Here is a 71,511-nt window from a genome sequence, read left to right on the forward strand (position 1 = left end):
TCTTTTTTACTCAGAATAATGATTTGGAGATTCATCCCTGTTGATGAGCATATCAAATACTCATTCCTTTTTATTACTGTGTAATATTCCATTGTACAACTATACAACAATTTGTTTACCCATTAATCTGTTGATGGGCACATGTGTTGCTGCCTGATTTTGATCCAACCCATTCGTTTCACTCATGGGGAAAGAGAGGACAAAAGGGAGGAAGCCTTCATAGAGGGGACTCGGTCGAAGTGCACCGCGCATTTGGGCAACGGTGAGAAAGCAGCCTGCTACCCTGGGAAGCTGTGCCAAGGGCCTGAGGGTTGGAAGTGTGGCCTGGCTGCTTTTACCTGGGGTGAGCGTTCTTTTGACGTCTCTGAATACATAATAATATTAAGAACTGAAAAAAAGGGATTGTATAGCATTTTGTCTGCATTTATTTATCTATACTTCTCTCTATATCATTGATAGACTCCTTTTAGTCATAGACAAAGAGATACCTTATGTTCTTGGTATGTGAATCTCAGAGGATAAGGAAAACAATGTTCTATTCTAGGCCAGCTTTTTTGGTCTGGATTCGTAATCTTGTTCCTCCTCTCTCCTCGGGTTAGAGCCTTCAAGCACCTCCTCACTCTCCCAGTTCTTTAGCTCTAGCCTACAGTCTTGTGCAAGTTTCCTCACCCCCACCCCAAGCCCCTCTGTTGATCCTGTGTAAGCCTCTAGTTTTCATCTGATTTGTTTCCTTTCTTTTCAAGCAAAGTTCTTTAAAAAGTCCGTTAAGTTTGCCGTCTTTACTTCCTTACTATCCATCCCCTTGTGTTCAGTCCTCAGTCCTTTTCTCTGGTGACCTCGATAGTGTTCACCTATCCTTTAATGCTTAAACGTCCCCACCCTTAGCCTCCATAGGTGACCCTGCCCCTCCTGGTTTTCCTCCCATTTGCCCAAATGTTCTCTTAGTAGTTTCCAGCAGGAGCTCATCCTCACATGTTCCTTAGAACTCTTATCCTGGACCCACTGCTGTTCTTTCTCTACCTTCTCTTTCTGGAAGCTCTCCTGTGCTCTCAATATTTTAATTATGTGGTTGTGGATGACTCTCCCAAGTGCTTATCAATAGCCACAAGTTACAGACAATACCATTTCTTTGGCTGTTGGAGGGAGACAAATCAATCATGTCTCAAACTGAACTCATAGTTTCCTTTTAAAAAATTTTTATTTATTTTTTTAAGAGAGAGGGTCAGGGAGGGAGAAAGAGAAGGAAAGAAATATGTATTGGTTGCCTCTCACACGCCCCCACCTGGGGACCTGGCCCACAACCCAGGCATGTGCCCTGACTAGGAACTGAGCTGGTGACCTTTTGGTTCGCAGGCTGGTGCTCAATCTACTGAGCTGTACCCGCCAGGGCAGAACTCATGGTGTCTAATTCATAGTTTCTCTGAAATGTACTCCTCTCAGTAAAGGGGTCATCATGCACTCAACCATCCAAGCCAGACACTCGGCCTCTGTCTTAATCTGCCCCATCATTTAGTTTTTTGGTTCTAAATTATTCTTTGATCCTGTATCCTCCTCGCTACACGTGGTCCTAGTTCAGGGCCTTATTACTTCTTACTTGGATTATTGTCTGAATCTGCTGTTAGTGATCTCCTTACTCCAACTTGTATCTCACCCTTAAATCAGTGCACCTTCTATCGTGCATTGTACCCCAGTGACCTTTATATACTTCTCTGCTTAAAAACCCAGTCATATGTCCCCTACAGAAACAAACTTGAAATCTCTCTTAGCTTATCATATAAGATCTTTATATGATCCAGCTTTTATGATATTCTACTGTTGTTTTTCATGAATTACTAGGCCAACTCTTACTCATCTTTTAAAACTCTTCTAAGTGCTGCTTCTCTGCATTTTCACAGCATATTGTGCATTCTTTTTGTATGGCACAGACTTGAATCTACTGAAAGAGTCTGGGTAGATGTCAGTACTTCTCATGAGAATGTGAGTTCCTGGAGGGCATGGGCTAAGTTTTATTAATCTCTGTGTCTCCCAGCCCTACCCCGGAGGGTCCAACATAATTCCTACCATGTAATTGCCAGTCATTAGGTGCTTGTTAAATATAATAATAAACATCACATGACCCTTTAGGATGTAAAAAGTGATTTCAGCTACATTAACTCATTTCATTCTCATAATAATGCATGAGAATAGTTTCACTATAATCTCATTTTACAAATGAGGATGTGCAAGTTAGAGGGTGAAGTTACTTTTTAAGGTCATGGACAGATCATCTGATTGTTAATCCAATATTTTCCCCCTTATATTTGTGAATTTGGAAAATGTCAATGTATTAGGACAGAAATTTTGTTCAATTAACATTTATTAAACTCCTACTAGTGATAAGCCACAATCCTCAGCGATGAAAGTACGGAAGAAGAGTGGGAGAGACAGGTGAGGTTCTGTAGCAGGGTTTCTCAGCCTTTCCACTTTAATACTTTAGGCTGGATAATTCTTTTGTTGTTATTATTGTTGAGGGGAAGGGCTATCCTGTGCATTGTAGGATGTTTAGCAGCATCTCTGGCCTCTATCCCTAGATGCTGGTAATAACACCCGCCCATTGCCTTCCTATGCGCACCCAGTTGTGACAACCAAATATGTCTCTAGATATTGCCAAATGTCCCCTGGGGTGTGTGTGTGTGTGTGTGTGTGTGTGTGAGTGAGAGAGAGAGAGAGAGAGAGAGAAGAAGTTGCCCCCAGCCGAGAATCTCTGTTGTACAGCAAGGCTTAAACAGGCGGGATGGAGAATAGGACAGCAAGCTTTGCAGGCATCCCCCAGTATGACAGATGCTGTATCAGCCCAGCTCTGTCTGGGCAGAGAGAGCTGGGAGGAGAGAATGGGGGCAGAAGTCACCAAGTGTCTGCAGGGAAGCAGAGCCCAGGAGGAGCTCTGGGGGAAGAGGGAAGGTGGGGGCTGGTATCTCGGGATGGGGTCCTGGGGAACCTGTGGGATGAAAACCACCAGCTACAGGGCTACTGGGATGAGAGAGGTAGAAACATTTGTTTGGGATGTAGATTTCAGCTTATTCTACTGAACTGAATACCAAAGAGGGAAATTACTTGTTCTTCAGAAGATCAGACTTGGGGAGAGGCCAGGCTGTAAATCCTGGAGGGGAGGACTTTAATGCCACTTAGAAATCGGGCCTGAAACACCCATAATGTTTGTCAGTCCACATTTTAGTGTTCTTAAGTAAGTGTGCAGGGTGTGGGGGATGAAATATGGCAGGTATTTGATTTAAAAAGCCTGCACAGATTTAATGTCCTGATAAAATGTATTAAATCTTTTAAGGTTTTAATGAATCTAGTATGTGTTTCATAAATCAAGAACTCTGCTAAGCCGTCTCCTGGTTTAATAAGAGTAAACTAGGAAATTGCTCTGAGCAGAAGCAAAATACATTTATATCACATTGAAAAGTAATAGATTTTTAAGCTGAGGGGGTCTTTCTGGGCCTTTTAAGCTGTTTGCTTATTACATTGCTCCAACTCCTTCAAATATTAAACCCCAGGCAAACACGTGCTTAACCGTATCAAGATGTGAGCTAGCACAAAGGTAAAAAAGATTATTTGTAAGAGCAGAAAACAAAGCCAGTATTTCCTTACCCTGAGACCTGGGTCCAAGTTGATTTCTGCACTGAAACCTGGTTTATGTGTACCTGGGCTCAAGGTGGTTGGTTAAAAATCATTATTTACTTTTTTAGACCTCCTTTTCTAAATTCATTCACTCCTCCACCCAAACCTCCTCAACACATTTTCTGGCTTCAAGTGGTAAGTGCGTAAAATACTTCTTGACTTTTACAGCTGGCTGTGGAATGCTTGTTAAGGTTGCTGGTCAGACTGTCCAGAGCAAGCATGCAGAACCTTCTTCCCCTTGTCTCAAACCCAGGGCTGCAACGTTCACGCTCCAGCCGGAGCGGGAACTGGCTGTGGGTGTAACAGATGGGTCTTTCTGAGCAGACTGGGGATCAGAAAGCTCTGTCCCTCAGCTCCCTTTGTGGATGGTGCAGGTTCTGGGTGAGACGGTGGTTCAGGGCAATGGGGGAGAGGTGTGTTGGGGGAAGGGAGGAGGGGTGGGGGTGGGGCTGGAACATTCCTGCGCATAAAAGCTGGCAGGGCTTGTGAGCTCTGCAGGGGAGGGAGCCGGCCCCATAAAGCTCAGTGTGGAGAAGCCTGTCCAACCTCATTAGCTGTCACGGGCAACAATACTGATCTGGCAATAAAGGCGATTCCAAACCTGTTGGTCATTAATCACCCGCCTGACAGTTGCGAATGGAAGTGGAAAAACCTCATCCCCCTCTACCCGTCCCCTCCTCCCCTGGCCCAGCTCTGGGGTTTCGAGTTACCTCTCCATATATACGAGGATCGCTGCTGGGGGCTGGTCTCTTCCCCCCTCGACTTTCCAAGGGGCCGGTTTCAGCTCGGAGAGGCCACAGGTCGGCCAGCACCTGGCAGACCTGATTTCCTGCGCAGAGACCAGGGAGTGAGGAGGTGAAAGGAGGTGGCCTGAGAGGTCAGCCCTCGCTGTGACCCCTGGGACCCAGGGCTGTGTCTTGGCAAGCGCGTGGACTTGGGGAAGCTTGTCGTCAGCGCTCCGGCCTGTCTTTCCACACCCTCCCCCTTCTTCCCTGGCACTCCCTTCTCTCCCTCCTTCAGCCACTAAGTGCCAACATATTTCCCTTTATGTTCCTTTTCCTACTCTGCTCACCCCCTACCCTCCAGCCCCAATAAGCAGATCTTGTACTCAGGAAAAGCTTTTATCTCAATCCTTCACGGCCTCCTCAGAATGGAAGCGCCCGTCCTTTCCCGGAGGCACTTGTCTTGCCAGCCTCATCCCTGACGGTGGCGATTGGTGGATTAGACATTTGGTGACAGGGATATTTTGTGTGTGGACGTGCGGTCAGTGGACGGGGTGGGAGGAGAGGCCCGCTCTGCCCAGGGGTCCGTGAAGGCAGCTCACGGGAAGTGCAGCGTGGTTGCTTGGTCTGCCTCTGTGAGTTTTGTGTCTGGAGAATGGAGGGGCAGAGGAGGAAAGCTGGTGTGCCACAGAACACCTACAGACCAGAGGACTCACCAGCTCTTCTAGTTCCTGGCCTGCTCTTCGGTGCCCTTGAGTCAGGTTACCCTTAGGAGCAAGGAGGTGCAACTTCTGCACAGTTCCAGAGAATGTGGAGGGAGGAGGGGTGTGAAGAATTAGCCAGGAATCTCTGAACCGGTAGCTTGAATAGAACTTACATACTTCTTGGCTCTTATGATGGGCAGGGATTAGTGAGAGTAAACAGAATGCTAACAACCTGGGCTGGGGAGACGTTGCAACAAATATTTTCAAGTGGTTGAAAACAGTCCCCTAGTTAGCCCAAACTTCTCTGAATCCCATGGGTACAGACTGCCCCTGGCCTCCCCTTGCCCACATTTGTTGGTGCTGCCTGTTCCTTCCATGGCAGAGGACAGAAACATCTGTGCACAGCTGATCCATCCGGCTGCTTTGACAAAGACAAATTCCCATGACAAACTAATAGGAACAAAATGGAAAAAAAGGACAGGCACAATTACAGTTTTGGGGGCCTGTTTTCCAATTTCCCTTATACCCTTTTTTCTTTTACTCCTGATTTTTTTCCTAATACACATTAAGTTGTTCTCTACACATTAGAGTAACTTGGGGAGCGTTTATAAAATATCGATGCCTCGGCCACACTCCTGATATTCGGATAAAATTGGCCTGGGGCAGGGCCCCCACATGGAGATATTTTTAAAGGCAACTCGCACCACGGCATCTTTGCTTTTGAGGTTTCCTGTGTCTAGCATGCCCTCTTCTCTCTGCCACTTGCCCAGCCAACTGGTGCCACCTGTGTCAGGTGCCACTACTGTACAGTACTTGGCATTGTTCCAAAGAGGGGAGCAAAGGATGTGGCTTTTAGTTGGGGAAATAATACACACACACACACACACACACACACACACTTCTATTTAAAGACAAATGGTCTGATGCAAAATATAGGTGCTATACAAGCTCTGAGGAAACAGAAGTCAGCGGGGAAAGCTGTATGGAGGAAGGGGTTTGGGGCTGAGCATTAATGGGTGGGTTGGGTTTGGGTTAGGGGGCAGAAATGGTAGAGGACTTCAGGCCGAAGGATGGCATGAGCAAATGAGTCGAGGCTGGAATGATCGGGGCATGTGCTGGGGACAAGGCAGAGATTTACTCGACTAAATAGAAGGCTCAGCCCTGGCCCTTTCTCCTCCTTCAGCCTGTGTGTGTATGTGTGTGTATATATATATATACACACACACACATATATGTATATATATATACACACACATATATATATATATTCCCCCCCCCCCCCCCCCCACAGTTCCTACAGCATTACTGTGGATCCCGCTTGGTCATTTGTGTGTCTCGTTCAGCCACTTTCATGTGTGTGTCACCAGTTTTCACCATCAGGTTTGTAAACAACTGGAAGGCAGGGACTGTACTTTCTATAAGTTGGGACCTGTCATTCAGTTCAATCCAGTCCAATCCAACATATATTTATTGAGTGCCAGCTATGTGCCAGTTCTAGGGTTTCAGGATTCAACTAAACATACAAAGATACTATCCCTCCTGTGCCTAGATTCTAATGGGGAATACAGACAAGCACACACACTATAAATAATATAGACATGAGTTTTATAGTATTTTGAAAGGCGATAAGTACTATGGAAAAGAGGAAAAGAACAACAGGGTAAGGGGGACCAGGAGTGAATGTGGGTTGGTGTGTGTGCATGTGTGTGTATGTGTGCAGAGTTATTAAATGGAAGATATTAAATAGAAGGCATTATTAATAGAGCTATTAAATTGAAGGTCAGACTAGGTATTATTGAGAAAGTGAGCATTGACCAAAGATGTGAAGAAAATGAGAGATTTGCCCAAGTGGATATCTGGGAGAAAAGTTTTTCAGACGGAAGGGACAGCTGGAGCCAACCCTGTAAGGTGGAGCATGTCTGGTGTGTTTGAGGAATGGCCAGGAGGCCATGGGGCTGGAGCTGAGAGACTGGAAGGGCTAGTGGTAGGAGAAGACACAGGAGTTGGGTCACGTAGGGTCTCAGAAGCCCCCTATGGGCTTGGGCCTCTACACAGTAGGGCGGGGGCCCTTGCAGGGTTTCAACAGATGAGTGACATGATCTGACTTATTATTAAAAAGAATCTTGGGCGGCTGCGTTGAGAATAGTCCACGGGGGTTGGGGGTCGGGTGTCGTGCCAGGGAAGGAGCAAGGTGATCTCTCACGAGATTGGTTTTACCGATGCAGCCCAACTCATGCAAGTCAGTGAAAGAAGACCTTTCAATGTGTCCATGGAAAGCGGCACATTGTTCCTGTGTGTTTCTGAAGAGCATCAGTGTAAGATGCATGTTATTTTTGACTTTTGACTTGATTAAATGAGCCTGACCAACCACCTTACTCACTAAGCTTGGCTTCAAGAGACATTTCTCTCACCTAATCAACATGCAAAGATTTGTCATTGTCAGTAAAGAATGTGACATGCTTTGTAGATAGTTTTTCAAGAGTTCCAAAGAGTTCAGAGCAAGGTAAGATATTAGAGTAGTGTACATCATCTTTAATGGGACAGTATTTATCTTGGTATCCAAGTCCTACCATGTTTATTTAAAAATTCCATTTATGGTATTTCTTCTGGATCCCCCCTTCTCCTGAGTAGGGGTTGGGCCTCAGCACACAGTACACTCAGTAAGGACTGGCGGGGTGGGGGGGGGCGCAGGGGGGATGGAATTAGCCTTGAGCATGCCGGTATGTGCTCATTTGCAAGGCAGTGTTAAAAATTCCATTTGAATTTCCAAACCCAACTAAGTTTAAGGGGGCAAGCTATTTTTTTTCCTCAGGAGAAGTAAGACATGCATATTTAAAAGAGGTTCTTGACCTTCTTCCCTTAAGAAGCCAAGGTGACCACTTCGTTGTTAAGTTTCTTCCAAGTTCATTTAGGTCAATGAGCAGGCAGGAGGGTAATCAGTCTGTCACCCAGTAAAGTGACACTGTTGAGTGGCTTCTGTGAGCATTAGTCACTGAGAGAGGATACAGAAGAAATAGAAACTGCTGTCTTTGCCCTCATGTTGCCCCCAATCTGTTGAGGAAAATGTGAACCATGAAAACAATGGGACACTTACAAAGACTCCAGCTGGAGGGCCATTCCAGGAAAGGAGACTCTTCATTACCATATGTTGGTGTATCATTTTAAACTTCTCCATGTACTATAACATCCATTATCTCACTGTGTTTGATCTTCACAATCATTCTGTGAAATAAAACCACAGACTGTTACAGCTGCAAAGGACCTCAGCGGATCATCCGTTTTACCCAGCGCCCCCCTCTGTAAGGAGGAAATCGAGGCGGGGAGGTGTGAAGTGCTTTGCCCTGGGTCACCTGGGCAGCAGAGGGGGGGCTCGGCGGGGGGGGGGGGCTGGAACCCAGGCTCCCAGTCCAAGTTCGCTCTTACACTTTCAGAGAAAGGCTTACAGGGTCTTAGGAACATTTAGTGAAGTGGGGCGGCGGTGGTGGGGGCTTAATTTGTCAGGGGGAGGAAGAAGAGGCAACTAGTGGGAAGAGCCCCCAACTGTCTTTTCAAAAAGGGACTGAGTCAGGGAAAACGTAGTGGTTCATAGAAAGGGTTTAGAAGTTTGGGTCACAGCGGGGGCACCCACAGGCCCAGAGTCACCAGAGGAAACAGGAGCTTTGAATCATTATTTTCCGAGGCTGCCCCTCCCACAGCCAGGGCAGCCTGGGCAGGGCGGGCAGGGCGGTCCGGAATGCCCAGCAGAGCGGAGACCAGCCGGCCGTGGTGGTTCCAGGACACCTCAGTAATGGACTGAATTCCTCCAGCCAGGGCGTGTAGGTTCCAACCACTGCGCTGGAACAAAGATCCCAACGTGGGACGCCCACAGGGGAAAATCCCTGCCTGTGACCAGAACCCTTCAGTCCTCCGGGGAACTTTCCTGTGGTCGCATGACCTAAAACTAAGGCTGCCAGCCACCATGCTATGCTCTGCTCCAAATGGAAAAAGCAATAGGACCCACAGGAAGGACAAGGAAAACAGAGGGAGCCCTGGTGCAGAGGGCAAATGTCAGACATCGTGTCTGTGACGTTAATGTCCAGACACCGGGTCTTTGGGCCAGGCCTGCTTCTACATGCGGCTTCTTGACCAGGGCGTTTAGTGCAGTACTTTGCAAACTTGAACGTGCGTGCAAGTACTTAGGGATCTGGTTGAAATGCAGATCTAGAGCCATAGGTCTGGGGTGGGGCCTGGTAATCTGCATTTCTAACAGACTCCCAGACCTTGGCAATGCTGCTGGTTTTAGGGCTACACTTTGAGGAGAAAGGTTTTAAAGGGGGGAATTAACGGGAATTCAATGTCCCGAAACCCTCACCCGAATGATGGCTTTCCCAGCCCTTTCTACCCGAGGCCTTCCATCGTTCAGACCACTTTGCATACTCCCTGCCCTTTCTAGACATTTCCAACCCCTTCCTCTGAACTCGCCTCTTCTCTGAGTGGTGACACGGACCACCTGTGCTGCCCATTTGGCTCTTAGCATCCACTGTCCAGGCTGCTCTTCTCTGTGCACTTGTTATTTCTCCAACTAGGCTGGGCTACCTGGGTGTCACCTCCCTTCCTCTGTCCTGGCGAGGCGAAGCCACAAACTCCCGAGGACTGCCAGGGTTCCGTGAATACAGACTCCTCGAATTGACTTGCCCTGTTGGTGCCAACACCTCTTTTCCTGTGTCCTCTGTCACCTTGAACAGTTGGCCAGCAGAATCCTTGCTGGGCCAGTCTGTCTGTCCCTATTGCCTGGGACTCTATTTCTAGAACAATAAGATGGATTCCATTCCTCTCCTAAGAGAATGTTGAGTTCCGGAATGGGGGGAAGAGTTCTCTCTTGGCAAAGGAGGAACCTGCCCAGTCAGGCGGGCCAAGGGACCATTGATCTGAATCCAGTGAAAAAGTGGCTTCTCAGGAGCCCTGGATCCAGGCCCACTGCTAGACAACTTCTTCTTTCAACTCTCTGCATGTGTTTTAACTCCACAGACACGCCATTTCCCAGCTGACCCCAAGAGACGGCAGTGACGGCCCTGGTGGTGGCGGTGGGGAGACCACAGCGGGGGTCAGGTGGAGTGTCAGAGTGGGGAGGGGGCAGTTTGAGGTTTCCTACCAGAGACTTTGCTTTTGGGGACCTAGGTGACACTGCGGGTCTGCAGGCATGGTTATGCGGACCTACTCCACCTCACTCGTGTGGTAAGACAGTCATACATATTAAAATATGGATGTCCACATGTGGCAAATTCACACAGACTTCTCACCCTTTTCTCTTGCCTTTTCTGCCTCTCTCTCTCTCTCTTCCTCTCAGACACGCACACACACACACAGATACTTAACCAATTAAGTCCGTCGAGCGCTATTTGCAGATGATGGTGTGGAATTGTGCTGGAGTTGTGTCCGGCCTCATTAAATGTCAGCATTAACAATACGGCACTTGGCAATCAAGGCTGCTCTGTGGCTGTTAGTCATTAATCACCATCTGACAGTCCTGAATTGGAAACGAGGAGCCTGTTCACATGTGCTCTGTGTACCTAGTTACCCTCTCGGTAATCAGTCTCGGAAAAGTTTTCTTTGACTCCCTGCCTGGAGGGCCTCTGTCCTGGGGAGGGGCAGAGGGTCATTAGGCTTTGGTCCCCTCTCCTCCTCCTCCTCCTCACTGGGAAAAGAAGTTGAGGTCCCAAAAAAACAGGGGAGAGAGGAGCATATTGTTTTTGGCCTACTCTTTCCCTCTTAGGCCTGCTTTATGTAGCCTTGTTTTTATATTCTGGCCCAATGGCCAGGAAAATTCTTTTTCTCCCTGAAGAAATCGTGAAAGACAGCAGGGAGCTCGGTGCTGTTCCAAAAGCTGGTGGAGTGAGTTTGTAAAATGTGTTCTTCCCCAAGCTGCTCAGGTGTGGACCTCGGCCTGCTAGCGAGGGGGACTTGACTAATTTCAGGGACAGCTTCCAGCCATGTGGGCTTGAACGCCACAGGTCTTCTGGGTCCCTTTGCAGAATGGAGAGGGAGAACGAACTTCTCTTTAGGGTCCGTTCTCACCTCGTCTTCACAGCCTCATTCATCCATTCAGTGGAGAAATGTCTCTTGAGTGACTGTTGAGCAGCAGGCATAGACTGGACACTGTGCATACGGAAATGACGCAGGCCAAGGTCCCTGCCTCGTGGGGGCGGCTTTCGGTAGGTGCCGTAAGGGTGCAGCGGAGAATCCGTGTCACGGCAGGGTTGCGCTTTGGAAGGAAGTCCTCTCGCTCTGCATCCTCAGTATGCGCTGCCCGGCTGCCGGCTTCCCCCGGGGGGGGGCACTAACCCTGGAGCTGCCTTTCCTGGGAAAATGTTCACGTTCCAGAACTTTGCTGACCTGGCTCCTTCCTACCCCTCGGAGGTGTCATGTCTCATCCCCTGCAGACCCTGCTTTCTGTCTACCTGGTGCTGGCTGCTCCCCAACAGGCTTGGTGAACACTGATCCATTAAGAGGGCTGTCTCCTCCCTCCACTCTTTTGACCAGCGCATTTCTATGATTTTTTAAAGGACTTTATTCTTTATCTCCAAAGTGGGGGAATTTCAGCCGCCATGGTGGGTTGGTAGAGGAAGAAGGTCGCTGACTGCCCAGTTACCAGTGGGTCCCCTCTGCCTGGCCCCAGGGCTTGCCACTCAAGCTGGCGTCCTCAGAGTGGCTGCCAGAGTCCTTTTCTGCACATGGAGACGTTGACAAGAGAAGGAAAGACAAGAGAAGGAAGAAGAATGGTCACTGGGCTATTGGTGGAAGTTTACATTCTCTCTTTCCTGACGGCTCTGGCTTTGTCCCTCCTTTGAGTTTTACCCCGGGGACTCTGCTCTCACCCAACGGATGACTTCAGTTCAAAGGTGTGGACAAATGTGTAAGCCCTGGAGCTGTTTTCCAGTCACATGGAATTCAGCAAACATTTATTGATTGTCTGCTACTTGCCTGGCCCTGTCCTAGGCACATGGGGGGCACACAGATTAATAAAACACGCTTCTTGCCTTTAAGGAACTTATGATCCAGTGATGGGGGGTTGCTCACATAGAGAAGGGCTATAAAGGAGGCAAAAATAAATGGATCAAGGGATTTGGAGCAGGGAAACCACGACTGGCTGGGCTGAGCAGGAGACCAGTGAGCTGTGAGGAGACCGGCTTTGTATGAAGAAAGAAAAACTAGAAGCAAGAGCGTGATGTCTAGGAAATGATTAGCTGTTGTGTGTGGGTCTTGGGAGGCTTCTGGTAGGTCAGGGTTGGAAGGTATGCAGGCCATTTGGTGGGTGCCTTGAATGCTAGGTTAAAGGTTTGGCCTTGATTAGACAATGGCCAGCCAACAGGTTTCCAAGAGCAAGAAACACATTCTTCCAGTTTTCATTAAAAAATTATCCTTCTGCAAGAGAGAAAGCTGAGTTTCTCTCAAGCTTCACACTTGTAATTATATATTGATTTGAGTGATCATGAGTTTAATTTCTGTCTCCATCCGCAGCTCCAGGAGCTGGAAAACCTCAAGGCTCTGCCCCAGGGCCTCCCTGCAGCCCCCGGGGGGATGCGGTTCTGACGTCCCTCTGGCTTGTGTTGGTCCAAGGTCCTGCCTTTCCAAGGCGGTTGCTGGTGCCCCAGGCTGAAGGACGGCCGGGCGGTCAGGGCTCTCACTGCGCGCCCCTCGGCTCCCCTTCCCCTCCCAGCCCTTCCTCCTTCCAGTTCTTCCCAGACCCAGGCTGACTTACTGAGCTTTTGTCCTTCCCTGGGGGCATACCTACCGGGGAAAGCCCCTTCCTGACAGCAGAATAAGGCCGATGTTCAGGTGTGGGTTTCCGCAGCCTGAGCCCTGCTTCCTTTTTCACCTTCCCTCTTAACCACTCAGCCTTCAGGTCTCAGCTTCAAGGTCATGTCTCCAGAGTGGCTCTCCCTGACCTTAGTTCTGAATGAGGGTCCCGTGTTACATGCTTTCTGTATGCGCTCTGCTTTTCCTTCACTGCTGCTATCACAATTTATAATTATACGTTGGTATGTTCGGTGTTTTCCTCCTTGTTGATAAGCTCTGTGAAGGCGGGAACCAAGTGCCTCTTCACTCACTCTTATGTGCCCAGAGTCTAGCCCTGTGCTTGGCAAGCAGTGGATGCTCAGTAGATGGAACTGAATGAACGCGCTGATGGTGCTGGGTCCATTTGGGGGCCGGATGATCTCAGAGCTCATTGGGTGTTTACCCAGTGGACTGGGGGTGGGTAAACGATGGGATTTTTTTTTCTTTCTCCTTTTCAGAAGGAAAGGGAGAGAAGAAATTGGCAGATGGCTTGGTATTCTTGGGATCTGTCCTCATGGTCTGGCCCGTGGAACGTGTTTAGCTTGCTCGGTAAGAGACCCTGGGTGATGGCCCTGGTCACAGGGACCCGCCCAGTTTCTCCTCTGACAGAGTCCCCAGGCCGCAGACACTGGCTTAAAAAAGAAATCTATGGATGTTCCCAAAAACAAAACAAAACACAACGCAACACAACACCAGCATGCTCCTAACCCCAACTGCCCTCCACTGGCTGGCTCCTGAAGGATTCTGAGTTCATAAACCCCAAAGAATATTTGGGTGCCATTCTTTCCCCTGCAGCATGGACAAGCCATAATCTGTTGGGGAAAACAGGAAAGCAGAGAGGAAGGGAAGAATGTAGAGTGTAGAGCAGGTTGGTTTGAGGCAAGCAGCAGAGGTGAAAAGTTAGTTTTGGGGATGGGCAGGGCAACACGTGAACCTCCTTTCTCCTCATTCAAGGTGCTTTCCCGGCTGAGGGGACTGGGGCAGTGTGAACGCTGAAGGAAGCAGAGAAGTGGGCAAGGCCCGCAAGATGGGAGGGAGGGAGGAGCCTCTTGACCACGCTGGCACCACCCCAGGGGCTTTTGGGATTCTAGGGGTTATATTTGCTTGTCTCCATATTGGGGGCAGGGGTGGCGCTCCAAACAAGTAGTGTCTTCAGCCCAAGGATGCTAAACCTTCTGCCCTGCACAGAAGGGTCCCGCTGAGCAAAGAATTGTCTTGCTCCAAACATCAATAGTGCGCCCCTCTGAGAAGCACTGGGAGATAAGAGAAAAACAAGGACTTGGATGCTTTATCTCTTTGGGGCTTTAGACACACCATGGTTTCTGTCCCCGAGCTCCTGAGATCCGTGGAGAAAAAGCGGAGAGCCCCATCTCCGTCCCCTGGGGCGTGGGACGTGGCACTCAAGGAGAGCTTGAGTCCCTGTCCTCTTCAGCCCCGTCTCGGCCCGCCCCCTGCGCCCCTCAAACCTGCAGGCTCTGCTCACTGAAGCCGGGCCTCACTCAGCTGTGACGGTTAACGGTTTCCATATGTTGGGCTGCTCCTGCTTCAGAAAACCAGAGGGGAGTGGGAGCGAGACACGGATAGAGGTGGCTGTGAGCAGAGGTGAGGGGTGGTGGGGGGAGTGTCCGAGGGTTGGTGGGAAAGGTTTTTTTGTGGGGTGTTGCTGTGAGGGGGAAGTGTTGGGGGGAAGTCAACGGCAACACGTTCTAGCCTGTTGGGAGGACGGCTGTTGGCACCAGGAGAAATCCATCCCGCAGAGCCAACCCTCATTAATCATCCGGGCAGCTGAACTGCCAGCTCCTTTCAAGATCTTTCAAGAAGGGTTTTCACCCAAAATAGAGTTGAAAATGTGCTGGGCCCTACTCAGAATCTCATCAGTCTGGGCATTATGGGAAGTGTCAGGCAGGCTGTGACAGACAAGGCCCACTCTGTTCAAGGGGTCCTGACTCCCACAGCCTGTCATATCAAGCGTCTGATCAAATTTGACAGCTTCATTTGTACCTACAGAATAGATAAAAGGGCTGTTCATTGAAACAAATGGAGGGGAAGGGGTGGGGGAGGGAAGGGAGGTGAGGGTGAGAGGGAGAGAATGTGTGTGTGAGTGTTGGGGGGAGGAACGGCGTGGGGGGAAGGCCGGAGGGGAGGGTGATGGTTAGGAGCAAGGGGTGCAAAAAGGATGCTCTCTAAGAACATTTTCCTCCTCCAACACTCCCAGAGAAGGGAGCGGGTCGGGGAGGCAGGGGGACATCAAGAAGGGATGGGCGTGAAGGCGCCACCCATCAGTGGCAGCATCGGGAGGCTTCAGAGCCCCTAGCTGTGCTCTGGGCCCTGAAGCTGTCGCTGGAGCTAGGAAGGTGGCCCCTAAGAGTGGGCGAGCCCAGCTGGGCGGCTCTGACCAGGGGAGCTGGGCCAGCAAGTGGGATGCTTGTTCCAAATCCAAACTCGGGGCTGAATTTTGCAAGGAGCCTTCCTTCCTGGCTGCTGCGGCCCCTTCCCAGTACTCACCTGCACCATGTCTGTGCTGAGGCTGGTGCCCTCCTTTGACTAGGCTGCTGGGTGGCTGCACCTATGCTGGGGGTTCTGAAGCACTGACTCCTTGAAGTTATACTTGTAGGTGCCTCTGAGTTCCCTGTAGATGGCAGCTGGTTGGCGTGAGCTGGAGGGATGTCCCCAACGCCGCTTGCACCATTTGGCTTTGGGTTTCTCTCAGGCTGCCCGGCTGGCCTCGAAGACGTATTCTTCCTCACTTGGGGCTAAGTGAACAAGTGAATCTTTTAGTTCCCAGAATGCTCTCAACACTTCTTATAGATCCCTTCCTTTGTTAATGTCGTCCTTTCTTTTGCATTGTTAGTATGTATTTGTACTGTTTTCCCTACGAGATTATAAGCAGTTTGATGTGAAGGTCATGTCTTACGCATGTTCTATCTTCTGATAGCATTCAGCACACATAGGTGGTTCTCGAGCGACATTTCCACAAGCACATGTACGCTCAAGGCTCAGCTGTGACCATCAGGAGGTGAGACTAGGGTCAGAAGACTTAAGGTTCCTTCCTGACCTGTGGTCAGTGGTTAACAAGGCTCTGCCTCTCCTGCCCCAACCCATCTGGAGCCTCCGGGAGATTTAGACAGAGGTCCCTTTCCAGGTGGATGCAGCCCAGGCCAGGTGTTGTGGGTGGCGGTGGAGCCCTCACTTCCTCCCTTGGCCAGATGCCCTCATGTGGGGCATCATCTGTGTGACACTGCATGGTGGCTCTGGTGGCAGGACTACGCGTTTTCAGAATTGGCTAGACTTGATAGGGATCTTGCCTCTACTGCTTATTGGCTTTGTGACCTTGGGAAAAACGTGTTCAATAACAGACTCACCACAGAAAATTGCTGCCAGGATTAAATGAATCTTACATGGAAAGTGCTTAGCACAGTGCCTGGCATACAGCAAGCGCTCAATAAATGTTAGAGAGAAGGGGAAAGGTCACGTCTAGTCCCTGTTGCCCAGACCTTTTTCATTTCAATTTATGGCACATACTGTTGATAGCACTTGTTTTGCAGTGACCTCTGATCATTATCACTTTGAATCAATTCTTAGCTTTTTGTGAGTTTCACAGATGGAATTCTTGCCAGAGCCCAATCCATCCAAAGTCCCTGCTCTTCTTGTAAGGAGGTGTTGTTGATATGCTGCCTTTATACTCAAACAGGTGATTCTTTGCAAGCCACCTGGTGAAGCGCTCAGGACCACAAGGTATGCAGAAGTCCCAAATCTCTTTGAACTTCAGGGATCCCTAACCCTCAGAAGTCTGTCCTAAGCCTAGAGAAGCTAGGCTTGTCTGGCTGCAGGGGTGTCCCCAGGCCTGCGGCCTGGGACGGCTATGAATGTGGCCCAACACAGAATCGTGAATTTACTTAAAACCCTTTTTTTTTGCTCATCAGTTTTCGTTAGTGTTTGTGTATTTAATTGTGGCCCAAGACAACTGTTTTTCTTCCAGTGTGGTCCAGAGAGGCCAAAAGGTTGGATGCCCTGAGCATTCCGTTCCAGGGGCACCTGGTTCCTGCGATTTCAAATGTCAACTTTCTCCACGTAAACAGGGCTCAGGAGGGTTGGAAGGGGCTTCTGTTTGGGAAGGCCTGAGGGAGCACAGGGTGGAGGTGAGTTGGAGTGGGGACAGGTGCGTTCCCATCTGGTTTCTCCTTTACTCGTGGCGTGGCCCGTGGCGGTCACTGCTGCCTTCATCACAAAACCAGTTTCCCTTTGTGTACAATGAACGTGGGGAGAGACTGACAGAAGCTGCTCAGAGCACCCTGACAACACCCGTGGCAGACCCCTCCGGCTCCCCTTTCCCTCTGGACATGAGGAAGGGTCGATGTTCCACCCTTGTAGTTAGGAAGGGGCTATGTGACCAGTTCTGGGCAGAGGATTATCAGCAGAGGTGACATGTGTCATTTTTGACCCGAAACATGTAATTATTCATGCAAGACCCTCCAGCTCTCCCCCTGCCGTGACCACTGAGGACGTTGCTGTTCAGTCAGTGGGCCTAATTAATTACATGCAACACTGATGCTTTCTGATGTGTCACCTTGGTTAGACTGAACTACATGGTCCTCAGTTATTTAATCAAATACCGATCTAGGCGCTTCTTTGAAGGAATTTTGCAAATGTGTGGATCAAAAGAGAGGGTAACTGGGGTGGGCCTGATATAATCAGGAAAGCTCCTTAAAGCAGGCCTTAGGCTTTGCCTCAGCTCAGGAACTCCAAAAGGCCCATGCCAATGAAGCTTCAGCTTGCTTGTCCTACTCCCTGCCTCCCTGCCTGCCCTGTAGACTTCCGCTTGCTTAGGTAGCCACCACAATCACACAAGCCAATGCCTCCAGATAAGTGCCTTACTCTATTTTCTGGTTTTGCTTCTCCAGTTAAACTGGCTGTTACAGATATCCCTATTAATCCACAATGGAGATGTAGTATAAGTGAAAGATAAGTCTTTGTTGTGTTAAACCCCTCAGATTTTGGGGTTAATTTGTTACACAGCATAATTTAGCCTATACTGACTATTACAAAAGCATTACCTGAGCTCTTCGTCCATCATACCTTAATTAGCTTACACATAGGCCTTCCAGTAGGCTATAAGCTTCTTGAGGCAAGGTTGATGTCTCTCTCCATCTTTTTAACCCACAGAGTAGACCATAGTGCCTAGTATGTCGTGGGTACTCTGTGAAGTTTACTGAATGAGCCAAACCCATTGTACTGAGCAGCACCTCATCTCTTGGAAGGGAAGGGCATGGCCAATGTTGTTCGAATTGCATGGTATCTAGCATGGTCCCAACACATTCAGGCACATTGGTCAAAATGTTTTGATGAGAAAGTTCTCCTAATTCTGTCTGTAGCATCTAGACCCAACTAAATACAAAGTCTGAAGCTACATGGCTTAATGCAAAGGGTTTTATAATTAGAACTGTGTTAGAAGCCTGTCTCCACAGCTCTTTAACTGTGAGACCTTGGGTAATTTACTTAGCCTCTCCAAATTTCATTTTGCTCATTGAAGGGAACTGGAAACTTGCTGTAAGTAAAAGATGCCCAGCATATTTAACTGTGTCATGGCACACACAAAATGATGCTTTTTGAACTGCCCTAGGGTGGGCAGGCCTATCATTTCTTCTTTTTTAAAATTATTTTTAATCCTCATCCAAGGATATGTTTATTGATTTTGTCGCGGGGAGGAAATGGGAGGAGACAGAGAGAGAGAGAGAATTGTGTGTGTGAGAGAGAGAGGTGTGAGAGAAACATCTATCAGTTACCTCCCATATGCACCCTGACCGGGGATTGAACCTGCAACCTTTAGGTGTATGGGACGATGCTCCAACCAACTGAGCAACCTGACAAGGACCTGGCCTATCATATCATTTCTGTACATTTGATTGGTGGCACACAAATCTGAAGTTGTCAAAAGTAAGAAGAGCAGTCACACTATTTCCTTATGGACTGTGTACAAACCTGTATATAACTGACACCACACATACACGCACACTCCTATGTACACATACCCAGGAGAGCACACAGGACATGCAGAAATGTGCAATGACATTTTCCCAATTACAGTTTCCATTCTGAAATCTGGCTCTCATTTAAACTCCAGAAGGATAATTTTATTTCATATCCCAAGGAACTGTGGAGATACCCACTGCCCACTCAGAGCAAAGGTGCCCCCACTGCAGTTTGATATTTATCTGCTTTTCATTTCTTCCCTTGCCAGTCCCATTTTCCAAAAGCAATTGGCTGTAGGCTATGAAAAATGTGATTCTTGTTGAAGACCTTGGTCTAACCTCACAGGATTCTCAACATTATTTTTAATAATAATACTTGACCCACTTCAGCACTCACGTAGTCTCTGAAATACCTGAATCACCCTATATTCAGCATTTCATCAAATTAAAAATATTTTAATAATTCATTTTGTTGAAGCCAGTTCTCTGGGTGAGAAGTCCACATTACATATTCTCCTTGTCTGTGTTCTACCCACTCTCCATGATTTAGGAGAAGTCGTGAGCTTTCTTTTTCTGGATCTTCCACATTTGCTGTCCTGAAAGGAACTGTAGATTGCATAAGACTGGGGGCCAGTGACCAGGCATCCTGACCAACGCTGACCTCCACAATGCTTCGCTCTTTAAACATTTACCAACTCAGAGGCTATTCCAGTTAGAAAGGACTTAAAGACGATAGGGCTCAATGGCTTCATTTCAGAAACGGGAAAAGAGACTCAGAGAGATTAAATGACTTGCTCAAGGTCACAAAGCGATTAACTTTCAGAACCAGAACAAAATCCAGATTTTCTGACTCTCATTTTAATGCTCTTTCTACTATACGTACAATGACCAGGCTTCCTGAACTGTCTAGGATAGTCCTAAAGTTCGCCAAAGCACTTATACCATTGGCTCCATTTTGAAGTTTATAAAATATGGTCACTTCATTTTTTTCTCAGCCAGCAGGTTCCACTTCTTTTTTTCTTAAGAGACAGTTTTCCCAGTTCATTTGTGATCCAAATTCACTGACAGCTTTTCCTGTTTTAGGAAGTGTTAATAATGCTGGTGATGCGCCACCACCCTGGGAGAACTTGGAAAGGCACTTCGTTTAGGAAGGAGTACAAACCACTTCCATGCCTGGAATGCTCTGTGGAAGGTGTAGCTGCCTGGAGAGGGCGGGTGGAAGAAAATTCAGATGTGTTGTTTACAACATTAGTGAAGCTTGTTCCTTGATCTGCTTTAGAAATGGAAATTACGGGCTCAGAGGCTCCAAGTTCCAGCCCTCTCACCACTCTGGAATGAAGGCCTCAGCCATCTTTCCAGCCCAGGGGGAACTGGGGAGCCTCCCAACAGATTGACGCTCCCATGGGAAGGTCCCCAACATCGGCCCCAGTAAGCGCCCCCGCCCTCCAGCTCCTGCAGCCCGACCATCTGATCTTCACAATTAGCACCTTATCATATCCTGTCCTATTCTCCACTGTCTGCACAGAAGGATTTAGCGCTTTATTAGATCGGCCCAAATGCAGTTATGCATAATGCTTTCTTGCTCCCTGTCTCCCGGGCAATGTCTCGTCTCCCCCAAGAAGAATGGGTGGGAGTTTTGTCTGAGTTTCCTTCTGTCTCCCGGCATCCAGCATTGTGCGGAGCATGTAGCAGGAATTCTGTACATTCTGTTTGCCGCGATGATTGACTGCCTGGACGTATAATCCCAAATACTGGGACTCTGTTTCCAAGCTGCCATTTCTCTCTTTTGGCCATTAGATACATCATTTGTCAAAATATAAACTGTACAAGTGGAAAGAAGTAGCTACCTCTCTTGTGGACCCCCCACCTCTTTTTAGAAGTTGCAATCACCCATTGGGCTTAATCAATTTCCTGCAAGGCCCCTGACCTTGTTCCCACCCTGGGGCCATGGGGGTTGCTTCATGTTCTGTTTTTGCCTGGCCCTGCCCGTCAGTCCCCTCCCCTGCCTCCCCCTCTGCTGGGTGCCCTTCCTGTACTTGGACTCCGTGGCTGACAGGTGGTTTGGGGGGACTGGAGGAGAAAATGTGGGCATGCTGAGTGTGACAATAGGGCAGGCTTTGTCCAGGCGCCATGGTGCGTCTCCACTGACCTTGGAACTGAGTGACCGGGGACAACCCAGGGGAGGCAGTTTCCTTCCCTCTCTGGGCTGCAGGTTTTTAATGTCTTCTTTGTTGGTCTGGGGCCCTGGAGATTGAACTGAAGGGAGAGACTTTGGGCTGCTCCCTCCCTCCCGGACAAAATGGTGCATGCTTTTCCTGTTTAAACAGGGCACAGTTGTGAAGTGCCCTGACTTCGCACACACCAAGGCCCGGCAACGGCTGCAATAAATCAATAGGAAAATAGAAGCTGCCAGTTAGACTAAACAAGTGCATTTGCAAAGACGGCTAGCCCTCATTAATCACTCTGACAGTCCTAAAAACACATTTCCCCTTTAATGACTGTATTTGGATAATCAGTGCTTTTTCCTCCTCAGTCAGAGTTTGAGTAACAGACAGCTGGTGTTATTACAGCCATTGGGGAGGGAGTGCTGGGATTAGGGTCGAGAGCCGTCCACTGGAGGTCTCCGCAAAACGGGGCTGGCTGCAAAGCTGTTGTTATGCAATAATGAGGGGAAGCTTTGTACTGCCGTTGATGGCTCCTGGGCAGCCATGTGCAAGTTCCCCCCAAACCTTGACACCCACCTGCATTATGTGAACACAAAAGCCTCATGTTGGGTTTTATGAGCCTTGGCAGATTTCGCCGGGTGGGGGAGGCAGGAGTTTCTCTGGCAGTGAGGTAAGAAGATGGGTCGGTGTGATTTGGCTTTGTTTCTTTTAGGTGACTTTGGCTTTCAGGAGAAAGTTTGAAACCCAGCACATTCCTCTTTATAAATGATGTAACACATTAATGCACAGCACATTATGAAAATGGTAATTCAAACCCATAGTGCTCCAAATTAAACCATACATTATCGGATGCACTCAACCATCTATTTTACAAAAAGACAGGATGAATGAAATCAAATCAAACAGAAAAGTGGAGTGCAGCTTCCCCTCCAGAATGATTAATAAAGCACAGAGCCAAAGGACTATTTTAAGACGAATGCCACGGTAAACCAGACATACATTAGGAAGGAGTTAGTTCATATACCAAGAGATGCATTACAGGATGCGGGGTATGGCGAGGCAGTTAGGGCTGCCTAAAGATGGCGGAGGCCCCCCCAGTCTGGACTACAGACTTCTTAGGAGGCGGGTCTGCGGGGGGATGATTGGGAAGTTAAAAATTAACACCACACAATTCTGTTTGTGTCAAACCTATACCTGAGGGCGAGCCTTTCCCCTCTCTCTCCTCCTCCCTCCCTCCCACAGCTGCCCACGAGGCCACAAAAATAACCAGGCAAGAGGTGTGAAAATATGACCTGGAGCCAGGAACGTCCAGTGTCTCAAGTTCCAGCTCTGTGGCTTCCACCCTTCCTGGTGCCTGAGGAACACAGGCCCCATTTCTGGCGCCTGGGAGAGATTAGGAGGAAGAAGGGGAGGAGGCTTAGGATGAGAAGAAGGTGGAGAAAGAGAAGGTGGAGGTGCTTCTCAAAGAAAAGAGTTGCTGGGTGAATTAATTATGCAAATTAAACAGTTGGTGGGGGAGTATTATCTCTATTAAAACAGCAACTTTGTTTAATGAGAATTTAGCTACTGAAAGTAACAAACTCCCCACCAGCTAATTAAAACAGCTACATTTGTTAGGAATGCCACCCATTTATGGTGGGGAGGGCTGACATTTCCGGGTGAGAACTGAGACACTCCAGGCTACAGGACCTACTCTTTGTTGCCACTATGGTAGTAGGGGGCTCCTTTCTGGTTTGGAGTGTCTAACCTGCATTCTGAAACCTCATTGGAAGCCAAGCAGCCACAGAAAAGCATCTTTTGCCACCCGGAGAGTTTGCTACTGGAGTTAGTCTTCCTAGGTTTGGTCCCAGTAAGGGGAGCCTAGTGGTCCTCGGGTAGGCAGGTCTGAAGACCCTGCGGTTTAAGAAAGAGGAAAGTTTCAGTCCCCCTGCAGGGGGAGCAATTCCCAGCAGTTTTAGCAGGAATTTCAAAGGTGCTTCAGAAGAGGGGGGGACTTGAGAGAAAGGGAAGGTGGGAAGCAAATAACCGACGGCACACAAAGCAACAGAGGAAAAAGAAAATTAGTGCAAGTCACTACATTTCAGGTCTTTTAAAGATTCGGGCCAGTTTGAACTCTGAGAAATTGGGGAATGATGATTCCTCAGGAAGAGGCTGAGCTGGTCTCGGGCGACATATTTAGTCTCTCACTGACTCAGTGTCCCTGGGGCCCCGCGACGCCAGCTGCCCTGGGCCCTTTCCCAGAGGCACGCTTAGGGTTTTATGGTGGCCAGCGCCCACCGTATCTGCAGAAGCCCGAGCTTCTCTTGACTGGTGAAGGGATATTGCCCAGAATCGAAGATATAGATGCAACCTTCCCCCACCCCCAACCTCACAAAAACACCTTATGCCCAGGGGCGCTCAAGTGCGGAGGACGGGACGCCCCGGGAGGCTCACGCCCGCTCAGCGACTCCAGCATCCCTGCCCCGCCTTCCGCCCTTGACCTCGGGTCTGCAGATGTTCCAGAAGCACACGAATTGCGGAGCACGAACTGCCCGATGGGTCTCATTCCTCAGAAAAAGCCAAGCCAAACAACACAACAGCAACAACAGATCCCGAAGCCGCGCGGCCCGGACGCAGACGAGCGCAGCCAGGAGGGGGCGAGGAAGGCCATGCTGAGGGGCCGGGCGCCGGGGTCCGGTCGCGGGGACAGGCGCCGGGCGGGTCTCGGCAGGTGCCCGGCTGGGTCCCGGGAGTCAGCGAGCCCCGGGGAGGACGCGGCTGGGGGCCACCCCCTCCCGCAGCCGGCGACCCTCTCTCCCGGCCTCGGGGGCTCCCCGCGTCGTGGGGAGGTGTTCCATCCTCGTCCCACCTGCCTAATAAACGGCACCCCACCCTCTCCTGCCGGAGGGCGAGATGTCAGTGTCAGTCGTGCAAGATCAAGAAAACAGGGACGTGGAGTGGCTTCAAGGTCCCTAGCAATCGCCGCGCCTTCTCAGCCAAACCCAAACCCCGTTAAGTCTCTGGGAGCGCAGATGACTGGGGCGGACAAGCCAGCGCTGACCTCGGGGAGCCTTCAAGCCTTGTGAAGCACCCCTTCAAGCAGGTGCCTTTACCCTTTGGTTTCGTATGCATAAAAGCGTCGTCAGGGAAGAGGAAAACCCCTGCATTTAGAATGGGAAGCGCTTAACGAGCCGTCGGGGATGGCGCCAGTCTCTGTCTGCCACCAGGTGGCGCCAGAGGCACGTCGTCTTGGCTCACCCTTAGGCCTCGGACTGTGCAGCCAGGAGTCTGAGCCCTGGGACCTGGTTCCCTTCTCAACCCATCTAACCTCGAACCTAGGCCCAGAGGAAAAATCCACATTTACACTCTCTCTCCACCCTGTCCCCAGGAAATGTCAAGGTCTTTGAAGTGAGGCTGGTAGCTAAATAACCAAGTAGAATAAAAAAAAAATAAAGGTGGTTTTATGTTATTCGTAATGCCTTGGCAGTTTTTTTTCTCCCCCCTTTCTCGAGGAAAGGCATTAAACTCGTCCGTGCATGGAAATCTGAGAAGGAAACTGTAAGATATTTTAAACAAGTATAAAAGAAAGGCATCTGCTTAGGTATCTGGAAGTGGGGTGGTGGGTAAGGCAAGAGAGAAACACACCACGGTGTGAATATAGCCAAGTATTTCATTTATTAACAAAATAAGTCTTACCAAGGGAGAGCTCTATTCATCCCAAATAGGCCCCGCAGCCCCCGCGATGCTGCGCAAGACCAGGAAGAAGAACGGTGTGGGGAAGAAGACCCAGGGGCTGAGTCTTCAATCCCAGTCACTGAGGGAGCCCAAGGAAGCCCCTAACTTTGGGGAATCTGTTGGGTCTGGCCTGGGAAGGGGTGAAGGGGGCTATTGAAATATGTGTGCTCCCTTGCTGCCCAATCTTCCCCCAACGGAGCTAAAAGGTTGTACTGCCCGCAGATGGGGCCACTGGTCTGCTTTGGAGGAATCTAGCAAGGATCACAGACGCCACCCCCACCGCCAGGAGAGGGACCGCTACCCCAATAACGGAGAAAAACAACGACTATAAAAGCACTTCGCAAAATATAGAGAGCCAAGTATCATGCCAGCAAGCCCTCCTAGGACTTTTAATCGAGTAGGATGAGCCCTACAGGCCCCCACCAGCGGGTAGTGTGACCACTGGCTGTTTGGGGCCTGAAAAGCCTGGAAGTAGAAGGGCTCTGTCCTAGGCCACTGGGGCCCCTCTCTCAGTCCGCGCTCAGAGCAAGTAGGGGAGAAAGGCTCTAATTCGGGGGGCCAGGACAAAGACCAGGGACCCTAGGAGAGGGTTGCAGGGGAGAAGTCACAGAGCAGAGTTCTGGGTCAAAAGAGGTAAGACCTCCTGCCACGAAGGCCCCTCCTTGCATTCCCCAAATGCATGACAAAAAATATCTCCTCTCTGTTCCATGTACAAAGGTAAAAACAGAACCTCAAATGGGAGGAAATGGGGGAATGAAGGGGAAAGAGGAAAAGGGGGAAATGAAGTGTAGTTTTAATGGTTAAGAAGCATGCAAGAAACTCCCCAGGAAGGGAGAACAAAACAAAGAGAAGAACCCCAGAACCCCAACTCTCCCTGTTCCCCTACAACCAAACCAAAGAAAAAAAAAAGGAAAAAATTAAAACTTATATCTAAGAAAGAAATTAAAGGAAGAGGGGCAGGGAACATGTCGTTACTTGTGTGATTAATATTATTTGGGGGAACACAGACTTTTTGCATACCATTGACTCGTGTGGGCCGTTAATGCACTTATATTCCCAGCTTGTAAGCTAACATTATAGTAAATAAATACACAGTCCAGTGGGGAGGGTCTGGGCGGGGAATCTGGCAGGGACAAGCAGTAGTGGAGGTTGCAGCGGCCAGGCCAGGAGGCTGGGGAGAGGGAGGAGGGAGGGTCAGAAAGGAGGTGGGAGGAAGAGCTGTAGTTACTGGTATCCAAGCGCGGAGGCTGAGGCTAGTCTCTGTCCATACAGCGCATATGGCGAGTAGTAGGGTCCGGCTGTGGGGAGGGATGGCATGGCCAGGCCCCCAGCTGTGGATAAGTGGCTCTTGCCATAGGGGTGGTACCGGCTTAGCCCCAAAGTGTGTGGACTCCGCAATGACAGCGACCCGGGGCTGCCTGGGGCGGAGGGCGGGGGGAGGTGCAGATGGCAGGTGGCGGCGGCTGCAGCTGCTGCAGCGGCGCTGCCCAGGCCCGAGGCCCCAGGGTAGGTGGCCAGAAGTTTCTCTGCGCCCGGCAGGGCCGTGTGAGTCCGTAGGTGGCTGAGCAGCTCCTCTGAGGTGGCAAAGCGCTTGTCGCAGGGCCCGCTGGCCGCTACCCAGTTGCAGCTGTGTGGCAGCGGTTCGTTCTGCAGCATGAAGCCGTAAGTGTAGAGGGGATGGCCTGGGAGCGCGGCCTGGGCGGCACTGGATGAGAGCGCGGCGGGCTGCAGCGGGTGCCCGGGGTACACCAGCGGGTAGCCCCCGGCCTTCAGGCTGGGCCCGGCTGGGTCGTGCGCGCTGCAAGTGGAGCAGCTGGAGCCACCAAGGTGCGAGGCGCTGTGGTAACCTCCCAGGCAGTAGGGGTCGCGGCATAATCCTTGCAGGAAGGAGGGCGGGGAGGCCCCGGTGAGTGGGCTTGAGCTGGGGGGCTTGCCGGGTGGCAGGCCCAGGCCCCCCGACAGCTGGCCTCCCACGAGGCCAGACTTGCTAGGATCCAGGCCAGGCACGAACTGAGACGGGTAGCCGGCGTATGCGCCCACGATGGAGCCGTGGTAGCCGATGCTGGAGGGTGGCAGCGGGAAAACTGAGTGACCCGGTTTGTAGGGTGACACCGGCGCCACATGGCCGGCCCCCACCAGCGCCGAGGGCGGCTCCGACTTGCGCCCAGAGGCGCCGACCTCGGCACCGCCGCCGTGTGAGCCAGGCTCCCCACTGCTGCCGCGGCTGCCGGCTACAGCCTCCGGGCTGGGCTTGGGCTCCTGGTCTTTCTTGTCCAGCTCCGCGCTGCCACCCCCACCGCCGCCGTTCTTGCAGTCAGAGTGGTGCGGGGAGCCGCCCCGGGAACCACCGGGCGAAGACGAGGACGACGACGTGGAGACTGGCGCTCCATGCGGGGGAAAGGGCGTGCAGGCGGCGCTGGGGACCCTGAAGCCTGCCTTGTCTCCCGGGGACAAGGAGGACGAGGAAGAGGTGGAGGACACAGAGGATGAGCCGCTGTCTTTACGGGAATCGCCGCTGGAGCCCTTGGAATAGGGCTTGAAGCTGGACTTGTCCTCGACTGGGGAGTCCCCCAGCTGCTTGAGCGCCGCAGACGCGGAGGCGGCACCGGAGGCGGAGCGGCCAGGGTCCTTCTCTGCTCCCAGCCCGTTGGCAGCCGCCGCCACCGAGTTGAGCTTCGACGAGGGCGGCGGGTCCGGCTTGCCGATTTGCGAGCAAGTCTGGGCCAGCAGCGCCAATGGGCTCTTCTTGGCGTCCAGCTGTGGGAGACAGCGGCAAGGGGAGAAGGCGTGAGACTACAAGACCCCACGGAGCAACCAGGGGTGCCAGTGGGGGTGCCTAGGGAGCAGGGTGGGCGCGGAGAGCACCGGCGGCGGCGGCGGCGGCGAAACGGAAGGCCTCGGGGAAAGGTTTGAGCGCGAGCGCCCGGTGGGCGGCGCAGCTGGGCAGAACTGCGCTCTCGCAGCCCGTCCGCGGGATCCCCGCGGCGCCGGGTCCCGGAGTGCGCCACAGGCCCTGGGGAACGGGGCAGTGGAAGGAGTCCACCACAGCGGGCGAGGGGGGCTTCTCTGGAGTCGGAGCTGCGACTTGCCCCCTTCCTTCTAATCTCCCCCCTCCTCTAAGCCCAAGGAAAAACTTATTCCTTCAGTTTGGGGAACTTCGCTTGGGACGGGTTTCCGGCGGTGGCGCCAGGGGAGAAGCGGGGAGAAGACGTTCTGAGGCTGGGGCTGCGGGCGGCGCTCCTCAGGAGCCCCTCCCTCTCCGGAGGGCACCCAGGCGAGTGGGAGGAAGAAAGACCTGGGATCGGGAGTGTCCGGGAGTCGAGCGCTCTAACGAGATGGGACAGAGGCGGGGTGGGTCGGGGGCGATCCGGGATTCAAAGAAAACACACCCAGGTTGGGGCGGTGGGTGGGTGGGTCGGGGGCGGGGGAGCCCAGGAGAGATCATCTCTGGCCTAGAACTGGGTGCCGCGGAAAAGTAAAGGACCCAGTGGAGACTCCAACAGCAAACCCAATCCAAGACAAAACACGGAGCTCCGAAGGGCGACCGTGGAAGGGGAACCTTCCACAGAGAAACCTGGGTAGAACCGAGTGGGCTATGATCCCTCCGTCCTCGGTCCCTCCTCAGTCCGTCCGCCAGTGTGGCCGGACCCGAGCGTCGCGCCGAGCCCCGGGGCGCAGGGTGTAGGGCCGTGGGCCCGGCAGCGGTGGGCGGAATGGGGACGGCGCTGGGCGGGCGGAGACCAAGGTACTGACCTCAATGGGGCTGACGGGAGTGGAAGACAGCGGCTGCAGGTACTCCGGATGCAGGAGGTGGCCGGTGTGAGCGCTCAGCATCTTCAGGACCCTGATAGGGAGCCGGTTCGCCTGGCGCAGGGGGTCCGCCGGTGGCAGGAGGGACACCGCTGCCGGCCCCGCCGGCCTCTTCCCGCCGCCGCCGCTGCCGCTGCCGCTGCTTTCGGGTGTCCTTGGGTTAGATCCAGCGGGCGAATCGCTCATTTGGAGGGGGCAGCGCCACTGGGGGGGCGGGGAGGGAGGGGCAGCACCGGGGAGGCGAGCTCCCGGGGCGGGTGGGCGCGCTCCGCAGCGTGGAGCGCGGTGCAGCAGTCGCCGCGCCTCCACCCCTCCTCCACCGACGCCGCCGCCGCCGCCGCCACCACCAGCCGGGGACAGCAACACAAAAACCTTCGCCTTCCGCGAGCCGCACGTCAAATAGCCGCGATCGGCAGCCACACTTCAAAGGGATCGCCGCACCCGCCCAATCGCAGCTCTCGCCGGGACCCCGGGGCGGGGAGAGCGGGGGCGGAGGCGGAGGCCAGCACCGCCTGTGGGAGGGGAGAGCCTTAAAGGGGCCTCGCCCGTGCGCCGCGGTCGCCTCGGCCTTTACCACCCACTGTACTTCTCCCCTCCCCCCAGCTGCGCTGCCTTTGCTCGGGTGTCCCACACTGGGATCCTGGGCTCTGCGCCCTATCCTCCGCTGGCTTTCCTGTCTCTCTCTCTCCACTCTTCCTTCACACCACCGGGGTGGAGGTGCTGGCGGGGGCAGTCTTCCGCCGGCCGAGTGTGTCTGGGTGCGGGGTAGGAGCGCACGGCGCTGGCTCCGGTACTGCTGAGCCTAAGCCTCTCGCGAAGGCCGCCTGGGGGCGGGCCGCGCCTCCAGAGCCCCAGCCCCGCTTCGGCCTTGCTTGGGCTCTGCTCGGGCTCTGATCGCGTCCAGTTCTGTTCTCCGAATTGGCTTCTCCCGGGTGTACTCACTTGGAAGCGCCCGAGCCTCGGAGGCATCCTTGGTTCTCGGGACGGGGCCTCAGCCGCTCCAGCAACTTGGAGCCCATCCTGTCCTTAGCCTGCAAGTTTGAGGACTCCTCTCCCGGGGAGGTGGTTCAGATGAGGTGTGTACCGTAGGCTGTGCGCGCCACCCGGACGCGCCTGGCGCGCGGTGTCTGCGCACTGATTTATAGGTTCGGTGTTCGAGTGTTTCAGGTTTCTTCTCGTGCCCTGTTTAGAGGCTTAAAATTCCCTCACTGTACCGCACCTAGCTTCTATGTTGGGAGGACCTGCGACCACTGGAGAGGCCAGTGTCCCAGAGGAGTTGGGGATCTCTCTAAGTGCTGCACGTCGATGCAAACTCTAGAGCTACGACTCCTCTCCCCCGCCCCCTCCTTTTCTTCTCGCGGGGAAAAATGCACACTACCTTTTCCTGGGAAAAGTTCGGAATAAAAACTTTATTAAAAATAACAATGCACTCTTGTATCCTTTCACCTTCCCTGCGTCTTTCGGATAGAGTGTGCATTGCCAGCTTCGCACTTGGCAAAGATTTTACAGAGTCATAGTTCTGACATTAAAGTTCTCATCCGCGGATCATCAGAAGATGAAGCTGGTTCTTTGTGCGCCGGCCTCTGGAGAGACCGCGTCTCCGTGCTCCCGGCGGCCAGTGGAGGCGCGCTGGTGTCACTGCCTCACTTCGAGGACCACTTTTCCTCCCCAATCCGTCACTCTGATTGTCAGGCCTGTCACTCGGGGCGTATTGCTCCAGGACTACCTGTCCCTGACTCTGCAGTCTTGATTTGCATCTTGAGACAGCAGGAGAACCCAAGATAGGTGATTTCACGAAGGGGTCTTCAAAGAGAAAGAAAAAACTACCCCAGAGATAATAAATAGCAATCCTGAACCTTTATCATGCTCAGTGAGGAAGACAGCAGTCACCATTCCCAGGCCATTTCAATCGGAGACTAAATCAAACGTACTCTTGGATCTGTGCTGTGTTTCGAGCAGTTTGTATAGGCCTCTCAGAAATTCCACTGGCTTTTCCAACTCCACTTTAATCCGGGTAAAATCAAGTTAGAAGGAATTCCAAGGGATGCTCCGACTGAGAGATGTCTTCCATGTTGCAGTGAGGGGGGTAGTAGAAGGGGGGGCGGTGACCCCATTCACTTTCCTGTGGGGGTCTCTAGCTTCCCTCCTGCAGCCTCTTCTCATACCAGCCTCTGTGCGTTCTGACTTTCCTGCCAGTGCCTACCTTTAAAGGTTCACTGCAGGGCTGCTTCAACCTTTAGGGCCATTTGGTCTTTAGGAGGCTGCTATGCAGAAAAAAAGCAGAGGACAGCTTGACAGAATGGAAGAGGGTAGGCACCTTGGAGGAGGATGAGCTCCTCCAGGGAGATGGGAGACCTAGGAGGCAGTTAAAAGATGAAAGGCTCCTTCTTGATTGTTGTAACGAACCCAGCTGCGAGAGCCAGCCAAGAAGTCCTTCTAGGACCCAAGCAGATGTGTGTTAGGAATGATTAATGGGAACTCAGTTGGGAGCAAAGGGGAGTGGAGAGAGAGAAAAGGTATTTGGGAATTAGGAAGGAAAAGAGAGACAGGAGGTAGCAGAAAGAACAGAGGGACAGCGGAGGAGCATGGAGAAGGATAAAATATTGATTCTTTACCTGGAGAGGAAAAGAGAAGAAAAAGGCAGTGAATGACTGAAGGGAAGGGAGACAGGAGGAGATGAGCACAGGATGGCCAGGCTCCGGTGCAGGATGAGGAACTTGCTTAGCTGATAATGTATCACACTTAAGAAGCAGCCCCACTCCCTTACCGCACAGCAGAATTCCCTGATAGGAGCAGTGGGTGCCAGGCAGTGCTGGGGCAGAGACCAGGCCTGTTTTCGTCTCCCTTCCTGGAAAGCGCTAGCAAGGGAGGGGGGACACCTTTCCTTTGGGGTGCTGGTGAGGGCCTCAGGGCTCTTTTGGCTGGATACACCCCGTCGCCTTTGGAGAGAAAATGGACAACGTACTAAGACAGACCAGAGGCCAAATTAAATCACGACTAGACAATTACTACAATCAGTATTTGACAATGACTTAGCTGAAATGCTAACATACACAGAGTCCTCAATGGGGTCCCAGTGGCCTAAAGAAAGGGTGGTTTTTAGAGGAATGGCTTGTGACTTGGGAGAGAATAAAGACTCCGGCTTCAGTTGGGTCAAGTTTATGGAGGGCCGCTTGAGGGCAGAGAATTGTGCTAGGCCTGTGGTGGAACAGTCTGTGCAAGACGATGTTGTTCAGGGACAGGGCGTGTGGCACACGTTCTTGCTTGCAGAAAAGCAGCAGATGCGTGGTTCAGGGGCCTCCCTCTCTCCAGCCCTTTCTTAGATAGTCCCGTGAGTGAGCAGCACCATCAGACAAGGGCAGGAGTGAGGGCGGCTAGAGAACACCCCCCGTCTATAGCAGTGAAGAACAGCAATTCTGTGTGCCGGGCCCTTCATCAGCATCCGATGCTGTGGTTCTCACTCCTATTTACAGCTGGAGAAAGTGAGGCAAGGCGAGGTTTGTCCCTTACCCGAAGTGGCATGACCAGGCAGTGGCACTTGGGGTCGGGCATCTCTGGGATCCCGGCCTCTGACCCATGCTGTCATGCTTGTCCTGGGCAAGTTCGCCTCACTCAGCTTTGGTTTTCTTGTGTGTAGAATGTAAGAGTGGCTACCTCAGAGGTGGGAGGCCCAAAGCAGACAATGCATGTCACACATTTAGTGCTTGGCACAAAGAAAGTCCCAGGTAAAGAAGGCTGTGACAGACGACCTGCATTTGCGGGGCAATTGCTCCAGAGAACAGTCAAGGCAGCCACCGGATCCAGAGGCTCTCAGCACTGGCAGCCGACCAGGAGACCCTAAGCTGTCCCAGCAGGCCACCGCAGCAAGTTTCCTTCCCCGAGCCTCCAGTCAAATGTGTCTTTTTAAAAAAATGCCCCCCAGAAGCCATCAAGAAAATCTGTTAGGAAATTCTGAATATTTATAGATTTTTTTTCACTACTTCAATTTACATAAAATTCACCACCCAGGAAAAAATGCCTGAGTCAGGTTGAGAGATAGAGGCAGTAGATTTGTTGTGTGGGGTTAATGTGGAGTTTTCAGTCCTTGCTGAGGCAGAACTGCCTGAATGATCGCCTCTCTCTGCATAACACTCACACCCTAATGGCAACAACATGAAATAATATCTCACTGGGTAACTATTTACATTTTTTTTTTTTTTTTACAAGCTGTAAGGACTCTGAAAAGTCGGCCTCATAGAGAACTTGGTTTTCCTCCCTGGCATTTAATATCTTTCAGCGGCTGGCAATTACAGCCTTGGCCAGGAGCCCTGATGTAGCGCATTGCACTCAGGGCACTGAGAGGCGCTTCCTCCGCAGGCCTCACCCTGGGCTTCAGATGCAGCCAGGGTAGAAGAGAGCCAGCGGGGCAGGAGGGACAATGGGATGAAAGCAAGACAGCCTTCCTTGCAGGGAGCACACTCCAGGAGCTCCCTCTTCTGTCCTTACAGTTCCTACGCTCTATGACTATACTTAATACATGGCATCGGCCATTGTTTGTTTACTGGTCCATTCTCCTGCTGGACCGGGACTGCTCCTGCATTGTCCTCATTCTCTTTGTACTCCTAGTGCCTCGCCGGGTGTGTGACTGTCATCCTCTCAGTAGCCAACACCGAGAGCCAAGCACTGTTGTAAGCACTTTGCTCCCATTATCTCCTTTAATCCTTACAGAAGCCCCATGAGGGAGGTCCTGTCATTACCCCCATTTCACAGAGGTGGACGTGGAGGCACCGAGAGGTTAGGTAACTTTCCCAAAGTGCCGCCTGGTAAGAGGTGGGGCTGGGAAGTGAATCCAGGCAGCCTGAATGCCACAAGTGCCCAATGAATGCTGGTGAATGGATGAGAATTTTACACACAAAGGGCTATTCATTTATGCTTTGGCTCACCATATTCCCCAAGATTCAAGGGTGACTGTGTAATTTGCACAATGTTAACTGTATAAGCATCGGGGATCTTTTCCCAAATAGCTGTTTGTGTTCATCATCTCATAACAATTTTCTGAGTTATTTTGGGCAGGTGTTCTTATCCCCTTTGACAGATGAAGCCCCAGGCTCTGAGAGCTTCCGGGGAGTCTGAAGTCACACGGCCGGCCAGCACGGCGGAGGGCCCCGAAGAGGCCTTCCTGGTTCCCGCCCTGGTTCCCCGGTTCCCCTGCCACCCACCCACCATTGCCTGTGGATGGGGAGGTAACACCTTTTGATAAAAGAGGAGGAATTAACTACTTTTCCTCCAGCTAGAATTTCCTTTGGAGAATTCTAGTGGTGGGAAGGAATGGGTGAAAGGAAATGTAGACTGAAGCTTATCTTCAAGCCCTGGTGTTTGATCCGGGTCCTTGAGTAGGGTGCTTTGAAGAAGTGATTTCATTTATCTCCTATCAGCCCCCGGGAGATAGGCAGGGCTGCCAGGGTGAGGGGGATGCGAGTAGGTGTGCTTTTGAAGTTCTCCAGCCTTCATCTGCCGCCCCACCCCCTGCCCCCCCATACATCAGCCTTAGCCCTGGGCATTCACCCTTGACTACTTTGTTCCTTTGGGCTTTCACATTTCTTAGAGATTCCTCTTTTAAGTTGCAAATACTGCTGGGAGGAATCATACTTTAGCAGTCTGCCAACATTTCAATTGTGATTAGCAGACGTTGTGTTCCACCCAGGGTAATAATAACATTTATTGAGTGCTTACTTCTGAGCACCTTAGGTGCAAGAACTCATATACTTCTCACAGCAAACCAATGGGGTGGACACTATCATCAGGCCTGTTTTATAGGGGAAGCACTGAAGTCCAGAGAGGTTATGTAACTTGCTCAAATCACACAGCTACAAAGTGGCAGCACTGATAGTCAGTTCCTGAGACAACCTTCTGTGTGTGGGACTGAGGGAGAGAGCAGCAGAAGAATTAGAAAACAAGTGACTTGACTTGTTTCCCATAAGCCTGCTCTTTACTATCTCGATTTTCCTTTCATCTCGAGGAATGAGAATACGGCAGAGGAAACTGAGGCAGAGAAGGACGTGAGGGGACCATTTATTTAATTAATTGAAGTGGATTGAATTAATTCATTCAGTTACTGTTTACTGACCACTTGGATTGCATGGGTCCTGGGTAACCCCCAGGTAGGTAACGACCAGAGCAAGCTGGCCAGCTCAGGCCTCCCACCTCTCAGGTATGCACGTTCCCAGATCCTGAGAGGCAGGGCAGCCTTGAACTTTGGGTGTCTGTGTGCTTCTTTGGTAGATTTAAAGGAAAGCCAGGAAGCCCTACCGTAAATCCTGCGTAATACCCCGTAGTTTAGTTATATACTGTTCTTAAGTTCATTTGCTCCAAATTAATTTCAGATTCTATTACATTTACCAAGTACCTGCTGGGGGTCAGAATGAACCATTCTAGGTGTGCTGATGCCCCTTCTCTTATTTGGTACAAGGGGAGCCTTGGAGCAGGGTGAAGGCCCCTGGAAGGGAAGCAGAAACCATGTTGACCCAACCATCCCACCCCCGTGTGCTAAGATTCCACTAACTGGACCCACCGGGTACTGCAGGCCCAACAGATCTGAATGGTCTGAGGGAGAGAGCAGCAGAAGAATTAGAAAACAAGTGACTTGACTTGTTTCCCATAAGCCTGCTCTTTACTATCTCCAGCCTTCAGGTGTACAGGGCTGGTGCCACATCTGCTTCTGACCCTCCTGTGGGCTTCAGCTGTGATGGTGTTGATGTTTCTACAATCCCCGCTTTTCGTGGCTAAACCTCTAAATTGGTCAAAAGCGTGCCCCTTCCTAGGCTGGGCTCCCAACTAGCTGGAATGCACAGCTCCAAGCTTGTCCTGCAAATGCAACTAGAGAAAAGGGAGAGCTGCTCAGGCTGTGGCTTCATTGTTACTGGTTGTATTTGATAAAACAAAATTCCAAGACGCCAGAACTGTTTTGAGGAGGGTTTATTCTGGAGGCCCTTGGCCAGCCTCTGCTCAGAGAAGGAACCCTCAGAGCTGGGCTCCCAACCAAACTGGGTGCCAGAAGTGGAGACATAGCGTAGTCCTTCGGACTGCGGAGTTACATAGCGAGCCCCCTTTACAAATGAGCTAGTTTTTTTATTTTATTGAAAAATGCATTTGTTTATGATGAACTACATTCCCATGGTGCCAAATCCCAAAGCTATGAGAATGTACAGTGAAAAAATCCTCCCTCTAGCCATCAGGCATTAATACTATGAGTTAATACCCTAATGCATTAATGCTATGAGTTTATTGTCCATCCATCCATCCAGAGGTATTTTGTACTCATATTAGCAAATACATATATAAAGAATATATTCTTAATATATATTCACTTATTTATATATTCATATAAAGAATTTATAATATTCTTTAACATAAGTGCACCAACTGGTCCACACTGGCTTTTTAAAAAACATTGCTGTATTTTGGAGATGGCATCCTGGGATTTTGTGTTTTATTTCTTTACTTGAACTTTGTGGCATTGTTACTTGGATGTGCCCGGTTTACTTTGACCAGCCCCCTTCTGGTGGACATTTGGATGGTTTCTAATCTCTTTCTCCTATGGTGAATAACCATATATATGTATGTATGTATATATATATGTGTGTGTGTATGTATATAACATACATATCGTTCTCCATGTGTACTAGTATAACTATAGGATGAATTCTTAGGAGTAAAACTCTTAGGTCAAAAGCTATAAGAAAGTTGGTAGGCTACCTGGGAACTCAGGCACATTCTGGTCATGTCATTTGGAGGAATTTGAAGGACTTCGAAGGACTTTGAAGGACTTTGAAGGGGGTCCCATCCCATGTTTGGGTTTAAGGAAATGTGCCTGCCTCTCATGTTCTCCTCTCCTTCCCCCCTTCTCCCTCGTTTAGTAGGAGAAGAAGAAGGAGGAGAGGAATATTCAAGTCTGGCCTAAAAGAATCCACGATACAGGGTGGGGCAAAATAGGTTGACAGTTGAGTGTACACAAAACAGTTTATTCTTATATTTCTATTTATTAATTATTGTATTGTTTTCCATACAAACCATATGAACAACTACACACCTGCTTTTGTCTCACCTATATTGACAAATACCTATCTTAATATAGCATAGTTTCCAATAAATGAATCCTAATAAGAACTCTAGATGATCTAGACTTTTTGGTCATGCTCACGGAAAGGCAAAATTTCTCATCAAAGACAATACATACAATGGTTTTGGTAGTGACAGGAGACGTTTATCCCCAGGCCTAACCATGAATTTCCAAAATGAGGCCTGCGAAGCCTTGGAAGACATGAAATCATTAAATCAGTATTTATTGTTAGTAGACTGCCCACCAAGGCAGGTAGTCTTCATTTTGTTCTTATTATAATTTTTGCATTGATACTGCCTTCAACATTCAAAGGCACAAAAGGATTTGTGCATATGAGGTGATAAGAGTTTTTTGCTTTGTCAACCATTTGCCAAGAAGAAAAAAGGACAGCAGACTATCTCATGCCCCGGGTATTTTGGTACCTGCAGCCTGTTGGAGCCCCACTTTCTCCTCCTCACTTCCAGTCCCAGGCCCGGGCCTCCTGGGACCCCTGAGTCAAAGCTCACTTTTCATTAGAGACCTTGACCCTGTGACGCTGGGAGGAGGCATCTGGACTGGGGGGAGTGTTGATGGGCTTGGGGGATCAGGATAAATTTACGTCCCAGGATGTCTAAAGTAAAATTCTAAGTCTTGAAGAACTTTCCTCAGGAAACCTGAGGCACCTTCTCCACGGCTCCCCGCCTATCATTGGTAAGTTCAACACAACCCCTTTCTGTCAAGCTGTCTTTGTTTTTTACCCTGAATTTCCTTAAATAAATTGATAAACAAATGGTAAAAAAGAAAACCCCAAATAACCAAGCCCAGAAAAACTATGGTGTTGAAAACCTTAAGCAGACCGCGTCTTTCTCCTCCATTTATTCCTGTTCCACATCAGGCCTGAAGGGGCTCTCACAGGTCCCTGTCTCCCTCTCAGTGGGTGAATTTTTCACCACTGCAATCAAAATGCATGATGACAATCTTATTTGTGACAGGAGACATGTTTTAAAACAGTTGTTTTAAAACAACTGACAGAGCTGCAAGATGGGAAACGACAAGAAAGTGCGATTTTTTGGCGGGTGGGGAGGATAGGGTGCTGGCACAGGAGGCCAGTGTTTGCCTTATTAAAGATGGAATTCATCCTCTATTCCTGGCAAAGAGAGGGAAACTTCCAGGAAGAAAGCTGGGGTAGGGACATTACATAATGACAGTACTTGGAGGTATGGGCCCTTGGCCCTTGGAGAGCTTCTTGTTGAGCTCTTAGGAGACATGGTGCTCTATGAATGTGCAAAGAAAGACATCCCCTGGGGCTGGGAGAAAGGTGAACTTGCCCTGCAACCACCACTCTCCCTGTGTGATGTCTCTAGTCAGCTCAGCAAGTATCTATGATGCTTCCCATCTGGGCAGAGAAAGCCAGTTGGACACCCTCAGGATGGCGAGAGGTGAGAAAGGCTGTTCCGGAAGCAGAGACGTCGACTAGTCCATTCGGGCGGCTGTACAGACTGAGATCCCCGAGGGCTCGGTGAAGAGAAGTCTGATTTTCTCCTCTTGGTTTCAGGAGAAATCTCTCTCCTATGACCAACAACTGGAAACTGTTCTCTTCTCTTTATAGCTGTTCTTCCCTACAAGTCTCCAGGGAAAATTACAGAAGATGAGACCATCCTAGGGTTAACTCTGACCCTTCAGCAGAGGAGACACAGAGAGCAAAAGTCAAGAACAAAGAAGGGACAGTAGGGAAAAGGAAGAATGAACTTGGATGAGGAAGAATGAACTTGGATGAGAAAGAAGTGGCAGTTTCCACTTTAATAGTGAATTTTAAAAAGTCCCTGGAGGTGATGATAGGACCTGCACAGGAAAAGGAATTGAAATACTCCTGGCACATCTTTTTAGAAAGCCTTTTTTTTTTTTCATGGTTTTGGGGCTTACATGTGATGGGAAAGATGGACCAGAAGCAGCTAATTTTGCCGAAGGGTCTTTGACAATTTCTCTCCTTGGTTTCTGGACATGATCATGTTGCTCTGAGAGCCGCTGGATTAGTTCAAGGAGCTCGTCTCTGCCCAGACTGGTGGTGACACAGCCTAGGTCTGCAGAGCCCCACAGCCAGGTCCCTGCGGAGGCCCACTGGCAGGGCTGGGCGCCTTCCGACCCTGCAGCTCAGACCTGGGCAGAGTGATAGAACACTTGGTTAACTTCTTCCTTGGGGACACAAATTCAGACCTTAGAACACACCCACCCCCTCAACCACCCCGCAAACAGCGTGGGGTTGGTTTCTTAGACCCCAATATATCTTGCCAAACAAGAGTGTTAATATCCCCTCCTCTGCCCACTCTGCACGAATTGGATTACTTAAAGCATCTTTGCAGAGACGTCAGCAGTTTAATAGAGGCAATAAGTCACGACGGCTCTTGTGTTTTATTTTTCTGCCAGTATTTAGTTAATTAAAGAATGCAAATTAAAACACCTTAATTTATATAATATCAATACCCAACGCCTTAAGACATTTGGCATAACTGCTCTGGCACGTCCCTTACATAAACTGTTCAGAGCCGTGCTAATAAAAGTGAAAAAGGTTGTAAATCAAATTTAATTTATTCATCTTCTGTTTGGTATGAAAGTATATGCCAAAATCAAGTTATTTATGAGTGCATCATAACAATAGGGATTTTATGTTGGTCGCAAATGACAAAAAAGATTTTTTTCCCATTTTTAATTTTGAAATGTCTCTAGGCTCATCTACTTTCTGGGCTCTGATCTCTAAAATTTATGTTTTTGCATCCATATCTCCAGAAAAAAATTGATTTAGATATTGAAAAACATATTGAGCTTAAAAACATGGCAACATCCGCTCAAAAGCGCACCTGCAACCATTTCTATGTAGATACACATAGAGGCCATACGGCCTATGGAATATGAATCCTCAGGTGAGATAAAAGATTGGTGATTTATATTTGATTTCTTAAATATTCCATTAAGAGGATTTTCTCACAGGAGCCTCAGATAAGACAGCGTAAGAAGAGATTTGGTGAGGCGCTACTTTCTTAGAAGCCTTGGAGATGAACTGTGTGCACAATGTGAATGAATAGCCGAACACCAGTTTGCATCTTGCCCTTTGTTTGCTGATATTCCTTTCTTTGCCCGGTGCTCAGGAGCCTGGAATATGTTTTGTTCAGTCCTGGAGGAAGAGCAGCAGGCCCCACTCAGGGGCACTGAGGGAGGGCGTGCGTGCCCTGCTGCCCTTGCCCTGTGCTGGTGCAACTGTGCTTTTCCGCTCCCTTTCTCACCCAGCCTGCAGCTCCACCCTCTGCTCAAACAGGTCTCAGGGCAGGTGGGAGAGGTGAGAGAAATTTTGGGAAAATCCTCTCGTGCTGAGGTGTTTGGAAGAAAACACCCAGTCCAATACTATGCTCTACTGTATTCATTATCTTTTTTTTTTTTTTTTAAAAATTGATTTGAGAGAGAGGAGAGAGGAAGACCGAGAGAGAGGGAAAGGAAAAGAGAGAGAGAGAGATTTGCTGTTCTTCTCTTGTATTCGTTGGTTGATTCTTGTATGTCCCCTGACTGGGGATCAAACCTACAACCTTGGTATAGGAGGATGATGCTCTAAGCAACTGGACTACCGGGCTAAGGCTATATTCATTGTCCTTTAACATGAGCATAACACACTTGGCAGAAGAGGTGGAATGTTGGGATTTCTTACTTGGGAACTGATGCAGAAGGGGCAAGTGGCATCTTTCTGTGACCTTGAAAGCCATGGGGTTTGGCTGCCTCTGGGACTGTGGGGAGACTCCTGCCAAACCTTAAATAAAATACATCCTAGAGGTGCCCTCTCCGATGTTAAAAACAGTGACACACCTTTACACGGGTTCCATTTGGAGTCAAAGGGACGCCCTTCCTTGCAGCAGGCTCATTGCAATAGTGAGCTAGAAACTTACACTCTTTCAAGTAGATGCTCCTTTTTTGAGGGGGTGTACCAAGCAGTGCCAGAGAAGGTTCTAGAAAAGTTAACTGCCCCACACTTACCCTCCCTTTTACCCCATCCACCCCGCAGTGTCTCACTAGGTCAGGGGAAAAGTCTGGTGCGGCGGCAGACGACCCAGCTTGAGAAGCAAGCTGAGCCCTCTGCTTTATACCAGGACACTTAGCGTCAGAGTCCCACAGTGGTAGGATTGGAGGGGGCGCTGTGGGTCATTCCTTGGGACGTCCACACAGAACCTATACATCCTTATGCGTGATCGTGAGCATATTCTCTTTCACCTTTTCTTTATACTTGCCATCTTTAAAAGCTATTTATTTATACCCCTCAAAATGCAGATACAGTAAAACCTGAAGCCATTAGCAGAAAAGTAACAAGATCAGAGCCAAGTACAAAGAAGGAGGGGGAGGAAGAAGCAGATTAATTATACCAGAAGGGGAAAAAAACCCCTTAGATTAAGGAAAGTTAATGTAATTGAGAACAAAACTCAGCTTCTAACTCTCTGGTAGCTTGGTGGGCGGCTGCCAGCTCTTGTAATAACTAAGGATTATTGTACCTCAAAGGCAGGTTTAAATGCCTGCTGGAGGGCTCCCTGGCTCTGTGAACTTGGTCAAGCTACTCCATCTCTCTGACTCTCTGTTTCCTCATCTGTAAAACGAAGATGAACTCACTCATTGTCGGGTTCTTATGAGAATGCAGTTCAACAACGACGACGGTAGCTCTTACTTAAAGATAATGTACTGTGTGCAGCCACTCTGCTAAGTGTTTGACGCAGAGATATTTTATCAATTTCAAGATGCATTTTTCCACATTTCCACAATTAACATCTCTGACATTGATTTTAAAAAAAGCATTGTGTCACAGATAATTTCACAGCATTCTTTTCTTCCTTTGTGGGACCTAAAATAATGGTGCATTGTAAATTAGATGAAGTACATTATTAACTCATTCTGTCCTCACAATTACTTTATGAGGCAGGGGCTATTTTGGTTCTATTTTACAGATGAGGAAACTGAGACATAGAAAATTTAAATGGCTTGTCCAAAGGCTTCAGCTGGCAAGCAGTGGGGATGGGCGTGTGATGCCAACACGCCACTCACATATATTTCAGCAACAGTCATTTCAACAAAACTATTGCTGAGGGGCACTGAGGATATAAGATGAACTGGACACTACTGTGGCTTTTAAGATGAAAGATCTGTACTTGCCCTAAAGGACTGGATTCCAATGAGGGGACCAACATGTTAACAAACCACATTTCGTGGCATCATGTGCATCAGTGTTAATATAGCCAAAGCAGAGGCAGAGAAGGGAGACGTGGTTAGTTCCTCCGAAGCCTCTGCCCTGGGGCTTAGCTTTTGAATAGAAATTACTCCTCTAGCAGGTCAAGAGAGACTGCAGTTTTCTTGGCTCTGAGAGAAGCCTCTGAGAGTTGCGTGGGTCTTCAGGGGACAGCCAGTGAACAACCCGAGTGGATGCATTCCAACAACAGAGAACCCAAAGCACAGGTGCTTCACTAACAGCCATTTAGTGTGTAGATGCGAGATGAGGGCTGGGGCAGCAGATCTTAGGGGAGCATAATGCTTTCAGGAGAGGTTTGGATGTGTCTTTTGGAACAGAGACAAAGGGAGAGGTTTGGTCTCCCAAGGCTAGGGCTCTGATCCTGGACACCCAAACCAGGAGGGTGGAGAGCCAGGGGAGTACCTGAAAAGAAGAAAACAAGGAAGGAAAACAGGATTGAACTACATTTTGGAGCAAGAAAATGCAGCTTCCAAAGGGATGGGCCCATGCTGGCCAGTGTAGCTCATTTGGTTGGGTGTCACCCCGCAAAATGAAAGGTTGCCGGTTTCATTCCCTATTTTGCCTCTTAGGAGCACATTACCTTTTGAGTATCAATTTTATCATCTGTCTAATGGGCATAATGACATAACACCTATTACTCCACACAGCTCTTAAGAGATCAATTAAGCTAATATATGTGAAAGTAATTTTCAAACTAAACAATGCTATGCAAATTAAGGTATTATTGTTGTTTTTCTAGCCAGGTACTTGATCTTTCATTACCTTCCTGGCTCTATGAGTTTGGACAAGTTACTACAGGAGAAAGCCTAGGGAACAACGCTTGTCTACCATCTTGGGCAGTCACTGAAACTCCTTCGGGCTATGGGTCTCATTGCCCCCTGACCTAGTGAGGAATCATGGGGACTCTGCCCCATGGGTGGGCAGCGGCTCCCAGCCTTCATAGCTCATTGCCCCCATTCCTTCGACCCCAGCCCAGCCAGCAGCAAGTGAGCTGACATTGTGAGAAAGATTTGTGTGTATCTTCTTCCATGGATAAGGGAAGTTTAGCAACCAGTAAGTCAGGACTTAACGAAACAAAACCACCAAACAAAACCAAAGCAAATCCATCCTGACACAACTTCCCTGATAAAGATATTTTCTAAAATTTCAAACAGACTAAATCTATATTATTAAAGTCTCTTCTAGACCACACAAGAATGGGATGTAAACCCTACTGGTGTTATTCACAGCGGTCTGTGACCCTCTTCATTGTAGTGTGGCCTCCTCTGATAGGACGGGGGTGAGGGGTAGGGAGCGCCCATGGAGACCTGGCGTCCAAGTGCAAGGGTGCCCTGATCCGGAAGACCTCACAGCCTGCAGCCAGGAGGATGAGGCGACTGGTGTTCATAGGCCACTCCAGGGACAGCAGAAGCCGATTCCACCTTTTCTGGCCTTCCCTGAGAGGGAGCAGGAAGGAGGAAGTAGGAGGGGAAAGAGGAGGAGTAGGAAGAGGCCAAAGAGGTAGGAAGGGAAAAGCCCAAAGCAGGGTTTAAATTGAGAGAGGAAGTAAGGTGGATGAGAGCAGGACTAGCAAAAGAGGATAAGAACAAAGCAGCCATTTGCCCGCAGAAGGCCTGGAGTCCTGGCCCCGCAGTCCCTGGGTCCCCTTGCAGACCAGTCCCAGCGTCTCCCACTCCTCTCCTTTCCTCACCCTCCTGGGAGCCGGGCCTTGTGAGCAGGGCCTGCCTGCCTTGGCACCAGACAAAAGGCCATTTCTGAATTACACAGAAAATGTGTTACTTTGCCAGAGGGCCTGGTAGAGGCCGCCTGGTCCAATCCTGGGCCAAGGAGAACGTCAGTGGAGGGGGGCTGTCAGTCACCGGGAACCCTCCGTGAAAGGGGCCCCTTGTCAACTTCCCCTGCCTTTGAAGTGACTGGGATGGAGGTGCTCAATTAAAAGCCCATCAGTCTGTAAGTAAATCAACGCCTATCAGGCTTGTCACATCAAACAAACGATTATTATCCCAGCCCGCCCACCCCATTAATCTGGCTGTTCCTTCTTGACGGCTCAGGGTCAGGGCACCGTAAATCCTGAACTGGATTCTAGCCACCTGGATCGGGATGAAAGTGCTGGCGCAGTGAGCTGGGGCTGCACTCAGGCATTTCCCTGAGTCCTCGGGAGGATGCATGAGGAGGCCCCCTGGGACAGAGACAGAAAGCGACACATAGAGCCGGGGCCATGTGAAGAGGTCTGTGGCTGGGCAGAGACACAAGAGATAGAGACAGAAGAAAGAGGTAGAGAGAGCCTGAGAAAATAGACAAAATAGAAATAACGGGAAGAGGAATCCCAAAGTGATTGAGACAGGTGCCATAAAAACTCAGCCAGAATGTTAAAATGAATAGATGCTTCTAGAAGACAAGCAGGTGTCTGGATAAAATTTCCTGGACTCTGTGTTCTGAGTCTGAGTCGGAGTGATTATGTTTATGCTGCTGTTTCCTCGGCTCTCCTCCCATCCCCACAGCAGCCCCGAAATATCATTCAGCCAAGGGGATGCTGGTGGGGAGGACCTAGAAACTCAGAACTTCGCTAAGCGATGTCCTGCATTGGACATTGAAATGTGCAATGGCCATAACTTGATTGTTTGCAATAAAAGGTTATGAACAGACAAACTGGACTGGAGTGTCAGGTTCTGATATTCTGCTGAATGTATCCCTAAGAAACACTTTGTTCCAGGTCATTTCTCCTGGCTCTGTGGGTTGCTTTGTAGGTTCTTTCTGCTCTTGAGATCAAGCTCTGGCTTTCATCCACTGCAGACCAGAAAGAAAGGCAGGGTAGGGAGAAAGCTGTATTCTGGGCTTGAAGGAGGGGTTGGGTAGGAGGTGAAGGGCACAGGAGGAGGCAGGAAGGAGGTCGAGCACCCGGTTTGGAAGAACAAAGCATGCTTTTTAAGGGCAAGAAAGGATAGCTTTTTCCCCCACTTGGCTGTTCCAGAGGTGCCCCAAGGCATAGCTCATTCTGACTTGTGATGTTGCATGTTTAAAAAGGGCCATCACATGTCTCCCTCATCACTAGGGGGTTGATTCCCAAAAGAAAACAAGAGATGGAAGTAGAGCAGGGGAAACTGAGGAAGGGAACTTCTTTCCCTCACCCCAGCATAGAATTTGACTCCCAGCCTGGAAGCTTGGGTGACTTCTTACAAAATAAAGGAAGAAAATTCTAAGGAATGAAACTGGAACTCCATCTTACACCATATACAGAAATCAACTCAAAATGGATTAAAGGCTTGAATGTGTGACTTGAAACAGTAAATCTCCTAGAAAAAATATAGCTCCTTGACATGAGTCTTGGCAATGATTTTTTAAATTTGACACCAAAAGAAAAAAATAAACAAGTGGGACTACATCAAATTAAAAAGTTTCTGCACAGCAAAGAAAACCACCAATAAAATGAAAAGGCAACCTATATAATGGGAGAAAATTTTTGGAGATCTTACATTTGATATGGGGTGAATATCTAAATATATGTGGAATCTGTATAACTCAATAGCAAAAAAAAAAAAAAATCAAACAATCTGATTAAACAATGGGCAGAGGAACTGAATAGACATTCCCCAAAGAAAACATATGAATGGTCAACAGGTGCATGAAAACGTGTTCACCATTACAAATCATAAGAGAAATGCAAATCAAAACCACAGTGAGATATTACTTCATGCCTTTAGTTATAATGGTCATCATGAAAAAGACGAGCGATAACAAGTGTTATTGAGGATATGGAGAAAAGTGAACCTTGTATACTGTGGGTGGAAATGTAATTTGATATAGCCGCTATGGAAAACAATATGGAGGTTTCTCAACAATTAAAAATAGAACCACCATATGACCCAGCAATTCCACTTCTGGGAATATATCCAAAGGAAATGAAAACAGGATCTTGAAGAGATGTCTCTGTACTGTTGTTCATCACAGCCTTATTCGCAACAGCGAAGATAAGGAAAAAGCTCAAGCATCCATCAACAGATGAATGGCTAAGAAGATGTTTATTTGTCCTATCTACCTACCTACCTACCTACCTACCTATCTATCATCTATCCTATTTAGCCATGAGAAAGAAGGGAACCTTGCCTTTTGTGACGACATGGATGGAACTTGAGGGCATTGTGCTAAGTGAAATGAGCCAGGCAGAGAAAGACAAATATTTTACATATCACTTATAGGTGGAATCTGAAAAAGGTGAACTCAGAATGCTGATTACCAGTAGTTGAGGAGAAGGGGGAAAGTGGGAGACATTAGGCAGAATATAAACTTCTAGTTATAAGATGAATAAGTTTTAGGGTTATAATGTAGAGCAGGGTGATTATAGTTAACAATACTGTATTATGTAGGAGCAGGGACCTCCCAAGAACCCAGAATTATTTTCTGGAGGGTGGGCCTCTTATAATACAGGCTTGTACTATAGCATATGAAAAATAGCATATGAAAACCCTAGTTTAACCCTAGGGTTTTCCTAGGGTTAAAAGTTGGACAAAAAAGAACATTTTCAAATATACTTGAGACATCCTCTACTGCCTGATACGCACTGCTCACTGCCAGCCCGAACCTAGGCGACCACCACCACTGCCACACGCTGGGCCACCGCAGGGTATTTTCTCTGGCCAGTGGCCCCTTGCTCCGTTGTAAACTCCTTCACTCCATCATCACGACCCAGCAATGCAGCACGTGTGCCTTATTCCTCTGACAGACATGGGAGGCATGTTGACTCAGCTCACACAGCGAGGCCTTGCACAGGGATGGATAGTACACAGATAATTTACAATGCAGGAGAGTTATTTATCCTTCATATTTTCATTCATTCAACCAAAATTTGGTATTTAGTATGTGCTGACTTACAGGTATTTCGTAGTTACAACTTGCAGGCCCTTTCCTAAGTCCTGGGGATAGAGCGGTGAATGTGATGGGCAAAGGGTTAAGGATATGTGGAAGCTTTTACAAAGAACTGAGGTATTTGAACTTATCTTTATTCATGGGTCATGTATGCACTCCTTACACAGATATTTGCTCAACACCTACTATGTTCAAGTAATGTGCACTGCAAGGAGGCAAGGAAGAGTCAGAAACAAATCCTGTCCTCCTCGAGGAGAGGCAAGGCAAAAGTCGGAAATAAATCAAATGCATTGTTTAAAGTGGTCGATGCCCTATATCAGGAAAGGATTGGAGAGAGTTCAGAGAGGAAAGATAATTTATCCAGGTTGCTTCTTTCTTAGTGAATGTCTAGAATGAAGAAATGTGTTAACTGTTCAATCACGGCAACTTTTTAATCTACTCTGTAATATAGTACAATGTGGGCTTAATGTTTCTTGTTATTGTTACTGGCGGTAATGACAATGTGATTCATTGTCATTGTAATTACGGACACATCACCACACTCCTCTCTATGAGGCAGGTGTTATAAAACTCTGGAACTCCGTTTCAGGCCTTGTCAGGAGTCTGGAATGGTTGAGAACTTCCAGAAATCCTAGATGTGTCCCTTACAGGAGGCAGAGCAGTGCAGAGGTTAAGCGAATAGGCTCTGAAACCAGACTGTAATTCAAAACCAGCCCAAATGCTGCCTCGCCCGCTTGCCGGCTGTGAGGCCATTGGCAAATCACTTGAACTCCCTGTGTGTGTTTCTCCATCTGTTAAATTGGGGTGATAATGGTACCAGCCTCATAGGGTTATATGACAATTAAAGGCATGTAAAGCGCTCACAACAGTGCCCAACAGACAGTATATCCTCCACAATGCCTGTCATTATTATTGTTCTACCTCATCCAAAGTGGTCTCCTGAAGGTACAATCAGCAGAATGCTAGGACACTTTCAATTAATGCAATTGTCTTCCTGTATTTAAATACCCCTGAAAGTCCTTTATATTAATTTTACTTTAAAAATCTTTTCCAAGTTCAGCACAAAGGTTTAAAAATATTTGAATGATTTGTTTTTATTAAAGTATTTTTTATTAACATTTAATGTTATAATGTAATATTTGATACGTGCAAAAAAGAGCACATGTATGCCATGTGTCGTGTATCCAAATTCAGGGGATCCCTGGGCTTTCCCATCTTCTGTCCTCTTCTCCAGGAATGACCACTATCTTGAATTTTGTATTCGTTACCTCTTTGCTTTTAAAAAGCTTTTTTAAAGAAAATTAAAGCATAACATATATACCAGTAAAATGCACACATCTTAAGTGTGAGTTAGATTAATTTTTACAAAGTATACATTTATGCAACCACACCTAAATCAAGAAATGGAACAGTATTCGTACTCCAGAAGCTTCCCTCAGACTCCCCGGTCTTCCCCGACTCCCGTGGCAGGGTGCCCACGGTTCTGACTTAGATCGCCATAGATTAGTTTTGGAATTAGTGAGTGTGTATTTGTGTGTCTGCCTCCTTTCACTCAGCATTATATTTGTGATATTCATCTACGTTGTTATGTGCATTAGTAGTCCTTTTCTCATGGTTGAGTGGTATTCCACTGTGTGAATAAATCACACAATTTATTCATTCCTTCTACTGTTAATGGACATTTACACTATGTCCATATTTGGCTATTGTAAATAAAGATGCCGCGAACTTTCCTGTACATGTCTTTTTGTGCACATATGCACTCATGTCTGTTGGGTATAACAGGAGTGTAATTGTATTACAGGAAATACACATGTTATAGGGATACTTTCAATTTTCCAAAGCAGTTATACTGACTTACAGATCCACCAGTAGCTTGTGAAAGTTCTAGCTGCTCCACATTCTTGCCAACACTTGATACTGTTAATTAATTACTTTCCTTTTTAGCCATCCTTGCTATTTCTTTTTGTCCCTATTTTAGTTTCATCCAATAATTTTTCATATGCTATTTTGATTGCCATTCCATTCAAAAATATTTCCATATGTATTGCAAATATCTTTTCCAATTCTGTGACTTGTTTTTCATCTTTGTTAACAGAGTTTTTGTTGTTGTTGGCCAGAAGCTTGATATCTATCTATCTATCTATCTATCTATCGATCTATTTTTTAATTCTCATCTGACTATATGTTTATTGATTTTAGAAAGAAGGAAGTGGGGGAGGGAGAGAGATGTGAGAGAGAAACATTGATCAGTTGCCTCCTCTATGTGCCCCTATTGAGCATCAAACATGCAACCCAGACATATGCCCTGACTGTGAATTGAACCCAAAACCTTTTGGTATATAGGATGATGCTCCAACCAACTGAGACACCTGACTAGGGTTAGCAGGTTGATATTTTAATGTAATTTTCTTTTTATTTTGACTTACAGGTTATTTAGAAAAGTGTATTTCTTAATTTCTAATCATCTGGGGATTTCCTATTTATCTTCTGTTTTGGATCTCTTGCTCAATTTCATTGTCATCAGAGAATATACCCTGAATGATGTCAGCTTTTACAGATATACTCAGGGAGACATGTCAAAAATCTCCAACTTGTAGATCTATGTTTTTCTCTCTTAGTTCTGTCAGTTTTGGCTTTATGTATTTTGAAGCTATGTTATTATGTATGTACAAATTTAGAATTGATATATTTCTTTCTGTTGAATTGTCCCTTTTATCATTAGAAAATATCATTCAGTAAAACTGATTGCTTAAGGATTACTTTGTTTGATAGTTGTCTAGACACACCATCTTTCTTTTGATTAATGTTTGCTAGATATATCTTTTTCCATCCATCCTTATAGTTTCAACCTTTTCCAGTTATCTATTGCTTATAACAAACCATCCTAAAACTTAGTGGCATAAACCAACAGTCATTTAGTCCCACTCATGTTTTGTGGGTCAGGAATTTGGACAGAGCATACATAAACAGGATGGCTGATCTATGTTTTCTGATGTCTGATGTCTTGGCTGAAAATATTTGAACGTTTGGGACCTGGAATCATCTAAAGACTTTTCCACTCACATGCTTGGTACCTGGACCATGATAATGAGAAACTGGACTCAGTGAGGACTGTTGGCTGGAGTGCCTGCCCATGGCATTTCCGTGTAGCTTCGGCTTCCTCACAGCATGGCAACCTCAAGGCAGTCAGACTTCTTAAAAAGTGGCTCAGAGATCCAAGATTGAATGTTTCACTGAATGAGCCAGCATTATTGTTTTAAATAGTAAACATTAATTTACATTTATCCATAAACTTTACCTTTTTGGCATTGTTTCTTCCTTTGCATTTCTGTGTTTCCATCTAAAATTATTTATCTTCTGCCTGAAAAAAGTATCTTTAATCTTTTAGTGAAAATATGCTAGTAATAAGTTCTCTCAGTTTTTGTTTGCCTAACAGTGCCTTTATTTTGTTTTCACTTTTTAAGGACATTTTCACTGAGTATAGAATTTTAGGTTGACAATTATTTTCTTTCAGCATCTAAAAGTTTCCTTTAACTATTTTCTGGTTTCTATTTTTTTCTATTGCTTAGCTGTTAGTTTTACTGTTGCTCTTTTGAAAACAACTTGGGTTCTCCCCCTCTGGCTGCTTTTAATATTTTTTTCTTTGTCTTCGATTTTCAGTTTTTCTGTGATTAACTAGGTGTGGTCTTTTTTGGTATTTATTTTGCTTGAGGTTTGTAGGAATTCTTTATTCTCTGCCTTGGTGTCTTTCATAATTTTTTGGAAAATCCTCAACTAATATATTTTTCAAAAAATATTACTTCTGATTATTACCCTTTTCTCTATCTGGTACTCAAATTACATATATGTTGGATGTTTTTTACCATGTTTCTAGAGCTTCTATGCTCTTTTCCCTGCCATTTCTCTTTCTTCTCTGCTTTATTATCCTCTCTTTGGCTATAACTGATCTGCTTTTGAACCCTTCTATCTCATTCTTAATTTCAGTAATTTCATTGTTTTAGTCCTAAGATCTTCATTTGACTATTTTACTAACAGATCTCAGTTTTTTTGTAAAATCTCCTGTCATTTCCTTTATTTTCTTAAACACACTAATAATAGTTATTTTAAAGTCCCTAACTGATAACTTCATTACTATGTGATATCTGCATTATTGTTTTCTCTGCTATAGTTTTTTCTTCTTAATTTTGAATCATTTGATCCTATTTCTTGGCATGCCAGGTAATTATATTTCTAAGATTCACCCATGTTGTTGCAAGTTGCTGTAATTCATCTATTTTCATTAATTTATAATATTTCACAATGTGACTGGATCACAGTTTATTACTCCCATTGTCTTGTTGATGGTCATGTGGTTTGTTGAATCTTGAAAAAAATCACTTATTTTAAGCATCTTAAAGACATTTAAAATAATTTACTGTGTGGTTATTCTGAGCCTGGAGAGCAAGCCAGTACAATGTATTTAGACCACCCTGGCAATGGACCATTTCAATGATGGAAGAACTAGAAAGTGCTATGAATACTATTAAAATTTCAGAGCTATTTACTTGTGGTTGCTTCAGCCGTGTGTGTGGGTAGGGTGACTTTCCACTGGGGACATAAAAATCAGGAGTTGGACTGGATCAGCTCATTCTCTGTGGAGTGAAATGGAGGCAGCATGATAAGAACAGATTTATTTAGTCATTCTCGTGAAGAAGCCATGGATAAAATAGTCAATAAAATAGAATAGTCTCGTGAAGAAGCCATACTAGAATAAAAACTCAGGAAGTGAGTGCCCACGCGTGCTTCCAGTCTCCTGGGAAACAATTCCAGCTCTGAAAACCATGTACCTCATCTGCAGTCCTTGAGACAATGATTCACCGTGACTGGGAACCTCTGGCTGTTGTTGGAGCAGAGCCTATGCAATGGGACTGGTGTGGAGACGTGAAGATAATACAAATGGCCTCAGATGGACCTGGGTTTGAATCCTGGCTTTGACATCTACTAAATTTTTACCAAGCATGACTTATTTAGTTTCTTTCATCTTCAATTTTCTTACCTGTAAAGTGGTTATGGTAAGACTTACCAAATTCTGTGCCAAATTATATTAAAGATGCTTAGCATAGCGCATGGCAGTATTTGATGTTTAATAACAGATATCTTTATGTCATTGTCATTGTCATCATTATCATTATTGTTACCACCATCATGTAGAAAAGCTATAGAGAGGACCATGGCTCGGTGCCTCTCAAGAAGTCCCGAAATCTTTGCTTCTCTGTTATTTGGTGTGGTAAGTTTGTTTCCCTATGTAAGTTCTTAAGATATTGCTGTTTTCAGGGCTTGGTCATTACATTTGGGCTTTTTCCTCGAAGAAGGAAGGGAAGGGTGCTAACTCACTAAGGGTGGGGTAGTCAGATTTAAGACCAGGCTTTCTCTAACATATAGTCAAATGTATATGGACTCATAGTCAGGTTGAAGAGGAAGACAGGTTACATAGCCGTCTGTCCCAGGGAAGTCTACTCAGAGCAAAGATTTTCATCAGTGCTATCGGGCTTAAAATTGTCACTGAATTCAGCTGACTTTTAAATGCATTGACAGGTGATGTACACATAGGCTAAGAAGAAGAGAACCAAATTAGGTGGACTATCAGGTCCTAGGGAGATGCGTTAATAATATGCTATCAGCTTGTTGTTGTGCTCCAGTTCGACTCAAGGTCCACAGAGCAAGGTTCTGATCAGTTTCTTATATAGCCCTTGTTCATTTGTTTGATTGTTTATCTATGAAACATTTATGGAGCACCTCCCATATGCCCAGCATGCTGAGGGGAGACGGAAAGAAGTATATGTATGCATATACTGCTGCAAGGAGTCTTGAGCTCAGCAAGTTCCTTTACATGCTTCATATATATGAAAGCAGCTATAAAATACATAATAAAGTGGTTAGGTCATGAGTCATAAGAGCTTATGAAATTTTAGGGGGGGTTCAGAGAGGGAGAGAGCTCTGGCTGGTGTGGCTCAGTGGATTGAGTGTTGGCCTGCGAACCAAAAGGTTGCTGGTTTGATTCCCAGTCAGGGCATATGCCTGGGTTGCAGGCCAGGTCCCCAGTAGGGGGCGTGTGAGAGGCAACCACACATTGATGTTTCTCTGGCCCTCTTTCTCCTTCCCTTCTCCCCTCTTTAAAAATAAATAAATAAAATCTTAAAAAAAAAAAAGAGGGAGAGAATACTACCTGTAGGTAGTGTGAATGTGAAGCCTCTTAGCTATTCTTTGGCCTCCAATCTCATCCTTCTCCGTTTAATTCTGCATGTCATTGCCACTCTGTTCTATAATGCCAGTTTTTGTCCAGCTTTTTCTTAAACTCCTTAAATGTGTTCTATTTCCAACTGAACCAGTTTCACAGTCCCTTTTGGATTGCTCTATTATCTCCAGGTCTTCAGATGAGAATTCTTTCCTTTATGGGATGTGGGTTGGTGGTGTGGTGTTTGCAGATCACCTGCTATCGTTTTGCCTTTCTCACATTTCTTATGATTCGTGGCCTGAGTGAGTCTTCCCTTGGGAATGTTGTCTGTGGGCATTTTTCTACTGTTGTGTCTTAGGTTGTAGGGCTTGCCCAAGGGACGATTCCGTGTTTGCCTCTGTCTGTGGCTTAAAAATATCTGTACTGAGTGATACCAAATTAGGGTTTTTACCTCAAGAGGCAAAGGGCTTTTCTACATGTGGCCATTGAGCTGTATCCTGTGCTGATGCACAGATATTCTGATTCCTGCTTAGGGATAGTCTAAGCTCTACCAGGACTTAGTGTCAGGAGCCTGCTCATGCTTGTGAGGCCATGGGGCCTCTGACCTTGACTTGGCATTAAAACCCCAGGCCCTGGGGCTTACGCTTTATTGAGGTCCTGGAGGCTTTATGCAGATAATTCTCTAAATCTGTACTTCTAGCCTTAAATTGACCCCTGATCAAATCCCAGAACTTCAGGCTCCTATATCCAACTGCCTGTTTGTCATCTTTATTTGGCTATTTTATGGGCATCTTAGATTTAATATGGTTAAAGCAAGACTCCTGATTTGTGTATATGTACATACATACATATATAGATACATAAAAATATACATAAAATACATATATATGTATTTTTTTAACATATCACCAATGGCATACAAATGAATAAACATTAATGAGTGCCTGTTATATGCTGTCATTTTAATGGCTGTTATCTCAGTTATGCTGTTATCTATGTATACATTAGAGTTATACAGATCTATACACTACATAGCACATGTGTGTATGGAGAGCCTAGTTATCTCAATGAATTCAGATATGCTTTGCTTTAGGTCCTCCAACAATCTCAAGATTTACAAAAAAGTACTTTTTAGATAACAGCATTCCTAACACTAAGTGTTCATTTCACGGTTCGGCTTTACTTACCACAAGAGGTAAGTAAGCAGCTTTACAGCTTTCTCCCTATGCCAGAGGTTTTGCAAAATGTGGCCTGCCTATTACCTGCATCAGGACCACTCAGGGTACTTGTTAAAAAGACTGCTTTTTGGACTCTCCCAAGCTAAACTTTCTGGGGATAGGACCCAGAACAGCATATTTTTAAACAAGTTCTCCAGGTTATTCTTAAGTGCATTGTGGTTTGAGAACCAGTGCCCGGACCCCTGTTCGCCTTTGGCAATTCATCTAAAATATTTATGGAAGAGGTCGGTCCAGGGAGCCCAGAGAAGACGGAGCTGACTCACAGCCTTTCCTTTCTACACTGAAATTGCCGTGAAAGCCAGGGAGACCTGGTTTGGCCACTTAAATACCCACGAACATCTTGCTGAGTTGTAGCTTTGGACCCTACTTGAAATTTCCACAACTCAAACTGCTACTTAAATTTTTTTTCAGTGCTTTTCATCTTGTTCCTCTAAACACATAAATGTTAGCGGAGGATGATGAAGTTTAGATATCACTAGATTTTGACAAACTGTCCTGGTTTGCCTGAGACTAAGGGGTTTTTCAGGATGCATGAGATTTGGTGCGCAAACCACAGAAGTTCTGGACAAACTAGGATGAGTTTGTCATCTTAGCAAATGTGTCTAACAGATCAGTTTATGAGCTGAAACTAAACACATCAGGAAAGACTATTTAAAATCTACATGGGTTATAAAATAAGGAAGACGAGTGTGGGATGAAATATATTTGGAGGCCAGTCAGATTTGTGGTGCAGGATTGAACACTTCAAGACATTATTGAGTGGGTTGTTTCTGTCACCCTTTAGTGAAGACTTTGTATCCAGCACATTGTATGCGGTGGCTGCTCCTCTTGCAATTCCTGTTGCATTTGACAACAGTAGTGCGAATATAATCAGAGTGAGGAAGTTTGTTTCCTAGTTCTGCAAGGAGGCTGCCCTTTCTGACCCAACCATGGGTTGTTTGGTGTCTTGTTGCTGGTCCCAAGTTGTGGTGAGAGCAAAGAGTACAATCTATTAGAGAGTGGGGAGGGTGTGGAGGTGCTTATTCTCTGTTCAGAAGTCTGTGGTCAGATCTGGCAGCTGGGTGCTCTCTCTGCTGAGACAGCAGGGCCAACTAACCATTGAGCATAGAGGATAGTGCCTAATATCTACGATACTTTTAAGAATGCATGAAAATGTTGTAATTTCTTTAAAAAGATGAGAAAAAAACTTTTAGGTTGAATGTTTTTTATAGAATGTTAATGCATTTATCTTTATACCCATGCAGTCATAAACTATAATTTTTAATATGAACAGTTAAATTAAAATGTTAATAATTTTGAATAGAGAGAAGGACCCCTGAAGGTGAAGTGTCCAGGCTCCGCAAAAGTCATAATGAGGCCCTGCTCCCCAGGGTGGCAGCTGTCAGGTTGGGCAGAGGGAAAAGCCTTTGGGAGGAGCCGCTTCCCGAAGCCGTTAGGGCTCGGAGCATGGAGGGCATTCCCAGGTGTGGATCTGCGGCAGCAGAACAGATGGGACCTGCCTGGAGGATGAAGGGTGTGCAGAGGGTGAATGCTGGCTAACCCTAACTCCTAGGCAGACTGGAGCAGGGATGTGAATTCTGGTGTAACAGTGTATGCTCCCTGATGCAATGTCTGGCGGTCCTGGGGCAGGGGTGCTGTTGACTAACATCTATTCTCCTCTTCTTCCGTTAGCAGTAACCTAACCCCCTGTGGTGGGTTGAGTTGTGTCCTCCAAAAACATGTTCAAGTTTTAACCTCTTGTACCTGTAAATGTGATCCTATTTGGAAAGTAGAGTCTTGGCAGTATGACCTCAAGTTAAGATGACTGGTGTCTTTATATGAGAAAATATTTGGATACAAGGACCCAGAGGCCATAAGATCATGGTGTCAGAGACTAGAGAGATGCAGTCACAAGCCCAAAGCACCAGGGATTGCCAACAACCATCAGAAGCTAGGACAGAGGCATGAATGGTTGGTCCTTCAGTCACCAGAAGGAACCAACTCTGCCAACACCTTGATTTTGACTTTGGCTTCTTGAACTGTGAGAAAATAAATCTCTGTTGTTTTAAGTCACCCAGTTTGTGGTACTTTGTTATGGCAGCTCAAGAAAACCAATATTTCACCTCCCATTGTTCTAGGCAGACAGCCACTCCAAATAAGACTATATTTCCCAGTTTCCCTTGCCACTAGATATCTCAGTTCCTTGTTCCTAGGCTCTGGTCATTGGGATTTGAACTCAAGTAATGTGCACAACTTTCTAGTTGTGCCTTTTAACAAAAGGGAAGGATGCCTTCCCTTTGCTCTCTCTTCTTTCTTCTGGCTGGAATGCGCACAGAATGGTGGAGCAACAGGCGCCATCTTGGATCACCATGTGGGAACAGTATGTTAGAAGGAACCTGGATTCCTGATATTGTGGAACTGCCTTATCACACTGGATTACTTATACTTTGATTCTTATGTGTGAGAGAAATAAACTACTATGGTTAAGTCACTAATATTTTGACTTCCGTGATAGCCGCTGAGTGTTTTATCTAAGTAATGTAATTCTCTATATGCCAGAGCTCTGCTTCTTTGCAGCGCCCCTCAGGTATTGATATTTGAAAAGGACCTGTAGCCTCATTGTTAAAAGGATCACCATTTTGAGGTTTTTTGGCATTTAAAAAATTTAAGTCATTATTTGTTTTTCAGTTACAGTTTGCATACAATATTATATTAGTTTTAGTTGTATGCACCAGTGATTAGACATTATATAACTAAGTGATCATCCTGATAAATCTCATACCCACCTGATAGCATACATAGTTACTAGAATATTATTGACTGTATTATCTATGCTGTAGTTAATATCCCCATGACTATTCTGTCACTACCAGTTTGTACCTCTTAATCCCTTTGCCCTTTCCACCCATCCTCCCAACTTCCCTCCTCCCATCTGGCAACCATCAAAATGTTCTCTGTATCTATGAATCAGTTTCTGTTCTGCTTGTTTGCTTATTTCATTTTTTTAAAAAAAGATTCAACTATTGATAGATATGTATTTATTGCCATTTTATTGTTTATATTTTTGATCTTTTTTTCTTCTTCTTCCTAAAGAAGTCCTTTTAACATTTAATATAATACTGGTTTGATGGTGATGAAATCATTTAGCTTTTTCTTGTCTGGGAAGCTCTTTATCTGCCCTACAATTCTAAATGATAGCTTTGCTTGGCAGAGTAGTCTTGGTTGTAGGTCCCTACTTTTCATTATTTTAAATATTTTTTGCCAATTCCTTCTGACCTGCAAAGTTTCTGTTGAGAAATCAGCTGACAGTCTTATGGGAGCTTCCTTGTAGGTAACTAATTGCTTTTCTCTTGCTGCTTTTAAGATTCTCTCTTTGTCTTTAGCCTTTGGCATTTAAATTATGGTGTGTCTTGGTGCAGGCCTCTTGGGACTCATCTTGTTTGAGACTCTCCATTTCTTGAACTTGTATGTCTATTTCCTTCACCAGGTTAGGGAAGTTTTCAGTCATTTTTTTCAAATAGCTTTTCAATTTTTTGTTCTTTTTCTTCTTCTTCCAGCACCCTCATGTTGAGAATGTTGGTAAGCTTGAAGTTATCCCAGAGGCTCCTTACACTATCCTAATATTTTTTTATTCTATTTTCTTTTTTACTGTTCTGATTGTTTTTTTTCTTTATTATATTCCAAATTGCCGATTTGATTTTGGCTTCATCTTCTGTGCTCTTGATTGTAAATTATTCTTCATTTCAGTTAGTGTATCCTTCATTTCTGTTTTTTTTAAAAAATGGTTTCCATGTCCTTTTTTTATGCTGTTGAAGTTCTCACTAAGTTCATTGAACATCCTTATAACCACTGTATTGAACTCTGTATCTAGTAGGTTGCTTCTCCCCATTTTGCTTAGTTCTTTTTCTGGAGTTTTGTTCTGCTCTTTCATTTGGGACCTGTTTGTCCCTCATTTTGGCAGCCTTCCTCTGTTTGTTTCTATGTGTTGGGTAGAGCTGCTATGTCTCTCAGGATTAGTGGCTTTATGTTGTAGCAGCTGAATGTTTTATCTAAGTAATGTAGTTCTCTATACTCCAGAGCTCTGCTCCTTTGCAATGCCCCTCATGTATTGATATTTGAGAAAGACCTACCATATATCTTCACTGTTAGTAAGACCAGTGTTTTGGGAATTTTTTCCTGATGCTAGGAACAGACTGCATTTAGCCTTTACTCCTCCCAACCCCCAGACAGAGCTCCTCCATCCAATGAGAAACACCCATGGGTGGGTCAGGGCCAGGAGGGAGATTGTTGCCAGGATAAATCTCCTTACGGGGCTTGAATATGCAACCTTGACCTCATAATCAGCCAAGTCCACCAGGCTTTGCCTTTCACTCAGCAGATTCCTAGCCAGATTTGGGTGCTCTGGCATCCTCTAATCCTATTCCTGTCAGATCAGGGGGAGGGCAGGGGAATAAGGTGTCTCTTGGCTGTTTCCAGTAACCAGCTCTTCTCCCCTGAGGATAAAACTGCCCTTTACATTCTTACTCTTATGTGCAGTGGGCTTTTTCTTCTTGGAAATAGTTCCTTTTAATTTTTTCGTGGGAATTGTCAGTAAAGCTTCTCAGAGTAAGACTTGTGGATTGCGTGCTTGTGTGTGAGTGTTTGGGCAGGGTAGTGAGCAGTGGGTGAGATGTGGGTTGAAGGGGAAAATGATCCACCATTTATAGGGTGGCCTCTTTGCAACAAGTGTTTTATCAGACATTATACCATTTACTTACCAAGACAATCCTGAGAGGTAAGAATTATCCTCCACATCTTAAACACACATAAACGGGCGCCCACATAGGTTGATGGCCTGTAAGTGGCAGTGTCAAATGTAGTTCCTGCACTTGCCTTCCATGAACTTTTCCATACAGACTAATCATACCATTTGTTATGTCTTTAAAGCATAATGGGAAAGGAGAAATTCTATAAATATTTGGCTAATCTGATTACGGAACTGGCCGCTCTGGAAATACAAGCAAAATAATTATCTTTGGGGACCTGTGTTATTTAGGTTTTTCATCTGCACGGAGTTGACTTCTGCCTTCTTGGTTTTCCTCATCTTGTGTACTGAACAACAAAGACAACGACAACCGCACGGCCCTGGTTGTGTTAAAGGACACTGACTCCCAAACTAACGACGCTAGTAAAAGCTTTGGTTTTAACCCAATAAAAGTATCTTCAGTTTGTTTCCTTATTTTGTATATGTCAGTTCTTGCAATAATAGTGCAAAATTTGAAATTTACATGCTAGACTGTTTTTATCCTTTAGAAATCTTATTTATATTTGAATTAATTTTATTATATAAAACTTAAATTAAGCATTTATCTTTATAGATAAAGAGAATTTCTCTGTACAGGTTCTGCCTGCCAATTTGCATGTGAGCAAACCCACTGAAAAAGAGAAGTTTCTTTTTTATTTTCAGTAACATTTCCTAGTTTAAAATGAACAACCAATGAAGAATAGCATTTGAGTGTATTGACTTCTTATTGTTTCCCTGAAATTAAAAATATGTGCTATAATTGAGATGAAATTTTATATTTTGTGTTACACATACAAATGGGTCTTTTCTGTATATGGGTTTGACTGTGTGCAGGCACACACACTCACATACACATACACTCACATACACAAACACATTCAGCTACCCTCCTTTCTAACCACTGGACGATAATGACACCTCCCTCCTGTCTTCTTCAGGCTGCAAATTGGCAGTGGGAGAGTGAGGAGAAACACTGTCCCTCCCCCCAGCGCTGACTTAGCTTTGCACGGGTGTTCTGACGTCCCAAGGTGAGGTTGAGAAACAGCACCTGGGAATTCCACAGAGTGTTGCTGTGTGATTTTCTCAGTTCAGGAAGAGAAAGCCTGGCTCCACCCTGGCGCTACCTTTTCTTGGATTGTGAGACAGCAGCCCCCAAAGCCTGCAGTTCTTTCTTCTGGGTGTCATAAAGCACTTCCGTGGACAATCCGATCTTTTTCATTTTGTCTGCTTTACCCATGCAACCCCTCCCTGCTCACGATCAGGATTTCAGAACAAAGCTCTTTGGGTACACAGTAAGTGTTGGGGACAATAACCAACACTGCTTTTTAAATAAACAGATTTATTGGGGTGAAATTTCTGTACCATATAATTCACCTATTTTAAGTCTACAATGTGACTAGTTCAATAAATTTGTACAGCTGTGCAACCATCACTAAGATCCAGGTTTAGAACGTTTCCATCACCCCAAAGTCTCCTGGTGCCCGTTAATGTCAATCTTCATTCTGAACCCTGGTCCCAGGAAACCACTGATACACTTTCTGTTTCTAAAGATTTGCCCTCCTTAGAGATATCATATAAATGAGATCACAAAATATTTACTCTTTTGTGCTTGGCTCCTTTAATTTAGCATTATTTTTTTTTTTAAGAATCATTTATATTGTTGCAGGTAACAGTAGTTTATTCCTCTTTAATGCTGAATAGTATTCTATTATATGGCTATACCATATATATTCTGATTATCCATTCATTTGTTGATGGACAGTTAGATATCTTTCATCTTTTGGCTGTAATGAATAATGCTGCTTGAACATGAATGTGCAAATATCTGTTCCAGTCCCTGCTTTCACTTCTTTTCAGTATACCTGTATTCCTAAAAGTGGAATTGGTGGATCACATGATAATTCCATGTTTAATTTTTTGAGGAATCGCTATACTGTTTTCTATAGGAGCCACACCATTTCACTTTCCTACTTAATAATGCACAAGGTTCCAATTTCTCTACATCTTTGTCAGCACTTGTTATTTTCTAGGTTAAATTCTTTTCTTTTCTTTTGTTTTATTTTATAACACTCACCCTAATGGTTGTGAAGTGGTATTTCATTGTGGATGGATTAACACTTCTCTAATGATTAGTGATGTTGAGCATTTTTTTCATGTGCTTATTGACCATGTGTATTTTTTTTTGAGAAATGTCCATTCATGTCCTTTGCTCATTTTAAAATACAGTTCTTTGTTGTTGTTGTTGAGTTATAGTTTTTAAAAATATATTCTGGATATCAATCCTTTATCAGATATATGATTTGCAAGTATTTTCTCCCATTCTGTGTTTTGCCTTTTTACTCCATTGATAGCATCTTTTTAAAAAATTGTTTTTCTTTTATAGCTGTCCCAGTTTTCCCCTATTCCTTTCCTTTGCCCCGCCCACTCCCCCTCCCACAGTCCATCCCCACCCTGTTGTCCAGGTCCCTGGGTCATTGATCCTTGTTTGTTTATTAGACTCTTCCCCTTCTTTCCCCCTTATCCCACTCCTCCTCCCTTTCTGATTGCTCTCAGTCTGTTTCTTGTTTCCATGCCTCTGGTTCTACTTTGCTCCTTTGTTTCTTTAGTTCAGCTACACAGTGGAATACCACACAGCAGAAAGAGAGAAAGAAGGAAGTGCTGCCAGGGTGGAACTGGAGGGTGTTTGCTAAGTGATAGTGTCCTTTGATGCACAAAAGTTTATTTTGATAGAGTCCAACTTAGCTTTTTTTCCTTTTGTTGCCTGTGCTTTTGGTGTCATATCCAAGAAATCATTACCAAATAAAATGTCAATAAACTTTCCACCTATGTTTCTAACAGTTTTATTTATTTTTTGTTTTGAATAATTTTTTTTAATTTTTATTTTTTGTTCAAATACATTTGTCTCCACCTTCCCGCCACCACTTTCCCCTGCTGCCCTCCCCCCTGTCTAAGAGTTTTATAGTTTTGGCTTTTTTGTTTAGATCTTTGATCCAGTTTGAGTTAATTTTTTTTTATATATGGTACAAGGCAATGGCTCAGCTTCATTCTTTTGCAGGTGTATATCTAATTTTCCCAACACCATTTTTTGAATGTTGTTGAATGGTCTTGGCATTCTTGTCAACAATCATTTAACCACACATGCTAGGGCTGACTTCTGGGCTCTCCATTCTGTTCCACTGGTTCATATGTCTGTCTGTATGTCAGTGCCTCACTATTTTGATTACCAGAGCTTTGTAGTATGGGTTGAAATCAGAACATGTGAGTCCTTCAATTTTATCCTTTTTAAAGATTGTTTGGCTATTTAGGATCCCCTGAGATTCCATACAAATTTTCAAGTGGATTTCTGCAGATCTACACTGAATCTGTAGATCCTTTTGAGTAGCATTGACACCTTACCAATATTGTTTTCTAATCCATTAACAGGGCATGTTTTCCCATTTTTGTGTCTTCTTTAATTTCTTTTAGCAATGTTTGTAGCTTTCAGTGTACAAGTCTTTTGCCTTTTTTGTTAAGCTTATACCTAAATATTCTATTTTTTCTATGTTATAAATGAAATTGGTTTCTTAATTTATTTTTTGGATTGTTAGTATATGGAAATGCAACTGATTTTTTTTGTGTTTCCTTCATAACTTTTAAGGCACTGATCCACCCTCATTTGCCACCTAGGACTTCCTTTGAGAAATTTGACCCATTCTGAGTCCCACTTCTTCATATGCACCGGCTCCTCCCACCTTCCTCTTTGACCGATGGAATTTTTATGGATCATCTCTTTATCTTTGATGTGCTGAAATTTTCACATTAATGTTCCTTGATGTGGATTTTTTGGTTTGTTTACTATATTGGCCATTTGAAGTATTCTCATGTCCTTTAGTTCTGGGAAATTTTATGTAATTTTCCCATTAATAATTTCCTTTCCATGAATTTTTCTCTTCAGTCTTTATAAAACTTCTATTATTTGGATTTTGGCCCTTTGAGTTCACACCAGATTTTCATATTTTTTTCTACTTCTGTTTTTTAATTTACTGTCACTTCATTCTAATTTATGGAGATTTCCTTAACTTTTAACTTTAATTTTTTGAATACTGTTATTTTGGTTATCAATTTTAATTTCTAACGGCTGTTTGTTATTTTCAAGTTGAGCCTTTATAATAGCATTTTACTTTGGCTTTGTGGTTGAAAATCATGTTATCTCTTGAGGATATTATTGCTTTGTCTATTTTCCTTACATTTTTTTCTCATGTTTGTTTTCAATTGTATCTTCTATGAGAAGGATTTCCTCAAGGGCCTGAGGATCCTTGGCTCTCAGTCGGTACTTAAGTGGAGGTTGTTTGTGTGGAGGGGGAGGAACTTCCCTGGGAGCGGTACAGATCAGGTTGCAGTGACCCGTTTCACTGCATCCTTCTAGTGTCAGGATATGTCGTTTCCCTTCCAGGGAAGTGTCATTCAGCCTCCTGCTTCAGAATTCTGTTGATGGGTGTCAGGATGTACCAGGCTGCTTGCAGTCTGGAAACAGAGCAGGAAAAGGTGGAGGGTCTTATGCTTGTCTGTGTGAAGAGTAAACTTTCACCAAATTCCCCTATGTTTACTCTTTGTCTAGCTCCCATCCTTTCCTGCATTTGGAAACTCTTTGGTTGATTTTTTTTTTTCCCCTCAGAGAAAAGACTATCGGCTTCCTTGAATAGCAGGGATGCTGGCTGCTTGTGCTGGTGAGGACTCCTGGGAAGTTCATGTGCTCTGAAGAAAGACTTTCAACCCTTTCTCTTCTTTTCACCCTGACTCCCACATCCACAGTGTTGTTGACTGAAAATTTGTTTACAAGCTTGCCAATGCCACACTGTTTTGAATATGTTGGCTTTGTATTTAGTATCTGGTGAGGTGAGTTACTGCTTGCTATTCTGAATTTTCTGAGTTATCCTCAGACATTTTTATGTGAATTAAAAAGATTATGAAATATTTCTCTAGTATCATACACATATTATTATAATAATTTAATTTAGTTCCCCAAATAATCCTGTTGGGATTCTAATTGCATTCTTAATCATTCTCGTATCTCTGTTGTCTCACGTAGGGCCTGGGTCATGTTAGACTTTCCAAAAACATCTGTTAAATGAAAATAAACCTCTGATCCCAACGCCTGTGCTCTTTCTATTACACTGACCTTCCTGATTTGTGCTCAGGTCGCAGAGCCAGCTGGGAGAAGAACCAGGAGAACTCGGGTAGTATAACTCACCATCCAGTACTTTTTATACCACACCTGTACCTGTAAAACAATTCTTAGCAGTGACACAGAGTCTAGCATAAAGGCCGTGCCAGTGCAAGTGGAAGATCATAAAGCCACGGAAGCCAAAACCCCAAAGAACGATCTCTGCCTGGGCCAACTTGTCTCAATCCCATAACTAGCTTCTGTGTAGGGGAGCAGGACAGGCAGGAAACCCGTCCTCTAGCGCGGATGGGTACATTTAAGGTGGGGTAGAGGGAATGTTACCAAGTTTATTTGTTTCCCCATAGGAGGAGCCATATTTCAATGGCATGAATATGAGTGCAAAAGTATTACAGGATGGTTTATCTGCCATATCTGATTCATGTGGAGGTTAAGTAATAAAGTTTATTAGTGCCTCTGATTTAATATGACACATTTCCAGTGCAAATTACTCTGGGATCATCGTGTTCACAAAATATGACAGAAATCTTTTAAGTGTGAGCATAAGTTCTGAATTAATTTAATAACCCGGTCTGGAAAAAGGCATGTGGTTTAAAACATAACATTATGCATGGGGCTCCTACTTGTCTCTTCCACCCATCCCCCACTTCCCATGACACTTTTCAAAAGCCTTTCTTCCTGTCTCACGTCATCTGGCCTCTTCTCAGAGCTGAGGGTTTTGCCTTCTCAAGGAGGTTTGGAAGAGGACGTATGAGCCTGGCCAAGGCGAGAGGGTCCATCTTTCTGTGCCTTGGGGGCCCTTGCGCACAGCTGGTTTTGGTTCTTAATGGTGCCCACCCCGAAGGAATGGACAGGGGCTGATGTGAAATTGGTGCTTAGCATCTATGATTTTTCGCCCTTCAGCGGGCTGGGAGGTGGGTGGGAGAGTGAGCATGACACGCCATAACGTGGGAGGGCCACGGCTGCAGCACATGCACGCAGCCCCCTCCATGTTTCCAGATGGGAAAACAGTGACAGCCGCAGAGCACGGCCCCCCGCTCTGAGAGGCACATGAAATAAATCACTATGTAAATTGTGAAATATGGGTCATGGTTCTATTTATCTCCTGGTAGTGTAAAGCAAAACAGAAAAAAAGTTTCATCAAGATAGAAAATAGAAATGAAGAAAAACTATGATTCCCTTGGTAAAACTCGACCAACGTGACTTTTGGCATTCCATCTTGTGGACAGAACTGTGACCGTCGTGTCTAAGAAATAAGTCACCCACATTCCCCACTCCAGTTCAAATATTGCAGGACCTGGGCTTGGCTTCTTGCTCACTCCCTGATTTACATCCTAGGCAATCCTGTGTTTTTCCTGGGCCTTAGGGTGCCCCTTTGTCCTGTTCAAGTGGGCGGTGACTGTGGGCCAGAGGAATCCTGAGCCCTCCTAAGACACGCTCTGGGCGGTCCTCTGCTCTGTTTCCTATTTCAGCATCCAGGCAGGGACAGGAAGCCCCCAAAGTGCCCAGGGAGCAAGACTTCTTTCCCGACTGTGGTGCTTCTGACACTAAAACAGGGGAGTGTCCTCCAAGTGGATAAGCTCCTCAGAGGTGGGAGCCAGCCGCTCAGAGTGAGGTTTTTCCACAATCCTGATTTGACCGGGGGCACATGGAGGGTGAACCTCATTTCTGTTTCAGGCTCCCCCATCGCGCCCAGAAACGGCCGGCTGCAAGAGCTCAAAGTGAGTTTTAGCAAGAGACTCCACACCATTCCTTCTAGGGAGGAGTGGCAGCAGCCACCTCGTCAACAAGGGGGAGCTGTTGGAGGGACTGTCTGCTGGGCGAGGAAGCCACGCTCCATCCACCCTGCACCCAAAGGGTCTCCGGTGCTGGGTTGCTTTCCCCTCTGTGCCTTGGTCAGTGGGATCCCCCTGTCTGGTTGCCTTTCTCCCATTTCCGAAGCTTTCTTCTCCTTCAGAGCACAGCTCCGGCCCGGCCTCCTCCATCAAACTTTCCCCGAAAAAAACCGTCCAACAATGATGTCTTTCTTCATGGGCCTCCCATTGCATTTACTACTTAAAATATATCTTTGGCACTCAATGATATTCCCGTTAGCTCTTATAGGGTATTCTGTCTTCTTTTGTTCTCTAATGATTTCCTGTGGGCAAGTCTCGTCCGACCAGCCAGGCTATGAATGCCGACCCTGTCCAGGGGCTCACAGCATTGGGGAGGGAGGCTCCCAGTGAATTTATGCCTATTTAAACCAGGGAGAAGATCAGAGACTAGTTTGTGGGATGAAGGTCAGGGGTGGGGACATGCCAGCTTTCCTGAGGAGTGGGCTATGCCAAGATCGGAGGAGCTGGGGCACAGGACACGCTCTCCTCTGGTTTCCTGCGCCTCCCCTCGCGCCCTCCTTGCTGGGAGGAACCAGACTGGCCTGAACTTCCATCGTTCCTCAGGATCTCGGGCCTCTGTGCTTTTCTCCTGGCCTCTCTCTCCAGTGACAGCACTTGACTCCCCCATTGCCTTGTGTCTAAAATCTAAATCCTTCAAAAATCAGCTCTGATGTCACATTTCCCAGAAAGTTCCCCTTCCCTTCACTGAACTCCACTGGCATCTATTTACATCCCTTTGATGATGCCTGTCTCTTTCTCTTTTTAGTCACAATATTTGTTCACGAACCCCCTATTTTTGTAGTAACTTTTCTATTGCTGCTGTAACAAATAACCACAAATGCAGTGGCTTAAAAGATACGCATTTACTCTCTTACAGTTCTGTAGGGCAGAAGCCCAACATGGGTCTCACTGGACAAAAATCGAGGAGACAGCAGGTCGGCATTCCTTCTGGAAACCCGAGGGGGGAATCCGTTTCCTTGCTCTTCCCAGCTTCCAGAAGGCATGCATATTCCTTGGTTTGTGGCTTCCTTCTGTCTTCTTCAAAGCCAGCAGCATGGCCTTTCTTTGTCCCTGCTTCCATTGTTAAGTTTCTGTTCCTCACGTTTGAGGATTCACGTGGTAGACTAGGCCCACCTGGACAACACAGGGGTAATCTCTCCCTCTTAAAGTCCTTACCTCTGATCACATTTGCAAACTTAATCCCCTTGGGCCATGCAAGGTGTCAAAGCCACAGTTTCTGGAGATTAGGATGGGGACATCAATGGGGGAGGACAGTATTCTGTACACCACTTCCCCCTCACCCGAAAAGCTACTTAAGGTTGTTCAGTAAGTATTTTTCAAAATTCAGGTAAGTGCCAGGCACTGTGCAAGCAGCTGGAGACACAGAGAAGGGTGAGATGTCATCTCTGCCCTCAAGATGTTTAGAAGCTCGTGGGTAGGACACAGAAACAATGACAACACAACGTGACCCCTGTGACGGTGGAAATGAGTTTGAGGAGTAGGGGTAGTCCAGCGGAGGGGTCGGTGACTCTTTCTGGAGTAAGTAGGGTGGGGGCTGGCAGGGGAAGACCTCACCAAGGAAATGGTAAGTGACTAGGTTCGGAAGAACAGCTTCTACTCACCAGGTGGGGTGGAGAAAGCTGTTCCAGGGGAGGGGTGTGCATGCAGGAGGCAGCATGTTGTTTGGATGGATTTCATACATAGTTTGTGTTACTGTAGCATGAGGGACAGGGAGGAGCAAAGTGGTGGGGAGGTAAGTCTGGAGAGGCTGGCAGGAGCTTGGTCACAAGAGGCGTTTTATGCCAAGAAGCTTGGATTTGTAGTTTTTAGGGATGGGGAGGCCTTTGAGGGCTTAAAGGAAAATTATACGTCAGAAAGTTTGGTGGGAAACCAGAAGGGAGTAGTGAGACACAAGACAAGAGGGAAGGATTTCACAAAATAGTGATGCGTCAACAGTGTGAGCATTCGAAGGAGGTTGGGTAACCGGAGTAATGAGTCCCATCATTGGGTTTGACGGCGAGGAGACTTCCGGTGTCCCCAGTGGGAGCAGCTTCCATGGAGAGGTAGGGACAGAGGCAGCCTGCAGTGCACTGGGTGGTGATTGGTAGGTGAGGAAGGAAGGGCACTTGGTAACAGCAACTTGGCCAGCAGAATGAGGAGAGCTATGGGGTGGTAGCTATAGACCACAGTGGGCTTGGGAAGATTTTGTAGGCTAGATCTATATCTGCTCTACCCCGGAGGTCATCTGCTGCCCTCCATACCTACCACAGTGTCAGCCACATAGTAGATGTTTGGTAAAGGTGTGAAGAATGATGGAGCGCATCACACACGTTTCTTGGAAGAGGCAGAAGCAACCTCACAGATTTGCTCACCAAGGATTCTTTGCTGTCCAGCAGTGTTCTGGGAAGCAGTTGAAGTCATGAGCTCTGTTCCCAATCACATGCTTTCCCGAAGCTCGGAAGGCAGACGGCCAGGGTGTCAACACCTCAGGTCACACCACATAACACAGGGCCTAATTTGACTTTCAGGCTGATGTCAACATTTCGTTACCTTGCTGAGAAGCCCAACTTGAAGACTACATTAATTTACATTTGCCTGTGTTCAGATAATGTGTTCCAGATCAGAGCCAGGAACCAGGACACCGAAGTAGATGCTGGCATTTCCTGTATGAAGAAACTCCTTCCTTGTGTTTTGAGGGCACTTGTTCCTTGGGAGAAGTTCCACCAGCTTACCAGGTAGGGTGATCCCATTTAAAACCAGGAAGCCACCACACACGAAAAGAAACTCATCCTTCGTGACTATGAGGCGACGGAATTCTGATGCAGACAGCCTGGATATGGGCTCCCCAGTTTCAGGAGTTCTTCTCAAGGTTAAAATAATTTCCCCCATAAAGTTGAACGTGCACCCCCGGCCCAGCACGTGGGGAAACTGGATTCTTGCAGAGTTGGGTATCGAGGCCCAAGACGTTGGTCACAAGGGGAGTCCTCTGGACTCTGTGTCTGGGACACCAACCCAGATCCAGGTGCATGATGAGCCCTCCTGATAGGCGTGCATGTTTCTAGTGCTGTAGCTGCCCCCTGAACTTGGTGTGGAGGTGGGTGACGGGAAGGAAGAGGGAGCGCTCTGGCGGTCTGAGCCGCTGCCCCTTACACCCGCCTCTCCCCCCAGCATCCAAGCTTTGGTTTTGATCTCTGTCCTTTCCCGCCTCTCCCTCTCTCACTGTCCTCATGGCCTTGTCCCTCCTCTGCTTCTCTTTCTGCCCTCCAGCACCAGCAGGATGACAGCTTCTGCCATTGTGCTCTCTATTCTAGTTTTATTGTTTTATTTCATCTCTCTCTCTTTTTTTTTTTTGTGCGTTTGCCTCTGTTCCTAAGTGGTGAACCTCTGTGTCTTATTTAACTCAGTACCCTCAGTTTCCAGTGCAGTGCTCAGGACCCAGCAGATTCATGGAACAGATGAACGAATTTATAAATAGGCCGCTGCTATCGTTCAAGGCTCACGCTTCACTTTCTATTGCCCAGTTTCTTCCAGACCAATGATCTCTCAATTCTTACCCTTTAGCAACAAACATTTATTGAGCACCTATTATGGCATTTGACTATGAAGAAATTTGACTAGATTCCTTTCTTCAAGAAATTTTATGAATAGTTGAAAATATAGGTAGGTTAATCAACAATTAAGTGAGATAGATGTTGTTATAGTAGAATAGTTGCAGAATAATAAAGCCCGTTTTTAATAACCTTTGAAGATTTATTTTAGTGAAGGTTTTATCACTTTGGTTGCTAGAATGAAATTTTAATGGAGCTGAGTGTAAAACCCTGAATTTGCTGTTCTGTTGTATCATAGATTAAACATTTTTCTAAATTAGAAAATAATGTGTTTATTATAGTCAGAAAAATGTACAAGTATAAAGGAGAAATAAAATTATTAACCTGCTTTCAGAGATAACTACTGTTAACTTTTTGTGTATATCCTTTAGGCCTACTTGTCTTCTACCCGTAACTGTCTTTTTTTTTTTCTTTTAGAAAAACAAAACATAAAGCTGGAATCCTGAAAGTCTCATTCATTTTCCTTTTTTATTATAGACATTTTATTATTAAGTATTATGAAAAATATGATTATTAATGACTATGTAATATGACTGTACCATGATTAAAATGAAACTATTCTTATTGCTTTGGATTTAGATGGTCTTCAATTTTTCTTTATTATAATTAGTGGGAAAAATCTTTGTATAAAATTCTGTATTATTTACCTATTTTTTTCCTTTTGGGCCATTCATCTTTTTCCTATTGATTTTTAAAAGCCTTTTACATATTAAGAGCATCCATCTCTGACATATTTATTAAAAATATATTTCCTGGTTTGCCTTTTAATTTTGCTTAGTGTCAGATTATGAAGCCTGAAAGGATCTTTGAGGACTTTAAATCTAACTCTCTCCGCTTAAAAACAAGGAAACTAAAGCCAAAATATTTAGGTGACTCCCAGATGGCTTAGAGCAGGCAGCTGAGTGAGCCCAGAACCCAGGACCCTGGGCCCTCGCAGTTCGGAGGCCTCAAGGTTCCATTCAGCTGTGTGTACCTCACTACTGACTGCATGTCAAGTCCTTTGCTTTCCAGTGGCTTCATTTGGGCTGGTTTTGCCTTCCTATATGGAGGGCAGGATTGTCTCTCAAATTGTCCCTTATCTTCCCATCTGTTCCCAATTCCCCTTTTCTGCTCCCTGCGCTTTACTTAGCACACTGCTAGGAATTTAATAAATACTTATTGGTTGATACACTGGTTTTTAAGGAGTGTCTAATAATGACAGTGCAAAATATCTCCTTTGATGCTTACAACAAATCCATGAAGAAGACAAGCCAATACTACTGTCCCTATTTTACAGATGAGGAAATTGAGGAAAAGAGAATTTTAGGAACTTAATGCAAAATCTCGCAGTTAGACCATGGCAGGACCAGGAGTGCATTAAAGGCCATTTACGTCAGACCCTTAGTTCTTTCTGCTCTCTCTCCCACAGCCTCCCTTGCTTCTGTCCCATGACCCCCCAATGGGGGCAAAAGGCTGGCCATTGTTTTTGACTCTTGGATGGATTCAAGAGGCGAAGCCCAAGGTGAACTGGCCACCCCTTTTCATACAGGGAGCCAGGATCGTGAGCTAGGTCTTGATGGGGTTTGCAGACTGAAAAATCCGGAGCCACTTTCATGGATGTGGAGGGTCATGCTAAACTCAACCCGGGTTTTTATTTTCTTCATTTTTTTATTAAGATAAAATCCATATAACACAAGATTAATCCTTTTAAAGTAGGCAATGCTGTAGCATTTAGTAAGTTACAATACTGTGTAACTACCACTTTTATCTAGCTCCAAAACATTTTCATCACCCCTCAATAAAACCTGGACACATTAAGGCTAATCTTTTGGTATCTCTGTACCACACAGGAAAAAGGAAGAGTTGTCTTGGGCCAATTAAATTCCTTGCGATGTATA

General features: G+C 46.5%; 1 protein-coding gene across 1 annotated transcript; it reads right to left on the minus strand.

Moving 5' to 3' along the window:
- Positions 1 to 24,550: 24,550 nt before the first annotated feature.
- Positions 24,551 to 28,777, minus strand: ZNF703 (zinc finger protein 703). Its single transcript, XM_054566040.1, has 2 exons — positions 28,506 to 28,777; positions 24,551 to 27,509 (listed from the first exon to the last, which is right to left on the minus strand). The coding sequence occupies exons 1-2, from the start codon at positions 28,746 to 28,748 to the stop codon at positions 25,977 to 25,979; spliced, it is 1,776 nt and encodes a 591-aa protein (XP_054422015.1). The 5' UTR covers positions 28,749 to 28,777; the 3' UTR covers positions 24,551 to 25,976.
- Between the last annotated feature and the right edge of the window lie 42,734 nt (positions 28,778 to 71,511).

The sequence above is a fragment of the Pteronotus mesoamericanus genome, unplaced genomic scaffold, assembly GCF_021234165.1.
Source record: "Pteronotus mesoamericanus isolate MK-2021 breed Mesoamerican mustached bat unplaced genomic scaffold, CSHL_Meso_final contig_169, whole genome shotgun sequence".
In the NCBI taxonomy this organism is placed as follows: domain Eukaryota; kingdom Metazoa; phylum Chordata; class Mammalia; order Chiroptera; family Mormoopidae; genus Pteronotus; species Pteronotus mesoamericanus.

Coding starts and splice junctions, on each gene's coding strand:
- ZNF703 (XM_054566040.1), bottom strand. CDS start 28,748: ATGAGCGATTCGCCCGCTGGATCTAACCCAAGGACACCCGAAAGCAGC. Junction 27,510..28,505: donor CTCCCGTCAGCCCCATTGAG/GTCAGTACCTTG, acceptor TGTCTCCCACAG/CTGGACGCCAAGAAGAGCCC.